Consider the following 72,089-nt stretch of genomic DNA (forward strand, 5'->3'; position numbering starts at 1 on the left):
CGCCATCTTCCTTATTAATTCATCTTGCTCCTTCACGCGATCTTCCAGAGCTTGAGGATCAATCCTCCGTCTTTGCCTGTCAGGACTTTGCGAGTGAGATTGACGGGGGCTGTGAGCCCTTCTTCCCCTAGTATCTCTCCTAGGGTTATGTCGTTGGGGCTCCAAATCTGCCATGGGAGGGATAGAAGGCAATCCTTCACGCCTTGTTCCCCCATCTGGGGTTTGCCTGTCGATGGCGGAATATGGCAATTCTTCAATGTACGCCATTGTTTCTAAAGAGGAGAAGCTTTAGTCAAGAGGTTTTGTTCTGTCTGTAATTCCCACAGACGGTGCCAATTGTACGGGAAAGAAATAAACCTTCTCATATAATCCTGTTGACCAAGTCTACTCTCCTCCGTACGTCGTCGCTTTATCACCTGAAAACACAAACGTGAGCTAGCCGGCGGGTGTGTGCCGGAAACCTCTCCGATTCCTAAGTCAGTAAGCTTGACAAATAGACAAAAGCTCTGTGTATTCAAAAAACAAAGTTGTGTGTTACCTCTCCAAAGGTGATGTTTGTGAGCTTTTATAGGTTTCGTGTGGCACAATCCTAATAGGACTTCTACTCCTCCATGCAGAGTCCTCCTAGGATTCATACTCCTGAGAGATAATGCTTATCCTTTAACACCCCCCTCACTGCTTAAACCAAGTGAGATGGTTTTTACCATGGCCGAATTCCAACATGACCGAAGTAATCATGGCTATGCTGAGCCTCAGAGTAGGCCGATCTATAATTAGTTCGGTTCTTACTTGTACTCCTCCTTATCTCGGTGTTCTCATGTACAAACCATGGTGTGTTTAGACCGAGCTACCAAGTAGTAAGGTTCTGACCGTTCTAACCACAATACGCCATGACCGGACTAACTCATCGACCGGCCTAACTCCAAGTCGCTTCCGGGCTGGAGTAACTTTACATTTCTCTCGGGCTGGAGTAATTTTGTACCTCTCTTGGCCTGGAGTAACTTTGCGGCCTTTTTTACTCAGTCCTTCGTATTGTGGGCCATAATGACCCTCTCCCAGCTCGGCCCAATTTTTACAAAAATTACCCTCTCAAGTGATAAAAATATTAGTTTTTTCGTGTTTTTCTTTTTTTCTTTCGCGATCAGTGTCAAATTATTTAATTATATTTGGACATCAACTGCAGAATTATTTCATTATATTCGGATATCAATTGCCAAATTTTTATTTTTTATTTTTTGAAATAAATTTATCAAACTAATCACTTTTATGCATAAGTAAATTTTCGAAATAAATACATAATTTCAAAAAATTACAACTGAAAGCTCATAATCGGCAATACTGATTCAAAAAACGAAAGGAAATTCTTAATTGTGCTTTATAGGCATTTCAATGCTTGTTGTAATTATAGTTCTTCAAAATTTTTAATTTGCAGATTTTAAGTATATACTTTGTGGTTCTTCCATTACGTGATGAAAGTGCGATATTACTAGGGTCAAGCAACCTTCCAGGGCTTTTTGTGGGTTCCTCATCCCTCAGACTGGTTGTTGCCCCTGTTTTCACTCTCATCTTTTCGTTGCCTAATCTTTCCAAAGGAAAAGTCAGGATTATCACAACTGCCGTAAATTAAGTCCACACATTTTCATTTTTTGTTTTAATTATTGGGTGTTTTTTTTTTTGGGGGCCTGTCTAGTATTGCTTTTTGGTTATTCAACGTGGTCTTTGTTTTGACTGTGTTCTTCAATTGGATCTTCACTTTGATCGTTATAACACTGTAACTCTACAAATTTTCAAATCGTACCAGTGTATGGAATGAGAGACAAGTGTGTGGAAGAAGGGTTAAGGGAGTGTGTATACAATAGTTAAGTGAAAGGTATAATTAATACATTTATTGTGTGGATTGAAAAAATTAATTAATAATTAAATTACAAAGTGTGTATATTAAGAAATGATGTGGATTGAGATAGTTAGGTGTGTAGAAACATAATTTCTCGGTGATTTGGGAAGTTGATTAAAAACTGACTTTTTGATTTTTTTGACTTTTTTATCTTTTTGTGTGTAAAAATTATGAGAGGTGATGTGACTTAAAATGGGTTAAAAGCTAACCACTAGCTTTTTACTAACTTCCCAAATTGCCCCTATACTTCCTAATTAATTTATCATTTATCATGTCGAGGGATGTAAGAAAAATTGATAAAATCGAGCCTACTGATAAAAATTGATCGAAATTTTAGTTTTTGAGCTATTTTTCATAAATACGGTCTGTTTTTGTTTTGAAATTTTTTATGTCAACACAAATCGAACCGATCGAATATTATATTTAAATATTTTTATATTATAATTTCTTAAACATTATATGATAAGTTACTTAATATACTTTGTTTTTTAAAAAATTGGGGAGAAAAATATTTATTATGCAATTTTCATATATTTTCTTCATTTATTTTCAATGTAAAATTTTATAATCTACTATAAAACCTTTTAAATTTCATATAAATTTTATTCTACATCAAACTGACAAAACCGAATTGTATCATGGTCTGTATCGATTTCTCAATCATAAAAATCGAAATAATCGATTCGGTGCTAAATATACTCTCAACACCGATCGAACCGAACCATTTACACCCCTAATCATATGTCTTCATGTTTCTCAGTTATCCAACATAATATTTTACCTACCCACCTTCTTTACAAATCACAATATAACTACTGAATAATCAACACGATGAAAAAGCAAATATATGCCTAAAAAAAATCCAACTCGGCATTTATCTAATGGGTTTGTGGGCTTTTTAATAGGGTAATTATATGTCACTGGTGGTTTCAAAAAAGTATTTACATGTTTATAAATAAATATATGATATAATGTTTTAATATTTATAAAATTTATTGTTAATATGTAATAACTTGTTAACACTTGTACTGAATGGATATTTTTAATTTTTAATATTGTAGTTACAAATTTGAGGAAATAATTTGTGATATAATTTGGAAGGGACGGACACGCGATCGGCTCAAGATTAGTGGTTGCCTTGAATTGTTATCTATTGCAAAATGAATATAAAGAGGACCAAGTTGTCCAATATTTAACCTCAAAAGTTAATGAATGCCAATGTATTTTGGCTTAAGCCATAAAGAATAATTTAGGATAATTTTAATATAAGAAAATGTTAACGCTAACATTAAAAAAACACCAACAGTAATTCAATCTTAACACACCTTTTATTCTCTTTATTGGTTTCACAACCAACCCTCTGGAACCAAGCCCCAACCTTTAACTCCCAATTTCAACTCGCAACTCTCTAAACCTTAGCTCGTTATCTCTGCCATTAATCTTATATCACTTTATATATATATATTTTATCTTTACCACCACTATCAACTTCTACCACCTATCACATCTATTATAAATAATTAAATATTATTTAAGATAATTAACAAAATCAAACTGTTGAACCCAAATGAAAATTCACTGTCAATCAATAGTTGAAACCAACTTCAACTAGTTGTGAATTACTTACCAATTGATGAAAAATAACAATGTTGAGAACTACAAAATTGAAAGGGAATAAATTGTGAGGCAACAACACTGAATGAAGGTAATAGTTTTGTGATGGTTGTTGAAATAGAGTCTGGATCCTCTCCAGTCAAACCCTCTAGCCATTTCTCCTATCAAGATCAGGATTTGGCCACGTCAGAAGGGCTAGAGAGGACGGCTCAAATGAAGTTTGATTAAAATTTTTTTTTTTTTGAATTGTTTTTCATTCAACACAGAGCTTCCCTCGCATTCAGCTTCCCTCAAATTCACTTTTTCCCTCTCTCTTCGGAGCTTCGGTGAACAACGATCAGCAGCAAATTGAAGTCAGTGGCGAACATCGACGGTCTATCCCTCTCTCCCTTTGTCTTAATTCGAAGATTTCAACCCTCTGTCTTAATTCGAAGATTTCAGTTGTGATTTCATCCGCCGATGTCTCCTTCTCTTCCTCTGTCTTAATCCGAAGATTTTAGCCGTGAACTAGAGCTCCGATGACCCCGTGAACCAGAGACTTAAGGTAATATGTTTTTTTCATTGTTTTTTTCCCAAATAATCTGCCATTTGCAAAGTTGCTCCCATTTAATCTGATTTTTCCCGCAAACTAGAGTTGCTCCCATTTCATATATATATATATATACACACATATATATAGTCTAATCTATAATGTGGTTCTACAAGATCACTTTATTATTTTCCTATTTTATTATTTTTCGTGTTCTACAAGAACTGGGTTTAGTTCATTATAATAGTTATGTAAGCCTAAAGGCAAAGATAGTTCATTGTTTTTTAAAGGCAAAGATAGTTCATTATTTTTTCAATTAAAAGTTCAAACTTCTATCTTTGAGAGTTATTTCTAATGCATCGAACCAGGACGAGAGGCCCATGACTTAAGGATACCTGGTCTTTGAACGGGCATCCAAGTGTTGATGTTTTTCGTCCTCAATGTTTTTCTTAACCTAAAATACATTGAGAAAATTTAAGTTGAATGAGAGCAAATTGTGGCATTTAAATATTAACCAATCACATAAAGAGAATTTCTTCTTAGCAGATTGGAATGTCAGACATAGTGAGACAAAACCTATATCCTCCTAGCATTAAGTCCATCTCTTTCTGCTAAAATGCATGATTATGACTTACCGATAAAACTGGTTACCTAAAAGATTTATTACTTCATTATTTTATGGGGTTTGATCTACTATGACAAAGATGCATATTTTATTGTAAGCATTAGATGACTAATATATATCATAATAGCACACTATCAAACACACCTCAGAGCACACACATAAAGAGCTTGATGATTGGTTAGAGGTCCATGAACATAATTAATGGTTTACCAGAAGGCATTGGCTCCACATTGTAAAATGAAATAAAAAAACTTTAATTTTATATAAAAAAAAATAAACATTAAAGTGACCTATTCAAGTGCCCAGACCAGAGAACATAGTGATTGAGCTAACAAAACCTCTAAAACCAAACTGATTTTACTTAGCAGAAGAAGGGAATATTATAAGAAGAACAAGTTTACAAAACAAATTATTTCTAGAAGTTTGGTTTGTAACAAGGAGGGATTTCGGAATGTTGACAAGTGAGACTCATTGACAAAAACCCTTAGAGGTGAAACTAGGACTGGTTATGAGGCCCGATTTTTTGTTAAATTGGATGTCAATAGTGGGAAATTTGTTGTGATTGATTTCAAAGAAAAACACAACCATGAACTTGTATCTCTTAATTGTGCCCATATGTTGCCATTGCAAAGAAAGATACCAGCTACCCAAGCAATTGAGTTAGACTTAGCCTCAAAGTGTGGTCTTCGTTTAGGGCAGTCTTTTGAACTCATGGATAGGGAAGCTGGTGGGAGATAGTCTTTTGGGTTTATGAAATTAGATCAAAAAAATTACTTGAGAACCAAAAGGCAAAGGCAAAAAAGTTTAGCGTATAGGGAAGTAGGTAATGTGTTGCAATACTTTCAACAATTTTTTTTGAAGAATCCATCTTTTTTTTATGCTTTCCAATTAGACAATGAGGAGCAAATAAAGAATATGTTTTGGGCCGATGCACAAATGACCATGGATTATGCCCAATTTGACAATGTAGTTACATTTGATACTACCTACTGTAGACACCCCATTTTTGACCGTCCTCAAGACTTGGACGTCACCGTTTGAGCACTCGGTGATTATCTATGTTTGTGTTCGTTTGGAGTTCCCGGAGGTCTCGGCTCGCGCGCCTTGCCTCAGGATCCCCGAACTCGACCGTTTAGTGTCTGGTTTTGCACCAAACACTTGCATCTTGCCTTGGAAGGGCAGGGTAGGGCTTGTAGACCATCCCCACCCATCACCGGCAGTGGCTAGATGCCACCGGCTGGTTTTTGCTGCCACCGGCAATATAGTTTGCCGGCCGGCACTCTTTGTTGCCGGTCAGCACTATTTGTTGCCGACCGGCACTCTTTTTGGCCAAGATGGCATTTTTTGCCGGCCGATTGCTGTTCATCTGCTTTTGCAGATATTTTTAGACAGCTGTATTGCTTTTGCTCCCCTCCATACACGTGTATGGAGGGATCTCCCTCTTGCAAAGCTTGTCTTGTAAGCTTTACAAGAGGCATATAGAGAAAAAAGCTCTCTCTAAGGGAAAGGAGAGGCTTTTAGACATTTTTTAGGAGAGAAGACAGAGGAGAGCTCTGGTTTTTTTTAGGGTTAGGGTTAGATACACTCACCTATCTCTCTTTTCCTTTCATTTTGCACACTAGGTGTTTTGTGTCTCACTATTGCACACAAACACCTAGTGTTTCACCTTCCTCTTGGAGCTGAGGTTCTAAGGGCTTGTTCTTGAGTTTCTTGACTGGTTTGGGGCCAAAGGAGGCCATTGGAGCATCTTTGTTGAAGAAGGCATCAAGGGTAAGATTCTAGTCCCTTTTTTCCCCATTCTTGCATCAATTTTCTACTAGTCTTAGAGCTGTTTTTGTGATTATTGTATAACATAAAAAAGTTCTATTTTTAGGCCCTCTTTATTGTTTATTAAGAGTGTTTTGTTGTTTGAGGGTTGTTGACCACCCTTAGGCCTCAAAAGGCCTCATTTTGAGCTATTTTGTGCTGGCTCCGGGATTTTGGTGTTGAGGTCTCTTCACCACTGAAATCTTGAGGGATTTCAGTGGTGAAGATGATGCTTTGAAGTCCTAAGAAGGAGAGGGCCACCCCCTCTCCTTGTTGTCCTTGAAAAGGGCATATTTTGGCCTCCTAAGGAAGCCTATGTTTGAGTGTGTGTTGAGCATGTTTGGTTTGTTTTTCATGCTTATATATCCATAATATAACATGATTTCAAGTTGGTTTTGGAACTTCATGCATGCTTAGCATAGTTGCCATGTAATGCCTTATTTGTGCCTTAACATGTTCTAGGTTGTTAGCCTTTGTTGAAGCATGCTTTAGGCTTAGTCTTGTGAAGATTTTGTGCATATCTTGCCATGTTTTAGCTCTGTCCATAGTCGTTTGGGTTGATCTTTACATGCTTGATATAGCTCCTTTGTATTTAGGCTTGTTGGCCTTGAGCATGTGCATGTGTAGCATGCCATCCTTGCATTGTTTTGGTGATTTGGGATCATTCTACATGCCATTTCAGTCCCATTTCCATGCTTATTTGATTGCCTTGCATGCCTCTTTAATGCTTTGAAAGCATGTATTGCAATGCTCCATGTTTTAGCCATGGTGTATGCCTTTGTATTTGGGCCATTTAGATGCCATCTAAGTAGTCCTTTAGCTTTGTTTTAACATGCTAGACCTCTGATCTTGGTCCCTCTTTGCATGCCTTGTTTGGTCTTGTTAAGTGTAGTTCATTGCCTCGTTGATTTGCTTTGAACACTTAGGCCATTTGTTGCATGCTTCACTTGATTTATAACTTGATTTGGCATCATTTTATAATATGATTTTAGGGCTCATGTCGCATGCTAATTGTCCATGTTTGTCCCTTTCAAGTGTGCTTGAATGTTGCTTGATTTATGCCCAAGTGTAGGCCTTCCATCATGTGTATGCGTGCATGTGTTTTGGCTTCTTGTTTCGGTCATCTTGGCCACTGTTTTAGGCCTTATTAGAGTTGCCTAATTCATGTATAAGACCATCTTGCCATCCATTTGCATTGCCACATGCATGTTTGCATGATTGCATGAGTTCATTACCATGCCATGTTGCATTCCTAGCTTGTATGCCTAGGTTGCATTGCATCTTGCATGCATTCCTTGTTCCTTGAATGGGTGATAGGGATTGGGAGTTTTGTTTGATTGGTTTGCATGCATTTGAAACCAAAATTGCATACTTGGTTCCTTGGGCCATCATGCATCGAAATGTGTGATTGGTGGTCCGAGGACCGAGGCACATGTCCCTTTGAGTCATCACAATGATAAGAGACATGATTGGTGCATACATGCCTTGAATTGTGTTGCCATGCTTTGTTTTGCCCTCTGTTGCTGTGAGTTGCAGGTTCTGCAGGAATACTCTGCCGACCGGCAGTGTAATGTGCCGACCAGCACATTTTTCTCTGCCGACAGACCCTATTTTGTGCCGGTGACTACACCACACTGCCGGTGGCAATTCTACTCAGCCGGTGGCACTCCTCAGTGTCCAAGGAAGCAGTCCTGAGGTTTTGGTAGTCTTCAGAGGAGCAGAGGAAAGAAAACAGAGGCAGCCTATGCATGGCGGCGCATTTCCCGAGGCGATTTACCTGTTTTCCTAGATTATTTAATTTGTTAATTAAATTAGTTAATTTGTAATATTAATTAGCTTGTGTAGTTAATTAATTTGTAATATTTATTCGGTCCCTCCGAGTGAGGGCAAATCTGTAATAAGTGTGCGTGAGTGTGTGTATGTCTTCCAACCTCACGTCTTTCTTCCCTTTTATTTACCTGCTTACGATGGTAGATTAGGGCACGTTTGATTCAGCATACCTTATGCTATGCATGTGTGCATCCATGCATTTGTATTGCATGCATTAGGCTCGGTACATCATGCTAACTGCATCAATACTCCAATTTTCAAACTGAATACGTGGTAATTGTGCATTTTCACATGACATGTTTAGGATAGCCGAGCCTATTCTAGCAACATTTTGTATGCGATGCATTAGGCACTTCACATGGACTTGGATCATGCATGTTTGCTAACAAGTTCTTTGTTTTGGCACGGAGTACTATGTAAGTATTTCCGCTTTAGCATATCACATGAGTGTGAATATTGCCATGACAGCATGCTTAACATGTGGCTAGATGCTTATGTGTTAAACTGTTTCGAATGCCTGTGGGTGAAGGTTGGATTGTTTGAGTTGGAAAGACTCGTTGAAATCCGCATTTTAGCCTACTTGCGAGTAGCAAATTCCAAAGTATTTTTAAACCGAACGGATATGCAATGTTTATTTCCAAATTAGGCAATCTAGTCTATACTTGTTTGCTGTGTGCATAACATAGTAATTCTAGGCTAATAATTGGAATAAGAACACGTAAAGTTTTCAAAAATAGATATCACGGTTAGTAGAGGCCGGTCTTCGGACCGGGCGAAAGGGGGTGCTCATAGCTGACCTTCCCCGATCGTACCCAAGCTCCCGAGCCGAGACAACTCCGGTGATGACGGACATGTGGCCTTCAGCACCGAGTCAGGGTTTCCTAAATTTCCCCATTTTAAAAATATTTAGGTGGCGACTCTGTATCTGGCAAAGCTGTCCATGTTTGGCACTACTTTTTCAAAAAAAATCTGTTTCTCAAAACGATTTGCCAGATTTGGACTCTTTGGTTCAGATTAAGAACCGTGACACAAATCGAGTCCGAACTGTAGCGTGAGGCCCACGCGGGCGCTGTTACACCTACAAGTTAAATAAATAGCATAAGCCATTTGCATCTTTTGTGGGATTTAATCATTATAGAGAAACAGTTGTTTTTTGTGCTGCTTTGTTGTATGATGAGACTGCCAAAACATTTGTATGGTTATTTCAAACTTTTTTAGAGGCTATGTCAAAGAATGCACCAAAAACTTTGTTTACCGATCAAGATGCTGCAATGGCTAAGGCCATATCCATTGCCATGCCTGACACAAGTCACCGTTTGTGCACTTGACATTTGATGCAAAATGCATTAAGGCATGGTAATTGTTTCTTTCAAGATAAGGGGGTGAAAGGTGTATTAAATAGATTCATGTTTGATATTGAGGATGAAAATGAATGGAAAATGAAGTGGGGGGAAATGCTTGATACATATGATGCTCATGATAATCATTGGTTGAAGTTGACTTTTAGGGTGAAGGAAAAATGGGGTTGGCCATATATTAGATCAACATGGGCTACGGGCATGAGTACAACACAGCTTAATGAATCTTTTAATTTGTTTTTGAAGGATTACATTCGTTCTGATTTTAATTTAAATAAATTTTTCATGCATTTTGAAAGGGTACTTTGTGAGAAGCGGTATAAGGAGTTAGAAACTGGATATGCTTTATGCCAAAGGTTGTCAAGGCTGAGAGCACCATTCATAATGTTAAGTCAAATGGGTAATGTGTACACTAAAAATATTTTTGAGGAGTTTCAAGATGAGTATTTTCTTTCTGTTGAATCAAACATACCAGCAATTGAATAAGTTGATGGTTATAGCTTATACACAATTGTTGTTGCTATTGGAAAAAATGCAAGGAAAGTGAAGATGGAGATGGATGGCTCTTTGGCTTGTAGTTGTTCAAAGTTTGAAAGGAAAAGGATTTTGTGCAGTCACTATTTGAAGGTTATGAGAGAAATATTGAAGCTAAAAGAGATTCTTTTACAATACATTATGAGGAGGTGGAGCAAACAAGTAAGAGCAGAAGCTGTGACGAACAAGTTGGGGAATGAGATTCAAGTAGATGTCAAATTCAAACAAGCCTCATGATATAAGACATTGATGATTGCATTTAAATCAATAGCATGTAGAGCTGCTGAAACTAAGAAAACTTATGATTTTTGTTGTTCACAAGTTGCTGCATTAGGTGCACATGTTGAAAGCAAGATAAATGCACATTTTTTTACCAAAAAAGAAGTAAGTATTGATGATCAACCTCAAACCTTGGAAGTGGATTCTGAAGACAACAATCATGTTGTGCAAATTCCAACAGGATTGAAGAAAAAACATCCAACTAGTAAGGGCAAAAGGAGGATAAAAGGTCCATGTGAGCTGGCATTGCAAGCAAGCTTTAAAAAGAAATCCCGTGCACGATTTGTGAGCTCTTCAAAACTTGTTGCTGCTCTAACAATGAGACCTTCTCCATTATCTGTTGGAGGAGATGTAAGTATTCATGAAAATGTTACTCCTCTTCATCCTCCTCTTGCTCACCCTCTTCCTCCTCATTTCTTTGCCATGGGTGGTACAATTACTCCTCTATTAATATATCCCATATATAATGTGAGACATATTTTGTCAATTACTTTTTGTTTTTGTGTTTTGTCAATTAATTTTTCATTTGCATTTTGTTATGAACCCTAATATAATATGAATGAATTGTAGGTAAACAATTTGGCATATTGTGCTCAACCAACATATATGACACTACTTCAAGGTAGGTATGACATTAGGTTTCAAGATTCTGAAGGCTCAAATACAGGTTCTCGACCAACAAATAATTAGCTGCTGTGTACTGAGGTACTTTTGATGCTGATTTGGTATTGTTTTTGCTGAATTATGTGCTGAAGTTAATGTTGCTTGTTGCTGCAATAATTTTGTGCTGCTGAAATATTGTTTTGGTGCTGAATTTGTGCGCTAAAATGCTGTTTTGGTGCTGAATTTGTGCTATTGAAATGCTGTTTTTGGTGCTAAATTTGTGCTATTGAGTTGCTGTATTTTGGTTATTTTTTGTTCTGAAATACTATTATGTTGTGCTGCTGAAATACAGTTTTGGTGCTGATTTTGTGCTGCTGAAATGTTGTTTTGGTGTTGAATTTGTGCTGCTAAAATACTATTTTGGTGCTGAATTTTTACTGTTTTTCAAATTTATTTATTTATTTATTTTTTTCAGGGTTTGGATGGCTACGAAGAGGTGAAAGGCGCTTCAAATTTCATGCATAGGAGATGCCTTTGATGTACAACAGCAACACACCATCTATTATGCATCTATTATGTTTTTGTAGTGAAGCTTCACAGCAGCAACATAACATCTATTATGCCTCTGATGTACAACAACAACACAGAATTGTCCTACTGGCTTATAATGCATCTATTATATTTTTGTAGTGAAGCTTCACAACAATAGAAAAGTTTATTGTTTGCTATAGTTAGAATTAATTGAGATGAGATTTGAAGAATGATGAAACTGATCTATCTTTTTTGTCTATGACTATTATGAATGAATTTTAACTAGCAGAATGTGAAGTTAATTGGGTTGAAACCTAGTTCTTTGGAGTTCAATTTAGTTGCATGCTATTTAACATTGATGTTGTATCACACTTTTTGAAGTATTTAACATGGCAGCATCACACGTTTTGAAGTATTTAACATTGTTGTTGCATGGTTTTGAAAAATACTCAAAAAATAATAAAGTTTTTACATATCTACACTATATGTGCAAATATCTATACGAGTGGAATTAAGAAAAATAAATGGATTGAATAACTTGATATGTACACACTTTTCTGAAATTTGTTTTTTACTGTCATCTTATTGGAATTATAAGGGTTTGTTTTTGTTTTGTTTGGAATTACAAGGTCACAAGCAGGTCGCTTTGCACAACCCTTAAACAAATAAATCATTCAGTGTGCAGTGCAATTCTTCTTATTTGAGGCAAGGTCACAAGCCATTACATTCAACTCTTAAACAAATAAATCATTACCACTTCATCAAACAAAAAGCCATTGCATTCATTACCACTTCAACAAAATGGTAGTGGTCCACCATACATTACATACACATTCAACCTATAATACAAGTCATACTCATTCTACCTTACATTACGTACACTATTTCAAATACACTAGAATAACAACTACCACCACCAACATAACAATGAAAACAAAGGCGTAATTCAATTTATCACCAACTTTTTCAATCACCATTGCCAAGTCTATATATTGTTTCCTATTCTTCATAGTCATGTCTTTGAGCTCCTTATTCAAGATAATTACTTCTCTAAGAGTGAACAAGACTTCCATGCATTCTTCAAGAATATCATTCTTGACCACCTTCAAATTATGCTGCATATGTGGAGGGTTCCACCACTCAAAGAACTTACAACCACTCGGTGAATAGAGGCATACAAAATATAAGCAATTTGGAATATCCGTTGACTGAAAAATCTTGACCATAGCTTTGTTGCCACATCGACAATTGCGGTTGTCGAATCTAACTTCATGAATGCTACCTATACTTGCATTTGTGCTTGACATTGACATTGACATTGACCTACAAAAAAAATATCAAATAGCAAAGCACATCAAGACATCTCTCAGAAAAATTTGTTTACAATTTGGCTTATCTTTAGTTTAGACACTAATCAGAAAGCATAATATTTGTCTCATGAAATAATCTGTTAAAACAAAGGCACAAGTAAAATAGGATACAAGGCAGACAAGGCAATGCACTCAAAATAATTCATAACATTCTGATATTATATACAATACAAACACCGTTAAAAGCTCTAATAATATTCAATGCACAATATACACATTTATTTAAACTTAATAATATATAATAAATAAAAAAAACCCAACTGCAAACTCCACAAAAACAGAGAAAACCCGATTAACCTAATGAATTCCCAATCTCTCACTTGGCCTAATTTTGAATCATAATACTGGATCATTGATGTTAGGACATAAATTCATATTTGTATGTGAACTAGGTTTCAAGTATAGTTTTTAGATCAGCAAGACAATGAGAGAATATTTAAATTAGATTCAAACAATCACAAATTAAGTAATCAATCAAAATGATATTAAAAAAAAAAAAATAACAAAGAAACCAAAGAAGACATGCCTTGAACTTGGCTTGCTTTAGAATTGGGGCATCACCAGTGGCTCTTAGATAAACAACCATTTTAATCCCAGTAATTGAAAAAAACCTTCAAACAAAATCAACTAGGTAGCAAACACACTCAAGCATGTGATGAATTAATTTCACTTTCATTACTACAAATCATTTTCCTTTTCAGAAAACTTGTTTAAAGAAGCAATGTGATCAATTAATTTTGTAGCAAACCATGAGAAAGTTGTCAATGCAATGCAAAGAAGCTCAGCAAAACTATACAACTTACAAGTTAACTACTATTATAGAATCCAAAATTGAAGACTAACTTGATAGATAGAATAGTTTGACATAGAAATCTTGGTATACTAGCAAACTAAGACTATTTTTTTGAACAACAATGCTAAAAAAAATACATAAATAATTCTGTTCTAAATGCCATGCGAAACATAGAAAGTTCCATACAGATTATCTCACATTTTTTTTTGTAACCCCCAAAGAACGTCAAAAAGTTTTTCTTGTCATTCATAGTCTGCAAAATAGCAAAATGAACATGTATAGCCTGTTTCATGAGTAATATAAACATGTATAGATTTTTTTGTCATTCATAGACTCCATAAGTGCAAAACACCCAAAAGATTTCCTTCATCTTAGATTTTTTCCATTTCACTAAACATTTCAACTTAAAATGATTGAGTTGGCCAATAGAACAAAGAACAAAGAGAACCAGTTAGTAAAATCTGGTGAACGACGGGAAATGGACAAGATGGAGTTGACCAACAGATTATTTGGGGAAACAACGAGAAAAAACATTTTACCTTTAACTATGGTTCGCGGCTTAAATCGCAGCTCAAATCTTCAAAGTAAGACAGAGGAAGATATGGAGAGACCACCGATGTTCGTCGTCGACTTGGATTTCTCGCCGTCTGTGTCACGAAATGGCGTCGCCGTTCACCGGAGCTGAAGAGGGAGGGAAAAAGTGAATCGGAATGAAGCTCTGTGGCTGTGTTGAATGAAAATAAATTCAATTTTTTTTTTTAATCACACTTGATCTGAGCCGTCCTTTCTAGACCTGTTGACATAGCCAAATCTTGGCCCTTGACAGGAGGAATGACTGAAGGGTTTGGCTGGAGAGAATCTGGACTCGTTGAAATAGTAGTTAATGAGGTTAGGAGATGGTGGTTGAGTGGTAGTAATTAAGGCGTAATTAAGGCAAAGATAAGAGAGTGAGGATGGTGATGTTGCGAGGGAATGAAGTGGTATAAGAGACACAAAGAAGAAAGATAAGATGGCATAGTTACATGAGTTTATCTATCTGAGAGGGTGATTTATGCTCCGGTGTTGGGCCGAGGTATACACCGAACAAGTTGAGGGCCCAGCAGAGCATTGGGCCGAAATGATCGACTGTTCACCCGGAGTTGGGCTACCATAACTTGGGCCGGGCAGAGTTTGGACTGTGTGCTGCCCCGGACCGTGCAGAAGCTGCTCGGCCAGGAAGTGACCGGTCAGACCAGGATGCTCGGTCCGAGGATTGTCGAGACCAGACAGACCGAGAGGCCGGCGCTCGGAAAGGCGCGGTCAGCCGAGGTAGTTGACTGACCGACGAGAAGGCCGACCAAAGGAGGAGCCCGGGCTAAGCTTTGCCGGGATGCCGCCTAGCCCGGTCCTTCATTCGGTTATCCGGTTAGGCGCTTAAGGTATGAAGCATGGTATGACCGAGGTAGGGCAGCTCGGCTGCCGAGCTCCAGCTATGCTGACAGGCAGTTGAGAGCAGGTGATGAACGGCATGGTTTATGCTGACAGATGGGATAGCAGAGCCACGTGTCAGGAGATGACAGGGAGTGGATATGGGGCTCAGAAGGTATATAAGCATGTCTGCGCCCCCCATACGCGACGGACGAACAACTCTGTAAGGATTTCTTACACTCAAACACTCTCTCCCTTCTCTCTATCCATCCTAAGGTGTGTGCTAATTTGATCGTCGGAGGGTGTTTCCGGCCACACACCGCCGGGTAGCTCACCGTTATTTGCTCGCAGGTGATCGGATATCGACGGAACTCGGAAGAAAGGAATACGGGCACGCCGGAATATTTGCTCCCCGTACACTATCATATATAAACTTTAATGGCCATACAAATTATTTATTCAACTAACAAATAAATCTTAGCAACCATATGTTTTTGAATAATAATAAAGTGAAAACACACCTGTAAATTAATAGAGTTCGAAGATCTATTTCACTATCGAAGATCTACTTCACTATTATCATGTTGCATGATGAAAGCTCTCGATGTTCATATGACATGAGAAGAAAAAAGACACACCATTCAACTTTGACTTCTACACAAAAAAAAAAAAAAAACAAAGTAGTTCCGTCAATTTTTAAACAATACGAGCCGATATTGGTGTTGCACTTTTGATTAGCAAAAACAATGACATTCACACTATGATTATTGAGCAATTCAAATAAAAAAACCGGTGACAACTCACGTCTCATTGAAGATAATTTTGATAGAAATAAATAAAAATACAATGACAACAAAACAAATGTAGTTTTCGATATAGATGAAAAAGAAAAGAGGAAAAAGAAAGAAATGAAAGAAAATGAAGAGACGGAGAGCCCATAGGGTAATAAAATTAATTTTATCACTTTTGTTACTTGGTTTTTGCCCTGGTTAATGGAGGGGCTGTAAATGTATTTTTGTCAAAATAGTGGGACCAGTTATATTTATTACAATTATCGGTACAGTATTGTAATTTATTTATTTATCCTAATAAAAAACAGTTAAAAAAAAGAGAAAGGCCAAAAGAGGGGTACGTGGGAAAGATGGAAAGAGCGATGTGGTCGATTCTGGTAAATTCTGTATTGATTAGCCTCGTTTGATGGCCATAAGGCCTCTGCAATTCATCATCTCCAATCCCAATCGGCTCTTCTCTTCTTTCTCCTCCCTCTTCCCCTCTTCTCTTCTCTCTCCCCCATCCTCACCACCACCTCCACCTCCCTCTATCCTCCTTCGTTCTCTCTCTTCTCGTTCCCCTCTCTCCCTTCCTCAACCACCCCACCGTCGAAAACAGAAACAAAAACAACCTCCGTCGCCGTCGCCGCCACCGCCGCCACCACCACCACCGTCGCACCGCCTTAGGCCGTATTTTTTGCTGTCGGAAACCCTGGCGCAGAAGATCGGGAAATCCATCCGCCGCCCCGGCGCCCCCTCCAAGGCTAGGGTTTACACCGACGTCAATGTGATCCGTCCCAAGGAGTACTGGGATTACGAAGCCCTCACCGTTCAATGGGGGTAACTATACATATACAAACACACGCGTGTACATATATATATATATATATTGTTGAAAATATTGTGTATTTGATTGAATTGAGTTGTGCATTGATTGGCAATGTAGGGAACAGGACGATTATGAGGTTGTAAGGAAGGTTGGGAGAGGGAAATACAGTGAGGTTTTCGAGGGCATTCACTGCACCAATAACGAGAAATGTATTATCAAGATCCTTAAACCTGTTAAGAAGAAGAAGGTGAGTCAGGCCATTGTCTTTTTGACCCTTATGTTTCAATTGCAGCCTCCTTAGGGTTTACTTCATTGTGCCAAAATGTAATTTTTATTTATTTTTATTTGTTGTTATGATTATCAATTTCCACAATTTACAGTAATTCTCAGTTAATTTTGCAGTTTTATTTTTTATTTTTTGGTTAAAAGGATTTGCCTAATTCTGGCTATACCACCGCTCTTGCATCCTCATCATACAATTGATTTCCTAGAAAAAATGACAATAGTGAAAAATTTGCAATCCATCAAATGTATATCTTTTAGGTTAGTTATAGTGTCCGCACACATATGCTTCTCGGTAGGTATAGCTAATTGTTGAGATTCCTATACAATAAGGACTATAGTGAAAAATTTGCAATCCATTAAATGTATCATCTTTTGGGTTAGCTAGAGTGTCTAGGATGATCCATAAGCAGTTGTTTCACCAACTTTGCATCAGTTTTCACTTCAAAATTGGAGATCCAAAATAGCTAATTGAAGGCCATTTCTCATGGCCCGCAACTGTGCAACTAAGCTGGTTGTTATTCCAATTTTTTGACAAAAGCCTGCAACCCATCTACCTAAGCTGTCTCTGATGATGCCCCCACCACTCGCAATACCAGATTTACCTTTTGCAGCACTGTCTGTGTTGAGTTTAAAGCACCTCTACTTGGGAGGTTTCCAACCAACATAAGTGCAATATCTGATCCTTTTATTCCCACTGAAGTTGGTTGTAAACTGCCATGCAACTGCTAAAGCACAAACCAACGAGGGTTAAAAGTCTTAGGATTATCAGGAGAGGATATAGCAGAGTTCCTAGCTATCCAAATAAACCAACAGACAACAGGGAAAAGGATGGCCCAAGCCAAAAAAGAGGAGTGATTAACAGATGATTGACGTTTAACTTGGATTCATTCGTCCAGTACAAGGTTAAAAGAATTGCCGACCATTGGTTTCATTACAGCTTATGCAAAGAGCATAAAATTTATTAGGTTTAGGGTCCATTTTTGGGGTTCTTATATCTGGGTAACAAATAGTAGATTGATTGATGCTTAGCTTGTTGAGCTTGCAAGTTGGTCCATTCAGCTTGAATCACAGCCTCCTCAGGGTTTACTTCATTGCTTCAGAATGTATCTTTTTTTATTTTCTTTGTTGTTATGATTATCAAGTTCCAGAATTTACAGAGATTTTTGGTTAATTTTGCAGTTTCAATTACAGCTTATGCAAAGAGCATAAAATTTTATTAGGTTCACAGGGCATTTTCGGTGTTCTTATACATGGCTAATAATTATTAGGATTGATTGATGCTCAATTTGTTGAGCTCGTGTTGGTCCATTCAGTTTGAACCTCGCCCATCCTTTCGGTTATCGTTCTTTTTATTCTTATGAAGTTTTAATTTGTTACTAAATAATATATACTGTGGTATCAGATTTTGTGCAGACTTACTTTTAGTTTTTTTCTGTCAAATGCAGATCAAGAGGGAAATTAAAATTCTGCAGAACATTTGTGGCGGGCCAAACATTATAAAATTGCTTGATATTGTTAGAGATCAGCAATCAAAGACCCCAAGTCTAATATTTGAATATGTCAATAATACAGATTTCAAAGTGCTATATCCCACACTTTCTGACTTTGATATTCGATATTACATCTATGAGCTTCTAAAGGTAAGATTCCCATGATCTTTGTTTCTTCTAGTGATGAGAATTTGATTATGGTTTATTATGCAACTGCACTTCTGTAATCACTACTTCTTCTCATATCTTCATATGTATTTTGTGAGTCATAACTGTTATATGTTCTTGTAGATCATTTTAAGAAGGTTTCCTTTTTTTTTCTTTTCGTTTTAATGCTGTTCCCTTCTTTCTTTCTTTTTTTTTTTTATTTTTAAAATTATTATTATTATTATTATTTTGAGGGGAATGGGGTGATATGTATGCATGTGTTTCAGCAGTGTAAATTCCTTCATTTTGCAATTTGCTGCAAATTGTTAAGCTAAAAATGGTGAATTTTCACAATATCTTACAAGATCTTACTGTTATTAAAAACCATTTAAAGAAGAGTTCCTCGTTATTGTTTTCCCTTTTTTTGAAATAAATTTTGGGTTCAAATTTTGGGTTCAAATGAAAAAAAAAACCCGTATTAGGCTGACCTGATAAAGGGAACACTAAATAAGTCAGCTTGCAGTGGGGCGATTATCCCCTTGGAGGGATGTGTTCAAGCTCTCCAAGTTTGTGTTGGACTGTACTCCTTTGTTTGCCAAGAAATCAGCACAGTAGTTAATTTTTTCTAAAGATGTGGTTGATTCTGCAAGATTTGGAAAAAATCTGCAATTTTCAATGAGGGCTCTGATTCTCTGAAAGGATTTCTGATTACAGACTTGGCTTGGATTAGAGAAACTGCGGTGGCCGAATCTGATTCAAAGAACTCCTTTGAGCTTCATCTTTTTATTGATGTCAGTCCTTTGAAGGTACTCTGAAGTTCAGATTTCAGACTAGGTGCCTTGACATTGCTTCCAGATAACCTAGGAGCCATCTACCTTGATCATTCCTAATCATCCCTTCAAACCTTGCAGCTTCAGAGTTGCCTTTTGCACTGCCATCAGCATTTATTTTAAAGCAACCTGCTGGAGGAAACAACCACCTTATCAGTATAGGAGGTTTCAACCCAACAAGAAGGCTGCCATCATTGAAAGCATCTTTAATCTCCTTAGCAAAGAAAAGAATTATGCTCATAGTCTTTACTGGAACTTATAACATTTTCAAACACTTGATAATTTCTCTTCTTCCATAAGTGCCAAAGAGTGGAAATAAAAACAGTGGACCAATGAATGCCATCTATATCAGGTTTCTTGCTTTTCCTGTTGATATATGTGATCCACTGATGACACTGTTTACTGTTTCAGCATTCTTGGGAGTTCAAGAGTAGGAGGGACAGTCTCTCAGAATGTGAATGGTGTCTTATATAACTTGATTGTGTCTCTTACGCTCAGGAGACTCACCCAAAGCCCTTTTATTTCTAAGATTATTAGTTACAACCTGTCTTGTACAGCCAGCCACAGGAAACATTTAAGTCTTTGGGGGACTTTAAGTTTCCAGGTCCAGCCAATCTTCTCATTGCTGTCTCTTCTCTGGTCATTACTAATCAGTTCATAAGGGGACTTAGAAGTGAAGTTTACCTCTGGTTTAAGGTCTCTAAATAGGGGTATTAGTAGAGTTTATGTGGGCACTTGGGTTTTATAAATCTGGTTTTCACATCAAAGACAGCATGTGGTCAGTTTTGGAAAGGTTCCAGTTACCATTTTGGCATTTTCATTAAAGAAACCTTCGACTTTGTTGTGATTAGCGGTTGGAGGATTATTAGTGGAAGACATAGAACCATTACCACACCACTAATCATTCCAAAAGGAAGATTTGCTCTCATTACCAATGACCTACTTGGGTGCCCTTATGGACAACATTTCTGTCTTTAATACTACTCCTTCAGGTAATTGGAGGCTCACCAGGTACTAGGCCAGTCCACAATGTGTCTTACTCTTGAAGGGCTTTCTAACCCAAGAATAGATAAGTTTTTGTCCTTTGCTTTCCTCAGGTCATGGCCAACCCTTTTCTTTAATGCAGTACACACTGTCCCAGTTAATAAGGTGGACTTCCTTTTTATCAAAGCAATTCGCTCAAATAAATTTTCTATTGATTTTGTCAATTTAATCATAGTTACAAGCAGGCAAGACTGATGTTTGTATAGTATAGTTAGGGGCAGTAGTAGTTCTCATTTGGAGAAGAGTAGCTCTACCATTTAGGGACAATAACTTGGTTTTTCAGCCAGCCTTTTTTTCTTTTCTGTTCGTTTTTTACTTCTCCCGATAATGACTGAAGTTGACTTTGATTACTCTGGAGTAAAACAAAGGAACACAAGATAATTACCAAGATTGTTAGTGAGGGGGAATTTACATTTAAAGCTTGGACCAGGGCTATACTAGGGACATTAGGGGCACAAACATTTTAAATTTGTGAAAATTAACTTTCTAACTAGACATATTACAAAAGTCTTGCAAGACTTCCATCACAGCATCACAACTACACTACTATCATTAGTAACAAAATATTTTGAAAAGATGATAAAAGTTAAATTAGCAGAGGTTAGGAAAATGAAAGAAAATTTACTATGATGTTTTGGCCATGTGTAACAATGGCTGATAATGCATAGTGAGGAAGAGTGACATATCAAGGGGTAATGCAATGCAAGAGGAAACTGAAACCAACATTGTTTGAAATAGCAAGGACTTGTAGCATAGTGTTTGCCTATCAGACCACATTATGGCATTAAGTTTTGCATCACCATATGACCATATACTTGCCGTTTAGTATCTATGTCATTTAGAAAGTTGGAATTTCGATTCACAATTAAATCTTAATTTAACAACTGTAATTTGAAGTTGTATAGTTGTGTTGGACCTAATTTTTATTTGTAAACATGCATATCTTAACTATTTGTTTAAATATGATTTTTGAGATGGTGGAATCGTCAAGATTACATACTTTTATTTGTAGGCATTAGACTACTGCCACTCTCAAGGCATTATGCATCGAGATGTGAAGCCCCATAATGTGATGATTGATCACGAGCAGCGTAAGCTTCGTCTTATAGATTGGGGCCTTGCAGAGTTCTACCATCCTGGGCAAGAGTACAATGTTCGTGTTGCTTCAAGGTTTGTTTTCTCTCTGTTGTCTTATTGGAAGTGTGCGATAAGGCAGCGCTTGCATGTTATATATTTATTGCCTTCCTGAAATTTCACATGTGATGTCTTTTATGGTTGTATTGATTGATTGACGAATATTTAGCTCTTGTGGTTTGCTTGATTGTAGCCTCTTATCATTGGATTCTTTTGACTTGGAGGGTGAAGTGAATATTTTACTTGCTTTTACTCCATGTTTTTAATGTTATAGTGGTCTGTCTTTAACTAATTTTAGAATCATGGATGCCTTTATGGTAAATTGAATAATATTATAGTCCATATATCCAAATTTGGGAGTGAGCTCTATCCTCGGTACTATTTGTGTGGCTCTGAATGTGTAAAGCATGTCACATTTGTTATATTTAGGTTTTGACACATTGGGCTTAATCATGTGAGTAGTTTATAAAATTTGGTGCACAGGTTGGAAAACTTGAGGAACATTGCATCGGTCTACCTTCTGAATATCCATCTTGTGCTAAGAACCACAGACACTCTATTCTGGCTAATGTAGTGGTGTCTGACATGCCATGGACATGTTCAGACACGTGTGGGACACTCCAAAAAAGAGTATCCCAATTTTTTGGGTGTTGAACATGTTATGGAACCATCCAAGACACATTGGGGGCATGCTTGATACATAAAGGGATATTTCGATGATCAATTTGTGATTTAAAAAAAGGGGACGCAGTCATAACATAAAATAACAAAAATGTTGGACTTAATTTTAATAGTACAAATATCTGAAGATAGATTCTATACTCGATTCTCTCATCACACATGATCGAGAGAAAGAGACTTTGATACAAAGAGTGAAATCGAGAGAGAACCCGAGACTCCGAGAGAGTAGAGAGTCTGCTGAACTTACTTTCCCTTTGGGGACTGTGAAGGTAAGTCTCTAACCGAAACTACGAATCCATTCTTCGCCTTCTTGTGCTTGTCTTCTTCCTTCAATAACTCTATTCTGAAGATGGCTGCGATTGTGATTGGCATTTTAGTGCGTTTTGCATTGGGCCTTTTATGTTAAAATTTAATCTTTATTCATTGTTAAAATTGAGGAAAGACCGTCTTTAGTTTGGATAGCTGGGCCCATTGCTTTCTTGTGTTCCAGTAGAGAGAAAAGAAATGATAAAACAAGCCTTAATGAATAGAGAGAAATAGATAAAGTTGGACAAAGCCTGGAATTTAACTTCTGGTGACTATTGTATTATCAGATTTTTTAACTGTGCTGGATGCTTTTATTCCGTTTTCTATCCACTTGTCCTTGTCAATCATACTAGTAATTAAGTTTTTCTTTCGATAAATGCTAGCAATTAATGGGAGTTTCAGGATATCTAGTTAAGGACAAAAATGAGAGATTTTGCTGAAATGGTTTTGTTGCAAGCAACCAGAAAGTAGCCTGAAAGGATTTGGTTGACATTTTTGCGGACTGATGGGAAAGGCTTGGATTGAAGTTTTGAGAAGCTTTATACAATTGGCAATTTGTCCTAGGTAAAGTGGACAACGGCAAAGTAGCAGTTGTGTAGCTTTTCCCAGATTATTGGGCAGTGGTTTTATATAGTTGAGCATTTTGGTGATGGTGAAGGTTCCTCTGGCTAGAAGTGGAGGTTTGTTTGGTGTAAGAGTTAAAGGTTGAATAAAATTTCATCTACGGTTATAAATAATGGCTGCATGTGATACTTTTCTTTGTAGATTTGTTTGCAGCACTACGTTTTTATAAATGAAACTTATAAAATTACTGACCTGCGACTTTTTTTGTGCATATTTCTATCTCCACATGAACTTATACAGCTCTCCTATCTCTTTACTTTATATTTGTTCCCTTGCAGATACTTTAAAGGTCCTGAGCTTCTTGTTGATTTGCAAGACTACGACTATTCTTTAGACTTGTGGAGCCTAGGTTGTATGTTTGCTGGAATGGTGAGCATCTTCTACTCTGCTATTTACTTTGGTTCGTAGGCAACATCTTTATTCTTGAAGAGGTTTTTATTTTTGGAGTTTGTGTTCATACTAGTATCTTTCCAAACATTCCACCTGTCCACTTTTAGTTGTGCTATGTATGCAAGTGGCCTGGAAATATCATTTGATGAGCCTCCTCCTCATCAGCCTCGACCCGAAAATACTATGATCAGAAATTCCACAACCATTAGATTTGAGTTGAATAAAATATTCAAATTCTTGGTGATGGCATAGACGAATGGAATTTGATCTGCTTGATTATCATCCATGGGTGGCAGATGGTGGGGAGGTTCAAAATTTGACACCATGCCATGCTATGTGAAGGTGTCTGTTCAATATGTTATGCTTATAGTAAAGGCTTGTGCTGTACAGATATTCCGCAAGGAACCATTTTTCTACGGGCATGATAATTATGATCAACTGGTCAAAATTGCTAAGGTATGTGGAAGCAGTTTGATGAAAGTTTTCTATACCACTATACAGTATTATACTATTTTGCACAAATTACACCTGTAGTCCCTGTAGTTTGTTTCGTGTCAATTTGATGTTAAAATTTTTACATTTTAACAATTTAGTCCAATTAATAATGCTCCTTTAGAATTTGGACTAAAATCATGGGGCAAAATAGTCCATTCACTTTATTGAGTTGACATCAAATTTGAAATGGTCAGTCATTTTTTGAATGGGCCATTTTGCGCTAATTTTTGTTTAATTTCTTAATGGATTTTATCAATTGGACTAAATTGGCACAACGTGAAAATTTAAGAGGCAAAATTAATACAATTGAAATTACAAGTACCAAATTGACACTAGAGATAAATTACAAGCACCACGGGTATAATGTGCCCCAGTATTTTTATTCGTAGTTATTTTAACCAATGGGTTTATTACAGATGGATGCACGTCTTTAAGTTGTAGTATTCATGCATAGCTGCATGTATCTAACAATGTTTATCTATGGATACTCCTATGATTCTCTTTTGTTTTTTCAGCCTTGGTGAGGTGCCAGAATCTTGTGTTATGTTTAGGATGATGTGGTCTAACGTTGCTCATCACAGCTCATTTGATATTTATTTATACAAACTCTCACTCTGCTAGACATATAGCTTTGTATGCAAATGTATTTACATATACAAATATATATTGTTTACATTTGTGTGAGTGTGCATGTGCCTGTCTGCATGGTGTCTTGATCGTTTTATTGGGAGTCTTCCAATTTGACTGAGGAAGTGGAACTGTAACTTCTTGCCTCTTCTCATTTTGCATTCATAGGTACTTGGGACAGATGAATTAAATGCTTATCTCAACAAGTACCGCTTAGAGTTAGATCCACATCTTGCTGCCCTTGTAGGGAGGTTGGTGTTGTGATCTCATACTTAGAAGTTCATCTAATATTTTGTTTAACTAGGTTTCAACTTAACAAGAATCTTTGTTTAATCCATTTGCATAGGCATAGCAGGAAACCATGGACTAAATTCATTAATGCTGAAAATCAACGTCTGGCTGTTCCAGAGGTGCAATCTTCTGTCATTTCTAATCAAAATCCAGGTTCTCTTGGTTGTTTATTCAAATAATAACATATATATACAAGCTCTTATGTAGGCAATTGACTTCCTCGACAAGCTGTTGCGATATGATCACCATGAAAGGCCAACTGCGAAAGAAGCAATGGTAAGAAATCCTTGATATATATTCCCAAACTATTAACATATCCAACTCTGAAAAAATCATTCTAGGATTCTGTACAAAAATAGAGTTCTAAAAATGTCTTTTTACTTTGGATGGCAAAAGTGACACTCCAATGCTGATGGTGCTCGTTGATTGGAGTCTGAATTAATATTTAAGTGTTAATAATGTTGTGTGATGGTTCATGATTCATGCAGGCTCATCCTTACTTTTACCCAGTAAGAAATGCTGAAAGCAGCAAAACTCGTGCCTAGTGGATTGAGCCCGCCGAAAAATGGTGAGTTTGGTCAGGTCTCGCCTTCTTCTGCAATTTGGCTTTACTTCTTCATTGAGTTAGTTAACCTTTGAATTGTTTAGAATGTGTTTTCCCTTTGTCATTGAAATTTAAGTTTGTATTTCTGGTGATATTTCTAGTGGACTTGTGTCAGTCTAAATATTCTGTCTGAATTTTGCGTGTTGCCATGAATAAGAATCATTTTATCAAGTTTGACGATTTAAAGAGAGATTGTATCTGTTTGATATTTTCTTCATTCCATGAGTTTAATTGAAGCATTTCTTGTTGCCACATTTTTCTTATTTGTTTGGGAATGATTTACCTCGAAAACAGAATGTAGAGAGGTTTCTGAGAAATGTTACCATACCATTCTGTAGATGAACCAAAGTTAAAATTTATGTTACGTGGGTGTGGCCAATGTTGTCCTACTGATGTCTTAGAAATGATACCTTGGGACGTGTGTAAAGCTAAGCAAATTGCTTTTGCTATAAAGACCCGGAGGATTGTGTGGGTTGTAAGAGATGTGAATCTGCCGGTCCAACAAATTTCTTGAGTGTTCGAATTAATTAATGACATGAAATAACTCACAGCATGGGTCTTAGCTTATTGGTGCGTTTTAGGAAACACCACTTGATTTTTTTAATAGCAAAAACCTGTGCTCGAGAACAGCATAATTCTTGACTCAAACTTATATTAAATTTAAATTTGAATAAAAATTACTCAAAACCTTTCGCACCTTGACCTAAACGTGTACCAAATTGAGTTTTAATCGAATTTCTACCCAAATTAAGAGATATACTCATATGTGTATTCAAAAATTTCAGAATTGTTTCGTACTTCTCAGATTTACGACTTTGTTGTTAATGAAGCTTTTTATTTAAATTTATGCTTAAACATGGGTTTGTTTATTAGAATATAAATAAAGTTTTTAGGGAGAATTTCAGATTAGGAGAACACTTGAAAAATAATTACAAATTAATAGTATTTTTTTTTGAGGACGATAGTAACATTTATCAATATTACACGGGTAATTTCCCCAAGTTCTTATGACTTAACAGGGATGTAATGTAGAATTATTCAATGCTTAGAACTCTGTTACTCTGTTTTTTCTTTTTTTGTCTCTTTTTTTGGGTGAATAGACATGGTTTTGGCTTTTTGAAAGACGAGAAAATAAAAAAGAACTGATGAGAAAGAAAATAATTATTAATTTTATTTTTAATAGTTTTATTAATATTTGCCAATGTATGGCAGAAATAATGGAATTGTGTGGGGGTGTGAAGGGGTAGCTATAATTAGATAGGGGCTAATGTTGTGTTGTGTCGGGGGTCCAATTCAACAAGGGACAAGACAGCTGCCCAATTTCCTGAACCCTACTTTCTTTACAAACAAACAAAGCCAAGAAAGTGAAAAACAGTCTGGGTCTTGGGCAGTGAACCCGCCCGACCCTATTGGCTAGGCCTATGTATATCCCTACTCTCCTAGCCCAATTCTATGCCCTTTTTTTTGCGATACTTATCTATACTTTATTGTATATATATTTATAGGAACATATTAATAAAAAGTGTATTAAAATATAAAAATATATGTTGTGTGGATTGGGGAGTGGATTGATTTTTTAATTTTTTGATTTTTTGAATTTTTTAGTTATTTTAACTTGGATTTAAAAAGTCTGATTTGGGAAGGATTTTTGACTTTTTTGATTTTTTTGTGAGAGAAAGAATGTAATGATTACGGGTTGAATGTGATATTTTATCTTATTAAGCTAAAAAGTCTATTTTATTTTTTGTGATTATTTTAGCCAAAAAAAATCCCTAAAAACCTCTTCCCAAATCGAGGCTATATGAAAAATCTATTTTGAAATTATAATTTTTTTGATGTTTTGTATTTTTCATTAGGGTAATGAAAAGAATGTATTATACATAAATTATGACATTTGTACACAAATGTCATAACTAATTCCTCTTCAAGCATAACTAAAAAAAATATATTAAGTCATAATTAAATATCATAATTAATATTACAATAGATCATAATAAAAGCTCCGTTTAGAAAGTGGATTGACTTTTTAAATTTTTGACTTTTTTGATTATTTTAGTCTGGAACTAAAAAGTGTGGTTTGGGAAGAGTTTTTGGTCTTTTTGACTTTTTTAATTTTTTTGTAAGAGAAAGAATATAATGATTATGGATTAGATATGATATTTTATTTTATTAGATTAAAAAATTTATTTTATTTTTTGTGACTATTGTAACCGAAAAAGTCTCTAAACTAACTTTCCCAACGAAGCCAAAATACTATAAAAAAAATCATTAATGGGACACATGGTATACATTCTAAAAAAAGGCATGGTCCATAGAATTTTTCTTTTTATTAACAACTCTTAATATTGTCCTTAGTCGGAGACCAAAAGATAAACAACTTATTATTCAACTTGTTTAATTGAGTTAATTATGAGCTGAGGTTACCTAGTTTGTTTCTTTAATGGACCTTGTTAACATGTGATTCAAGAGCACCTAATTAAGAATGTAATAAATAAATTTTAATTTTTTACACTTACACCGAAAATGTAAGGGTACAATAAAAATTAATTACAATATTTTTGAAGAGTTAATTTTTTATTCATATGAAAATAACTACCCTTTGTTTTGTAAGACATTTTTTTTTTCTAACTACTATGTAGTGTAACTAAAAAAAATTAAAAAAAAATTCTATATATATATATATTTATATTTTTAACTTTTTTATTGAATGGTTCTAATATGGTGAGAACCTGACCAACATTTATGAATGTACTGTTGAAAAAATTTTAGTTGCAAAATATTTTTATTTGATTGAATTTTTAGAATTTGTATTTAAAATTTATTTTTCAAAAATTATAATTTTGTTTTTGACAAAACTAAATATAAATATATATTTTAATTTTAAAATATTATTTTATGTTACAAAAAAAAAAAAAATTCATATGAAAATAAGTGTGATTTTTAAAAACTTTATTTTTCACCAAACTAAATTTTATTTATTTTTTAGAAAAAGCATATTAAAAAAATTCAGTCAAAAATAAAGGAGGAGAATGGTGCAATTATTTTGGTCTCATTAAAATATAAAAAATCTTTAATTAAGATAGCTTTTAATATTGTGTTATTTTCTATACTAAATGGAGAAATAATTTATTTAAGCTTGGTTTCAAAATTTGCGAATTTTAAAATATATTTTAGTTTGATTTATTTCTATAGTAAGCCACTCTTAAATGAATTTTTAATGAACCGAGTGATATGTTGTTTATGTTTTGTTTGAAAATTTAACAATTACACTAACCGTTTTTATAGTTTGAAACTCGTATTATTTTGGTTTTTGACTTTTCAATTGTGATACATTTGATCTTGAATTTTGAAACTTGTTCTAAATAAGGACAATTGATGATACCATTGCTCAATTTTAAGGGCAAAGTTGCTACTTTGATAAAATATAAACTAATTTGATAAAAATAAATGTCAAAATAATGTTTTTGAATTTTAAAAAATAATTTCTACCGACTAAAGATAAAATTATGTAAAATTGATAAATTTTTTAGATATTTATTTATTTTTTTATCAAATTAATTTTTATTATGTGTTTGGATTATAATCATGTAATAGGTGGTTGTTACGTTTTTAATATGTAATCAATATATTTAATACACGAAATTTTTTGGTTTTAGATTTTTTAATTTAATGAATTGGTTTAATAATAATATCAAAGTTTTCGCCATATTTGACTTTTGAAAAAATAAAAACTAATTTAATGAAAATAAAAACAACCACACATTATATGATCATTTTCCAAAAGCATAATAAAAATTAATTTGGTAAAAAAAATAAAAATAAACGTCTAAAAAATTTATCAATTTTACATAATTTTATCTTTAGTGGGTAGAAATAATTTTTAAAAATTTTAAAATATTTTTTGACATTTATTTTTGTTTAATTAGTTTATATTTTATCAAATTGATGACTTTGCTATTGAAATTGAGCAATGGTATTTTTAATTGTCCTTATTTAGAACAAAATTTAAAATTTAAAGTCAAATGTGTTATAATTGAAAAGCCAGAAACTAAAGTGACACAGAGACCAAACTGTAGGGACCGTTAATTTAATTTACCCTTAAAAATATGGTCAAATTTATTTAGATAATGAATCAATTTCTAATCAATCGAATATGAGTCAAGCTTGAATAATTCAATTCATTTTACCATTCTATTTGCTTTCAACGGTGAAGAAGAGAAATAAGTTGGTCAAACTCTTGAGATCCCTTATTTTTGTGTTACCAACATAACAAGTGTTTATGAGGCATAAGAAAAGAAAAAAATTTAAAAGTACGGAACACTGTTCATTAAATTTAATATATTTTTTTTTGAAAGCAATATGTTTTTAACAATTTTACCTTTTTTTTTTTTTTTTAAAAAAAAATCTCAATCCTTATATTAAACAATGCCTTAGAGTTTGTTTGGGTATAAGATTTGGATTGAGTCAGGATTATTTTAGCCACAAAAAGATAAAATAGGCCTTTTAGCCTAATAAGACAAAATGTCACATCCAAACCATAATCATTTTATTTTTTTTTTTGCAAAAGTTAAAAAAGTCAAAAAAATTTATTCAAATGAGGCTTTTTAACCTCAGACTAAAATAGTCAAAAAGTCAAAAAACTAACCCACATCTCAAATAAAGGCTTAGAAATACTTTTTGGCATTTGTCTATTCTGTTATGCTCTTTGTTTGGTTTGTTTTGGAAAAGAAAAATGTTTGAGGGCTCGAAAGCCGTTGACTCGAATTTGCTCGAAATCCAAAACGACGTCGTTTTGGGTTTCGTTTTTTTTTTTTTTTTCTTCTTCTTCCTTTTCTTGACCCAGGCCTCACTCCTCTCGCCTCTCTGTATCTGGACTCATCTCTCTCATGTCGACTATGCATCCTCTCTATCTCTTCAGTCTCGCCTCTCTCATCTGTCTGTTGAAGCAGTACGAAGGACGACTGAGGTAAACCCCAAATCGAGCCATGTTAGGGTTTATGTTTGGCATCAATTTTTTGTAGAGATTAGTCAATTTTTTTTTTTATAGAAATTAGCCATGTTAGGGATTAGTAGAAATTAGGGTTTATAATAATGTTTGGACGACTGAAGACGACTAATTTTTTGTAGAAATTAGTCGAGGATCTTAGGTGTTTTGCATTTCAATCTGTTATCCTCTATATACATTTGATTGGTTTTGCTTGAAAGCAACATCTGTGATGACCTATGTTCGAAATATATTGATTGGTTATCCTCTGTATAAATTTGAGATTATCATTGCTTGAAATAGCATTGAATCTGTGTCCATTTGATTGGTTATCCTCTGTGTCCATTTGATTGAATCTGTTAGCATTGCTTGAATCTGTTAGCATTGAAATAGCATTGAATCTGTGTCCATTTGATTGAATTTGAGATTAGCACTTAATATGTTAGAAAATCCAAGATGGTATGTTTTGAGATTAGCACTTAATATGTTATACCAAAGACACTTGGTATGTTTTGAAAGTTACTGATGAGGGAACAGATTGACATAGTTTATTCATATGTGTATTTCAGATGTGTATTTCAATCTGATGGCTTGACATAGTTTTCAATCTGCAATACACTTGGTATGTGTATTTCAAGGATCACCAAAAATGGCTTGGTATGTTTTGAAAGTTACTAATGAGGGAACATATTGTTATCAATTTTTTTTCTTCAAATGTGTATTTCAATCTTGATTTTAGGGAACACAACTTTTGAAAGACTTTAAAGTGTATTCATCTTAACAGTTTTATGCTAGGCTCAATGACATAGTTTATTCATCTTAATAGTTTTATGCTAGGCTCAAAGACTTTGAAAGTTACTGAGACCTTTGACCAGTTTTATGCTAGGCTCAATGACATAGTTTATTCATCTTTCAGCCTAGGTGACACTATACCTGAAGCAAAATTGTATGTGAAGTCCTTAGATCTCTTTCTCAATGTTATAGACCAAAAGTGTCACGACCCGCTCCCCGTACCCAAGGGTAAAGCATCGTGATGGCCAGTAACTAAGGTTACCTCTGGCCAAATCTTAAACAAATCAATAAACGCGAGCGAAAGTAATATTTAAATGAGGGTACCAAAATAATCATTGGAGCTTCTATTTTTATTACAAAATTATATTGACCAAAAAGGCTGATATTTACATAGAAAAATATCAATAAAAGTGCTGTGTGTCTATTCCGCAGCCCTGCGTCTAAAACTTTCCAAAAGCTATTTCTGAATTGTATTGTTTCCTGAAAATTGGTAAACAACTATAAGCACATGACAGAGTGAGAAATATTATACCAAGAGTATAAGGAACATGAAATAACCATGGATAGTTAGTTAGGCCAAAACATTTACATAATTCAGTTTGGTAAATAGATCATTGGTAAACAAATCATTTAAGTAGGAGAAACTGAAATACAGAAATTATGTAAGTAAATAACCATAACCATGGTACAGAACAGAACAGAACAGAGGTCACAGAAGTGACAGTCAGAACAGAGGTACGGATTCAAGATGTGGCTCGTACGGATTCTAGAGGTGGCTCCCACAACAGTGTAGCACTTAGCTCCGCACAGCACTTTGCTCTGCACAGAACAGAGGTCAATGGATCCATGACAAACAGAGGACTACAAAGTGGTCAAATAGAGGCCAATGGTTATTTAAGTCTCCCAAGGCGTGGGACTCCTGTGGTGGTACTTACAAAACATAATTGTATATAAGGTCATAGTCAAATATTCTTTAAAAGTAAAACAAACATATCCATGGGTTTCATTTTAACAAATAGGGTTCAGAAATTAAACCACGTAACTGAAATGTTTATATAATTTATAATAGTTTATAAAACATAACTTGTATAAAATAAATATGCTCCTCCGGCCAAATCTTTAAACAATTACTAAATGCGAGCGGAAAAATATTTAAGTGAGGGTACTAAAATAATTATTGGAGCTTCTATTTAATTACATTGTCAGAGCTGAACTATGTCTATAAAGTGCTTTGTGCCTACCCCATACGCTGGTCCTGACATGTCACCTGAAAGTGGTAAATAACTATAAGCACATGGTAGAGTGAGAAATATTATACTAAGAGCATAAGGGCATAAAATTCACCATGGATAATTACGGGCTAAAAAGAGAATATATATCATACATAAATCATTTGACATATACTACATAAATTACGTAAATAACTATAACCACGGTACAGAACAGAACAGGGGTCACTGGAGTGACAATAAAAACAGGGGTCAATAGATTCATGACAAATAGGGGACCACGAAGTGGTCAAGCAGGGGCTGATTGTTATTTAAGTCCCCCAAGGCGTGGGACTCCCGTGGTGGTACTTACAAAACATAATTGTTTATAAGGTTATAGTCAAATATTCTTTAAAATATAAACAAACATATCCATGGGTTTCATCTTAAACAAATATGGTTCAGAAATTAAACCACGTAACAGAAATATTTATATAATTTATAATAACTTATAAAACATAATTTGTATAAATTAGATATGGTAAATCAAAACATACGTAAAATACGTTTTCGTAACTCAAGGTATAATATAACTCACATTATCTTTAATACCTTACTTTTTCTTTCCACTACCAAAAACCTTCTCAACTTCCATTATTTTTTCTTCCTTTCTTTTCTTTCTTTCTTCTTTCTTTTCTTCACCCAGGCGAAACGCCTCCCTATTTATAGGGAGGTGAGGCCATCCGCGGGCCAACACATGGCAAGGCGTCTCTTTCGCTACGATTTAATTCATAATTATATATATTCATTCTTATTCTTAATAGATATTAAAGATAATTACCCTTTGACACAATATTTTAATATAATTATATAAATAAATTAATTCCTAATTAAATTACACCTTATCATATACCAATGGAAAATTAATTATTTATTTTAGTACCACACCCATTATTATTATTATTATTATTATTATTATTATTATTTATAGTATCTATATTATTATTATTTATATTTTGACCCCTAAACTTTTAATAATTATATTATTTTATAAAATTACGCATAATAATATATAATAAATTATATATTTTCCGAACTAAGATTAAATAATGTTAGTATAAATTCTACAAAATAATTAAAAATCTGGGTTGTTACAAAAAGTGACTGCAATAGAAGAGAGTAATAGAATAAGAGACATACAAATAGATGAATTGGTAGGCTTTTTGCAGACTTATGAGTTGGCCCTTTCTAAGCACCAAATTCATAAGTAAGTAAGATATTCATAAAACTTAACAAAACCCCAAACAGATTCATAAGTAACAGATTGAAAGAGACTTATTATCTGTTTTAGATGGATACCTTTGAAAGATCATTCTAAGTGTCAACATTGATTTTATGCATTCACTTTGTTATCAATATTGAATTTATGCATTCAACATTCATAAGCATTCAACATTCATAAGAATTTGATGTGGCTTTGTTATCAAGATTGAGGTAGTTGAATCTATTGGTATTTTTTATGCAGATAAAAAAATGGCTTCATCTTCTACTAATCATAGGAAAATAAGATTAAAGCCAAGATTCTGTTATTGTGGAAGAACAACATCCATGCACATTGTACGAACTAATGAGAATGGAAATGAAGGACATATGTTTTTTGTTTGCCCAGACAAATATGTAAGTATTTGTTTTATAAATTAATGTTTCACTTTTTACAAATTTCATTTGTCTGATTTGATTAACCGATTCTTGTACATTGTAGAGTGTGAACGAACACTGCAATTACTTCAGCTTTGCAGATGATGATGACAACGATGTTACCTCCACAGATATAAGAACTGAATAAATCAATGAGCTAAGGAGAAGGCTTGGTGAGCATGATAGAAGGCTCGAAAGGATGGAGAAGATTTTCAAGGCAATGACTTATGTCATTGTATTTTGTGTATTTTTTTACTTTATCATGTAAACGAATGTAATGGACATATTTTGGGAAGTGTTTGAATGGATGTAATGGACATATTTGAATGACGTATTCTATTATGTAATGGACATATTTTTTAATGGACGTATTTTGTAATGGACATATTTTGTAATGGACGTATTCTATTATGTAATTTGAATGTAGTGCTTGAATGGATCTGTTTTATTATGGATTGAACAACCATAACAGACTGAATGGATGAATTTAGTGTTTGAACAACCATAACCTGGACCATTTTATTAATAAATCTTTAACAGATTGAACAACCATAACCTGGAGCATTTTATGATGAATCTGTTTGAATGGATTTGGAGCATAACAGATTGAGCATTCAGGCAGATGCACAGATTGAGCATTCAGGCAGATTGAATGGATCTGTTAAAAATCTGGAGCATAACAGATTGAGCATTCAGGCAGATTCACAGAATGGATCTGTTTGAATGAAACATTCAAGTATACAAAATCTGGAGCATTCAAGCATTCAAATTCACAAACAGATTTAGCATTCAAGCATTCTGTTATGCTTGAATGCTCAGACAAACAAATTCACAGACAGATTCACCATTCTGCACCAACAATTAGATTCACCCATCTTCAGGTAATGCACCACCAATCAGATTCAGCATTCTGCATCTCTTTCATCACGGTGTAAAGACAACATCTCCTCTTCCTGAAAAAATTGATATCTTTATTTAAATACTTTAACATCTCCATTACATCCTAACCTTCACCAATCAAAATATCTCATATCTGGAATTGACCCCCTATATGAACTTGGCCAAGTCAATGCATATCGCTCCCAATTAAAAGCAGTGATAATATTACCATTAAAGCGATTGTCGAACTTTGAGTATAAGATGTGCCTCCAACATTGTCCACCGTTTGCATTTGACTAAACTGTGCCTATTCAATAAACAAGTACACTTTACAAATATTGTCCATTCAACATATATATCAATTAAAACAAGAACAAATATTTTAGTTTAAACATTGACATCCATGCAAGGAAAATAGTAAGGTGCAGTTTGCGTCGCCTTATGATCATAGTAACACAATTTCATTATACATAAAATACATTAAACTAAAAAATAACCAACAACATAAAAATTCAAATACATACCGAGTCATGATAAGTATTGTATTGCATATCATCGGTACCAGGAAAATTTAACTTCCGAGGCTGACATTGACGAACCGTGTGTCCCTATAGTAAGACACAGACACATAGGTGAATAATTTATCTTAAATACATTCAACAATTTCCATGCCACACACAATAAAAAAACTTACCTGTGCTTTTGGAGGCTTTTTACTCTTTCTCTTCAACCGATTCACTATTGCATCCACTTTGCTAACCTTTCGTTTGGTATATGGACGTCCTCTTCGGCGAGCAACCATTGGACTAAGCATGTTGCGAGACGTGCTTGCTTTTGTAGTACTACAAGCAGACAGACTTCTCAACGAAGTATAAGAATGTGGTACATTACTAGTAAAAGGTGGCACGTCACTAGTAGAAGGTGGTGTATGACTTACACTACCCGATTGATCTTTTCTTACTCTATCCTTGATTTCTATCAACCCAAGATCAAGCACTTCGTGTTTACCATCATCGTTGCCAGCAATTTCTATGATTTCATCCAATATCTTGTGGTATTTGTCATGCAACTTTGCATTAAGAACAGCCCCGGCTTTAGTGTATGTGGTTGGAATGCATGTGCACCCTCTTTCGATATCTTTTTTCCATCTTGATACAATGTATTTATCTGGCACCTGATATATACACCTCTCAAGTAGCACAGTAATTGCATGGGCACACATAATGCCCTGAAACTCAAACCACCGACACATACAATGCAATTCACATTCAGTTACATTAAAGTACACAACAAATTCCACAGTCTTCATTTTCTCACCCACAAGAACAGCCTCCTTCACATGATAAGTACAAATTGCTCCCTCCTCTTTGACAAGATTCGCACGACAATACAATAGTCGTTTCAATTCTACTTGCACTTCTTTAAACTTTGCATTCGTGTAGGCTGCACGAAATTGCTTCTCAAACTCATATACCGTTAAGCAATCATACAATTTGTTTCGAGATTTAAAGTCTGCTTTCATCTCTTTCTCAACTTTACTTCTCAAGGCATTATCATACTATTCAACAAATTGCTTTAAAGTTGTCTTTGAGTTCACATATCTATTAAAAAATGCATTCATGCTCTCACTTCGTTGTGTAGTCGACATGCTAGCCCAAAAAACATCCTTCACATACGCAGAAATCCACCTGTGTCGCTCACTGTATAATACCCCTAACCAGTCATTATCATTTAGGTTGAACTTTCCAATCATCGCTTTCCATTCTTCATCAAATTCATGTTTTGTAAAACAATCATAAACTGCATTTTGTAACGCAAGCTTGATGGATTCATATTGGGCATATCCTCTTAATTTCTCAGGAATTTTCTTCATGATATGCCATAAGCACCAACGATGTCGAGCTTCTAGAAAGACAACTTCAATGGCATTTTGTATTGCTCTGCACTGATCTGTTATTATAGCTTTTGGAGGAACATCAGATATGCAACTTAACCATTCTCTGAATAGCCACAGAAATGTTTCAGTGTTCTCATTAGATAATAACCCACAACCAAGCAAAATTGACTGCCCATGGTGATTAACTCCTACAAACGGAGCAAATGACATATCATATTTGTTTGTCAGATAAGTTGTGTCAAATGAAACCACATCTCCAAATGCTTTATAAGTTGCCCTACTCCTTGCATCCGCCCAAAACAAGTTTTGCATGCGACCATCTTTATCGAGGTCAATTGCATAATAGAAGTTTGAATTTTGTTGTTATATCCTATGAAAATAAAGTGCAACTGATTCAACATCTCCTATCCCAAGCCTCAATCTTCTCATACTCTGAATATGATTCCTTGCATCTTGTTCATCAAATGTTAATGCCTCATACCCTCCTGCTTCAACAATTATAGAATGAAAATTCCTAGCCACCCCTATCCCTGCTTCATCGTTTATTTCTAGTCTTCTCTTCACAGGGGTAAGAATTCTCTTATTCATTGCAAAATGTCGTGAGTCACTAGGAATCAAGTCATACGTATGTTCAAAGACAACTGTGGTCAACTTAAATCTTCCATCCTTTTGTAGAGTTGCTCTAACCTTTGCTTTACACTCAATGAATGATGACAAAGATGGTTCGAGAGGGTGTACTTCTGATCGTTTTGTTCTCTTGCGTGCCCGAGTACATTCAACTCCAAAGTATTTTACTTCTCCATCTTGTCCAATATTCTGTGTTCTATAAGCTATAGCAAATCCGAGGTGCTTTGCATATTTTGCATAAAACGAATATACTTCTTGCTTTGAGCTAAAACACATGCCCTTCTTAGGTTCTTCAACTTCACCAATCTCATTTAATGACGGATTGTTTTCCGCCTCTTCAACTTCCTCACTTCCATTCAATGAAGGATTGGTTGAATCAATATCCATTGAAGCGTGTAGTTCGTGTAGCTTCAAACCAAATAGAAACTAAAGTGTAAGTGCATGTATGTGCATTTCAATTTTTCAAACTGAGATGAATTTCAACACTGATATTAATTCAACAACACTGATATTAATTCAACACACTGAGATTAGAAGGTGGTGCATGGCTCGAGGAGGTTGATTGATTTTAACAAACAGAATCAGAAGCAAAAGGTCACCCATGATTGATTTTAACAAACAGAATCAGAAGCAAAAGTTCACCCCTGATTCCACGATCTTTCTTGCTCGTAAACATATGGTCAACAAACTAAAACTTTCACAAGGAAATTTATGTTGCGGTGGTACTGAATACTGATGCAAAATTCTGACTAGAGTGGGGAGTTCAGAAACAAATTAAAAATCTATGGTTGAGTTAAGTTGATTACACAGTGAGGGAAGTCCTGATTTTTCATGTGAACTCAACCAATACATAAAATATCAGGACATTCAGGATTTTAATTACACAAATTAGCATCAGGACTTTCATCAACCAACAAAAAAAAAAAATCAGGGCAATTTCTCTATGCAGACTTTCATCAAACAATTGGCATGCATCACTACCATGGAAATGTTTAACAGAGGGCTTGCTTCCAGAATAACCAAAATTTTTTTTTGTAACATACACAGATCAATAATGAGATGTCAATCAATAACATACACAGATTAATAACGAGATGGTAGATAGGTGCAGTGAACACAGAGACAGAGACAGAGTGGAGAAATTTTTTTAACATACACTGATCAATAACAAGATGTCTTACGAAATGTTGACCACAGATCAATGTTAGCAAAATAAAAATGCACAGATAAATTATTCACCACTCTGTCTCCCTATTAATATACAAACATTTTTTGTATTAGATACACATAAATGAAACAGATTCACAAAAACAAGATAGGTGCAGTGGAGACAGATCAATTTTTTGTATCAGATAGATAGGTGCAGTGGGGACAGAGTGGAGAAATTTTTTTAACATACATCTCAAATTACTTACCTACAGATACAAAATGGAGATTCCGAACACCGGTGGACGGTGGTCAGCGACGCCCGTCAGTGAACACCAGGTCGATCGTCGTCGTCATCATCTCTCTCGCCGTCGTCGTCGTGGTCGCAACCTTCTCTCGCCGTTGTGGTCGTCTCCCTCTCTCTCTCTTCTCTCCTCTCTTGTTTCTGTCTTTTGTTTCATTTTTCTTCATCACTTTGTGCAGAACACGTGAGCTCCACGTGCATCACAATTTCGCGCAGGAAACCATTCAAGCCATTCGAGCCGTTGCTCTTTCGGGCCCTGTAACGGGATTGACATATGTTTTTTTCTAAAAAATTGAAAAATAAAAAAACGCTTGCTTCTAGTAATTTTATCAAAACACACACTTGCTTTTTATATCGTTTTATTTTTGGAAGGATAGAAATATTTTTAAAAATTTAAAAATATTTTTTTATACATATTTTTGTTAAATTAAAATTAATTTTTAAAAATCAATTATGCGCCGCTTTCTTCTATTTGGTTTTCTTAATTTCTACGACTTTATATATAGAGAGATGTAACGGTCACTTTTAGTCCCATCCCTTGTTACCAAAACTACACTTCTTTTGCGTTCCATATATAACCTTCATTAATATTGGTAGGGTGGTGCCTGATCAGTAAATTTGGGCGGTCTTTCATTTGTAATATGTCAAAATCGAGATGGATTTAGAGAAATTAATTTGTATTCATCCGCTTAGTTAACAGTTTTAAATTAATATTATGTAGTTTAATGATTGTCCGGATCGATTTGACGGTTTAAATTTTATTATTTTGGACCTTGCTTTTTAATAATTCTTTAATATTTAGAACTCAATTTTTTTTATTCTTTTATTTTTTTATAATAAAAATAAAGGCTTAAATTTCATATTTCATAAATAGCAATTATAATTGCTAAATAAATATTACGACTCAAACCCGCCCCTATAGGTTTAGTATCGTAACCGGCCAGTAATCTTAAGATTACTGAAGGCCTCTAAACATATCAACAAAATACGGGGTTAGGAGAAGCAAATATCAAAATATATAGTCTATAGAGCAGTGCAGACATCTACGGGACAGAAAATTTAAACTTATAATCATATTTATAGTGACGTCACATGTACGGATCTAACAAAAAAGGCTTAGCCCAATATATAGAGTGCATAAAACTAGTTCAGACTTAAACAAAATAAACAAAAGAAACAAAATTCTTAAATTTAGATCACAAATTTCGACCACTGAAGCATTCTGAAACCTCCTCGGGAGGCGCACAGGTTGGCCAACACAAAACAGATCTAGGCAACAACTTAGGCCTAATCACGCGCTGGGTCATCTACATACATAAATAATACAGTGAACTGGAACTCAGTGAATACCAACATAGTAAAGGAGTTTATGAATGATGTCCAAAACAAATTCAAAATTTAGATTTCAGATCAGAACAGATTTAGATTCACATATGTATACAGATTTCTTAAACAGTTATACGTGGTACATCTATTAGCTCACAAATTACTTGGTCATAAAGACCCATTTTCACTTGGAATGGTCGAAAAGGCCCACTTTCACTTCAGATGGTCATAAAGACGCACGTGCAGATCATATAAGCGGTTATGCATAACCAGTTCTATGAATGGAACCCATTTGAAAACCTGGTACCAAGTAGCATATAACATATCACATGATGCTAAGGATACCACGATAGATTTCAGAAATAGGACAATCATTCATCTATACAGAAAATATCATTTCAAAAAACAGAGCTTATCATTTCATTTCATTAAGAAAATACTTATAGTCAAACATAACTTTATAGAATTGTTAATCACATATAGTCCCAATAGTAGAACAGATCACTTGGACAGAACAAACTGATCAGGCGAGCGATAACACGTGACCTACACAAACACGTGACAGATACACATTGAACACACATCTCATAGGTGCTTAACTTATCATTCTTCTTTCTTAATGTGTGTTTCTAACTCTTATCCTCCTTATTATAGCTTAATTATGGCCTAGGAATGCCTAGGATGCAAACATGTACATTGAAAACACTTGCAAAATTTTGAAAAACATGGCAGTTCGCTCGAGCGGTATGCACAATCTGCAAAAGTACTGAAAGTTCTCATTTTACACTCGAGCCAACTTTTGGTCACTTGAGTGGTCTTTCGGTCACTTGAGCCAACCATCAATTTCTGAAAAAATACTAGGAGCTCAAAATTTATGCTCGAGCGACGGTTTGGTCGTCGCTCGAACGATGCGACCAAATTCTGGAATATTCAAATTGCTTTGCAAGGTTCAAAACTTGATTCCAAAACATTACAACACATTCTTTTTTAGAAACCACTTGTAAATTTGCAAAAAATGATGAATTGAAGATCAATTAGCAAAATCAAAGCCCAAAATGAGTGAATTCTTTAACACCAAATTTGAAATGTAAATGTATTTAACATGCATGCAATGACTTGAGCAATGACTTGAAATCTTTGATTCAAAACATGAATAAATGAAGTGATAAGTAGTAAATCATGTTGAATTCTCAAAGCTTATAGAAAATAAACTCTTGCATATAAGGATTTTTGAAAATTAAACTCAAAACTTCATGAGTTATGCATGCTTGCATGAATCATATTCCATCCTAGTTTCTTTCCCCCAATTCTCATGCTAACACATCTAATTCTTTTGAATTCTTGCACAAGTACTTAAATGCATAATTTAAGAGTTGGTTTTTTTACTTTAATCCTTCAATTGAGCTCTAGCTTACCCGCTCTTGAGCTACCAAGCCAATTTTCCCTTAATTTCCTAGCAATTCTCCCTTACTCCAATCTTGAGCTTCTCTCTCTCTTTCTCTCTCTTCCCCCTCCCCCCTCCCCACGTTTTTTTTATCTCAAAATGAAGTCTAAAATTGTCATTGAGTCACCATTAGCCTTATATAGGCTTGATTAGTGGGGTTTAATTAAGCTTGACTTAAGACTAATCAATTGGTATTATTTTAATCTAATTATTTGATTCTGAATCGAATTCTAATTAAATATATGAGAAAATTTTAAAAATTCTAAATAACACATAAACTTAGTCAATTTCGTGATCGATGGCTGATAAGGTCTTCAATTCACAGATTCAAGCAGAATTACCGACATATATTCCTACAGCAGACATATATAAATACAAATAACACATGACACATACAATTAACTTAGGTTTTCATCTTAATCACTTGTTAAGCACCCTTAATCAAGGATTATAGGCTAATCATAGGTCGGAATTGTTACAATAAATATATTCTTTTTTTAACACATAAAGCATAAACCTTAACATAATTTTCTTAGGGGTTTTGGTAGATTGGATTGGGTTGGATAGCCTTCCATCCACCATCCGTCCAAATGTAGATGGATTGAAAAAAATGCATTACCACCCGTTTGCCCAGACCATTGAAACCGCCCATTGTGTGACGGATTGGTTCGGATGATTCAATTTTGACGGGTCAAATAGATGCTTGCCCAACCTTGATTGTTGCCAATATTTTTTTTAATATTATTTTACAGTTAATTATATCTTTTATCTTTAAAGTATGAAGTTTGTGCCATTTTAGTTTTTAATGTTTAAATTGTATCAATTTAATATATAAGTTACAATTTTTTTTTTTTTTTTCCAATTTGGTCTCCTAATCAAATTTCATTAATAAACATAGTTAAAGTTAGGGATAAATGTGTAACTTTGGAAATCAAAATAACACATCACATATTTTGGGGACCAAAAATATAATTTTTAAGTGAGTTTTCAATTTTTAAGAGGGTTTCTACAGTCATTCTTAATTTTAATAGCATCTACTGGCAAAAGTTGTTTTTTTTTTTAAAGATAGGAGACAAAATTTAGTTGAGAGACCAAATAGTTTCACCTTTTCTATATTAGAGACTAAATTGACATAATGTAAATATTAAAAGACTAAAATAATACAAATCTCATACTTTGATAACAAAAATATATTTAACTCTTCATTTTTTTTTAATGATGAAAAATCTCTTTAAAGTGACAAAAAATTTAAAAATTGGACTTACGAACCCTACAGAATAAATTATGAATATCTATAATGAACAGCAGATTAAGAAAAAACGAAATTACACTTCAGTGTATATATATATAAATCAATATTAAATTTTAAAATGTTAAAACGAAAAGTGATAAGCTTTTGAAGAAATTTGCAATTAATTTTTAAAAAAATCGTCGGCATATAATTTTTCCAATTAAAGACAACCGGAAATATTTGTTTGGGCAAATTACATATATCTCTCTCGAGGTTTAGTTAAATTATAGATACCTCTTGAGATTTTGAAACTTACAGATACCTCCCTGAGGTTTATATTTTTATAACAATTTACCTCCTAATTTGTTATGTAAATAGTACTTTCAGAGAGGTATTTGTAATTTTTCAAACCTCAGGAGATGTCTGTAATTTTGCTAAACCTCGAGGGGTATATGTAATTTGCCTTATTTGGTTTTTATGGCTCGTGATGATTACTTGAAAAGCATACTCAAATTGGTATTTATAGGATTGAATTATTAATCTCTCTTAACTTAACTGATATTTATAGGATTGAATTATCTTGTAATATTAATCTTTCTTAAATGATATTTATAGGATTTAATTATCTCAAATTGGTCATTTAACTTGAAAGAGTCTTTGGGCCCTAAATATTTGGGCCTATTTTAGAGCCGATTTCAGTAATCTTAATTATTCACTTTTTAATACTCGTTTAGTAAGATATTTATGTAAAAAATTAAGATGATCAAATATTGACAATTGTATGTTGGGTAAATTACACAGACACCCCCTGAGGTTTATATTTATTACAATTCCCCCCTCATTTTTTGAAAATTACATCTCCTCCCCTGAGGTTTAAAGTTTCATTACAAATTTCTCACTTAGCAATTTAATTTTTTTAAATACCAATTTTGCCCTCATTGTGTAAATTACATTAACACCCCTCACATTTTAGAAATTACAATCCCATCCCTAAGGTTTAAAGTAGCATTACCAATAGCCCCCTCGGTTACTATTAGTTGGAAAAAAAAATTAATTGAAAAAAAAAATTAATTGGAAAAAAAATTATTTGATAAAAATTAATTGAAAAAAAAATTTGTTAGTAAATTTTTTAAATTTTTGTTTAAAAACCAACATAAACTCATTTTTTGAATTTACGTTTTTTTCCTCAAATTTACAAACTGAGACAACCATTTATAAACCAAAAAAATTATCAAATAAGTTTTTATGACAGCTTTTTTAATTTTTGTAAATATAAATTGAAAACTAAAAATGAAATGGTTACCAAATAGGCCTCAGATGGTAAAAATGTCAGAAAATTAGCAAATAATTAAATAAGTTACCAACGTAAGAAATGATTTATCAAAAAATTCTTAGGCTATGTATGGTTTGATTTGTAGATTTTTTTTAAAAAAAAATTAAAAATTAATTTGGTTAAGAAATAAAAAATAAAAAATAATTATTATTTTAACTTTTGGGCAGGTTATATACATACGTATGACTGTTTCAATTTAATTTGTAAAAAATTATTTCTAATCACTCGAAAGATAAAAATTATATAAAAATGATAATTATTTTTTATTTTTTATTTCTTAACCAGATTAATTTTTAATTTTTTTAAAAATTTTCTAAAAATCAAATCATACATAGCCTAAGAATCTTTTGATAAGTCATTTCTTACGTTGGTAACTTATTTAATTATTTGTTAATTCTACGACATTTTTACCATCTGAAACCTGTTTGGTAACCATTTCGTTTTTAGTTTTCAATTTATATTTACAAAAATTTTAAAAACTGTCATAAAAACTTGTTTGATAATTTTTTTGGTTTATATGGTTGTCTCAGTTTGTAAATTTGAGAAAAAACGTAAATTCAAAAAATGAGTTTATGTTGGTTTTTAAAGAGAAATTTAAAAATTTTACTAACAAATTTTTTTTTTCAAATAATTTTTTTTCCAATTAATTTTTTTTTCAATAAATTTTTTTTCTAACTAATACTAACCGAGGGGATAATTGGTAATGCTATTTTAAACCTTAGGGAGTGGGTTGCAATTTCTAAATGTGAGAGGTGTAAATGTAATTTACCCAATGAGGGCAAAATTGGTATTTAAAAAAATTAAATTGCTGAGGGGGGAATCTGTATTGAAACTTTAAACTTCAGAGGAGAGATGTAATTTTCAAAAGGTGAGGGGAGAATTGTAATAAACATAAACCTCAAGGGTGTCAGTGTAATTTACCCTTGTATTATGTTTTATTCACATTTATTTTTTAAAAAGTAATGACAATTATAATTTTAATAGCAATTATCGATTTTTTTATAATATAATATAATTTAAATATATAATTATTAACATCAAATTATTTTAATTTTTATATAAATATTTTAATGAACTATTACTAAAAATTAAATAATTTAAATTATCAGATCCAAAATGAAGTCCATGACGCTATCAAATTGAGATGATCAACGTCAGAACTTCTTCTCCCTATTAGTCCTCAATTGGTGCCTCAAAATCCACAAAGATTAAAAGGAAATCTTGAGTAAGGATGGCAATTGGAACCCGGCCCGACGGGGACCCGATCCCCTAATCCTGAATTGAGCGGTTATTTCTCGAAAAATACCCCTGACGGGCTGGGGATGGTATTAAAAACTGAATCCCCGATGATATTCGGGCCGGGGATGGGGTTACATGTTTCAGCCCCGGACCCGACCCGACCCCGTCCCTGATCCCCGCCCCGGTTGCCCCGATATAAAATTACTATTTTGCCCCTTTTATATATAATATATGTGTGAGTGTGTATAGGGTTTGGGCTATTGGTAGACGAACACCCACACACAAACATCTTCTCCCTCTCTCTCTCACACACACGACCTTCGTTCCTCACCGCCTCTCCTTCACCGTTTTGGTCGGCAACGGCTCCTCCCTCACCGCCGCTCCTCCTCTCTCCTTCACTAGCGGCTTCTTCTTCTCTCCCTCTCACGCTATCGTCTCTCTCTCGTGGTATCACCTCTTCTTTCTCTCTCTCTCTTTCTCTCCCTCCCTGGTTTGGTCGGCGATGGCTCCTCCCTCATCGTCGTTTCTCACGGTATCTCCTTGTCTCTTTCTCTCTCACGGTATCTCCTTGTCTCCCTCTCTCTCACTCACGGTATCTCCTCTCTCTCTCTCTCTCTCACTCTCTGTTTTTTTGATTTTGTTCTCTGTTTTTTGATTTTGTTTTATATTTGAAAATGATGAAGATGAAGATGAAGATGAAGATGAACATGTTGATCTGTGTTGATGAAGGTTTTTGATTTTTTGATCTGTTTGTTGATGAACATGTTGATCAAGGTTTTTGATTTTTTGATTTTTTGATCTGTGTTAGATCTGTTTGTTGATCTGTTGTTGAAAATCTCTCTCTTTCTCTCTGTTTGTTGATGAACATGTTGATCAAGGTTTTTAATTTTTTGGTCGGGGAATTTCGGGGTCGGGGAAACCCGATCCCCGTTAGGGGATGGGGACGGGGGCGGTTATGGGTTCCCCGTCGGGGATCGGGGTCGGGGTTATTTCCACCATCGGGGATTGGGGACGGGGAGTGTGATCCCCGGCCCCTCCCCGCCCCGTTGCCATTCCTAATCTTGAGAGATCGTGTCCCCTCCCCCCCACAAAAAAAAAAGTGCTAAAAATTAATAAGGAGAAATCAAATTAACGATTTTTATAGTTTAAAATTTATATTATTTTAATTTTTGACCTTTTAATTGTGATATATATGATATTAAATTTTGAATCTCATTCTAAATGAAGACAATTAAAGACATTGTTATGTATTTTAAAGATAAAATCATCAATTTGATAAAATATGAATTAATTTAACAAAAATAAAAGTCAAAAAAATTATTTTTAAATTTTTTAAAATTATTTCTACGTACCAAAAATAAAATTATATAAAAATGATAAATATTTTCATAATTTTTTATTTTCTTACCAAATTAATTTTTAGTAGTATGTATTTGGATGATGATGGTGACTTTTGCTGTTAATATTTTTGGATAGTTATCGTGTAATAAATGGTTGTATTTGTTGTTAACAAATATTTTTGGATGATTATTAGATAATGGATGGTTATTAGGTTTTTAATGTATAATCGATATGTTTAAGATATTAAATTTTTTAATTTTAATTTTTTTGATTTAATAGATTGGTTGAATAACAATATCAAAATTATCGCCATGTTTGACTTTTGAAAAAATATAAATTAATTTAACAAAAATAAAAAAAATTATTTTTACCCTCCCAAAAGATAAAATTATATAAAAAATAATGCGTTTTAAATTTTTTTCACTAATTTAAATTTTAATTTCCTAGATTTGTTTTTTTAAAAAATAGATTATGCAAATTAAAGTAAATAAAACTTTATAACAATTTTTTTTCAACATTATTAATTAAAAAAAATCATTGCATTTTAAATAACATACACGTTAACCAATAAAAAATAAGTTATATGACAATTTTACCCTGAAAATATACCGTTCGCAAAGAAAATATTTTTAATTGTCCTTATTTAAAATAAAATTCAAAATTTATGATAAAATGTATTATAATTAAAAAATTAAAGATTAAAAATAGGGAAAATTAGTCTAGGGTCCCTCCCCCACTTTTCGTAATGGAAGAGATCCACCAAATTATTTTTTGATGTCTAAGGTCCCGAAACATATATCAGAGAAATTTGACTCTTTGCCCACGATTTCTCTCTCTCTCTCTCTCTCTCTCTCTCTCCCCTACAACCAAATGAACAAAAGCTTCAAGATCTTCGTCTACCCTACCCCCAAATCCCACCCCTTCGCCAACGTCCTCCTCCCAGTCTCCAGCGATCCAGGCAACAACTACGCCAGCGAATCCTTCTTCAAAAAGTCCCTCGGCAAGTCCCATTTTCTCACCACCAATCCCTCCGACGCCGAATATTGGTCATTCAATCAGAACTCATCGAGACCTGAATAGTGGACACGCAGCTAACTATAAAAAGTCGAGCCAGTTCTATAAACAATTATCACAGAGGTTAATGAATTCATCTATTGTTCTTGATTTGTTTGCTTGTTCTCTTGATCAAGTCGGAGCAGCTGAGCTAAGTGCCACTATCGAGAGCTCAGGTGGATTCATGATGTTAGGGGAATCATTTGAATCAGAGCAATTCAAAAAAAGCTTGCGTCGCTTATTTAATTGTGATGAAGAAGGGAACTTGAAGAGATGTTTTGATGTGACTATTGAGATAGTGACGACAAAAGATGTGAAAATCTGTGGAGCCCTTGGTTCCTGTGTTTCACTTCGGAAAAAGAACAGTTCGGTGAGTGAGAAAGAGATCGGTGAGGGTGGAACCAATATTTGGAAGTTAGGTACACTCACCAACAGAACATGCATTGCTTTCTTCTTCCAAGTAAGCGATGAACAGAAAGTACAAACCAGCTCTGCATTCTTCATACAGTTCATTACACGTTACCGACACGGAAATATAGGGATTCGGAAAAGGGTGATGACAGCTGCGAGGAGATGGGTCGGGAACAACTCACCGGAAATCACCACTGGGTTCGATCAAGAAGCAGCGGCTTCAGTCGCGACTAGACTTGCCATCCACAAAGCAGAGAGGAATCTTGTTCACGATGTCATCAGATGGCTTGATAAGATGCTGATAAGTTTTGCTTCTAAGTTTGGAGATTATGTGCCGGAAAATCCATCTACATTTCGTTTATCATCCAATTTCTCGCTATACCCACAATTTATGTGTTACTTACGGACATCACAGTTCATTGATGTCTTTAATAGCAGTCCTGACGAGACAACTTTTTTCCGGTTGATGTTAAACCGTAAAGGGGTGGTTGGTTCTCTCATCATGATTTTTTCTGGATTTGAATGAATTTCTCTGGGGTGGAGAGGGAATTTCTCTGGTTTTGAAGAATTTCTCTGCGTTGAAATGTCCAGAGAAATTTCAAAGACCAAAAATAGAATTAAAAAGGAACTTGATAAATATGCAGAGAGTTAGTTAATTGTAGATTTGACTGAGTTGGGTTTTTGGGATTGATAAATGCTTCTGATCAGGACTGACTATATAAGTCAGTTCCCATTAGGTAAAATGATTTCCTTCATTTTTGTATTACAGCAAGGAAATTTGTGGTTTCTGGAAATCATGTTTTTTGAATCTTTGGTATGTGTAAAGGTGTAATGATGTCAACTTGAGAATTGAATTCATTTTATAACCCACAGATTTTTTCTCTCAGTGCTCTTGTTGGAGTGGTGAGCGGTGTGGATATATCCCCAGAGAAATTCTCATTGGTGGTTTGTTAAGGAGGTCTTGTTGCTGCTAATGATGATTGCTTGAGTGGATTTGATTTGTTTTTCACTATGAAGAACTGGAACATGACAGATTTGCTTTTCTGCAGAGAGCAACTATCACTCTGTTTGTTGAATCAAAGGAGATGTAACACCTGCTAAATATGGTTATTGTGGTTGCTATGCTTGGTGGAGATGGAGCAGTGGGTCATATACTGGAAGGATCAAAGGCAGAGATGACATATGGGACTGAGGAATTAGGCAAGACATTCACTCTTTGGCATTTGGTTTGGAGAAGACATTTTTTTTTTGATGGATTTGGGTTGTTGCGTACTGTCACTTTCTTTGCTACATCGACATGCCTGGGCTGAATTTTTCTAGATCACCATTTCTCTGGAGAGAAATTCTGAAGTGCAGAGAAAATTGGTCAAAACACAAAGAATCCAGAGAAATTCAAATTTCTCTGGAGAGAAATTCCGAAGTCCAGAGAAATTTTGAATCTAGAGAGAAATTTCTCTGGTGGGTGGAACGTAGTGAACCTCGTAGCTTTGATTTTTCTCAAGGGATGGTGGGTCAGCAAAGCATAAATGATCCATTTTTACTTATCATTTGTCATCATATTTGGTCTGGGAATCACCTTCGAATGATGGACTTTTATAACGTTCTTGGCCTTCTTCACCTTCCTTCTAGTAGGTTGGTTTCTTCTTGGTACTTACTTCTTCAGGAATTTGATCTAGTTGTAACCTTATGGTGTGTACCAACTTTAGTTTAACAATTGCTTGTGGATTTCATGTATGATGTACCTAAAATCACTAGAAAATACTCTGATTTGCACAATTTTAGGAATTGGATGAGACATTTTCAAAACATAGAAAATCAAAAAAATTGAACAAAACCAAATTTCTCTGGTTTGAAATTTCTCTGGATGGAAATTTCTCTGGGTTGAAATTTCTCTGGACAGAATTTCTCTGGAGCAGAATTTCTCTAGATCAAATTGAGGGACCTTAGACATTATGAAAATATTAGATGTCTTTGATATTATAAAGTCTTAATACTAGAGACCCTAAAAAAAAAACCCCTTAAAAATAACACAAATTTTAAATTATCTAATAAGGGTAAATTACACTAACCTCCTGAGGTTTATGTTTATTACAGTTTCCTCCATCGCCTTTTGGAAATTACTTTTCCCCCCCTAAGGTTTAAAGTTTAATTACAGATTTTTTCCTTGAGCAATTTAATTTTTTTAAATACCAATTTTGCCCTCATTGGGTAAATTACATTGACACCTCTCACATTTTAGAAATTACAATCCCCTCCTTAAGGTTTAAAATAGCATTACCAATTACCTCCTCAATTAGTATTAGTTGGAAAAAAAATTAATTGGGAAAAAAATTATTTGAAAAAAAAATAAATTAAAAAAAAAATTTTGTTAGTCAAAATTTTAAATTTCTCTTTAAAAACTAACATAAACTCATTTTTTGAATTTACGTTTTTTCCTCAAATTTACAAACTGAGACAACCATTTATAAAACAACAAAAATTATCAAACAAGTTTTTATGACAGTTTTTAAAATTTTTGTAAATATAAATTGAAAACTGAAAACGAAATGGTTATCAAACAGGCTTCAGACGGTAAAAATATCGTAAAATTAATAAATAATTAAATAAGTTACCAACGTAAGAAAAGACTTATCAAAAAATTCTTAGGTTATGTATGATTAGATTTTTAAAATTTCTTTTTAAAAATTAAAAATTAATCTGGTTAAGAAATAAAAAAATAAAAAATAATTATCATTTTTATCTTTCGAGTGGTTAGAAATAATTTTTTACAAATTAAATTGAAACAACTATACGTATGTATATAACCTGCTCAAAAGTTAAAATGATAATTATTTTTTATCCTTAAATGATAATTATTTTTTATTTTTTATTTCTTAACCAAATTGTTAGACTTATTTATTTTAATGATTTGTTTAATTATGTTTTAATTTATTTTGAAGAGAAAAATAGAATTACAATTTATTTCGATAATTTATTTAATTATGTTTTAATTTATTTGGAAAAGAAAAACAGAAACAAAATTTATTTTGATGATTTATTTGAAAGAGAAAAATAGAATCGAAATTTATTTTGATAATTTATTTGAAAGAGAAAAATGGAATCCACATTTATTTTGATGATTTATTTAATTATGTTTTAATTTATTTGAAAGAGAAAAATAGAATTAAAATTTATTTTGTCCCATTATTTCTCACCTAAACCTTTATCCTAAATGTGGTTAGAATGTTTTTAATATTTGATTAAATCAGGAGTTCAAACAGTCCAAAAACAGAGGTTTAAACAGCCTAGCACAGCAGCACTTCAAAAGGTTGAAAAGGTTCAAGTGAGAGATATTCAAATTAGTAATGATAGAGTGGAAGATATTCAAATGACTACAACGACTATAAGTTTCATTATATATACCAAAACCTCTGATGTGAACAAGAGATAGCAACTACAAACAAGTTACAGAAGTCAGAAAATATTCTTTGATCTAAAATCACTCTCATCTATTCTCTGAAAAATTTTCTGAGAAGTGTTCTTCAATTTTTGTTTACATCCTCTCTAAAAAATTATACATTAAGTCGTATAGCTTTAAGCACATCTTTCATGTGTGAGGATTATAGAAAAATCGAAGTCTCATTTTTATATCTATCTTTGAGAGATAATTTTTGTAGCTTTCTGTGAAAGAAAAAACACATTCTTTTCAATCCTGTAATAGTGTAGTATTCTCAGTGTTTTTTGGACTTAGAAAGTCTGTGTAAAATCCGTAGAGGATTGCTCAATTTGTAAAAAAGTTGCTAGCACCCTGTGATGCTAGAGAATAGTGGAAAATCTCAAGTGAAACTTGAAGAGTGAACGTAGGCCGAGTTGAAGCCGAACCACTATAAATTTGTTTGTCTCTCTCTCCCTTATCTCTTTATTTTATTTAAATCGCCATAACTATATTTCATATTTTTATTGTACTAAAATCATTAATTGACATAGTTTTTAGAACACTTGTTTTAATTATTTTTATTTCATTAACTATATTTATCTATTGTGCTAGTCATACTTTTATTAGGGTATTATTATTTTTATTTGTAAAAACCTAATTCACCCCCCCTATTAGGTTGTCTTTTAGGTAACAATTGGTATCAGAGCCTAGACTCTTGTTTTAGATTTAACCATCTGAGAGTTTCGATCCATGGCAACCTTAGCTGAAGGACAAGCCACAAATAGGCCACCATTGTTTAACGGAAACAACTATAGTCATTGGAATGATAAGATAACCCTATACTTACAAGCCACTGATTATGCTATGTGGATTATTGTCACCAAAGGTCCAAAAATTCCCACAAAATTAGTAGACAATATTACTGTACCTAAAACTAAAGATGAATGTGATGAGAGGGATCATAAATTATTGCAAGCCAATGCTAAAGCCAAACTCACCCTTGTTTGTGGATTAAACTTTAAGGAGTATAATAGAATTTCAAGTTGTGATTCGGCAAAAGAAATTTGGGACAAACTTGAGGTAACGTATGAAGGTACAAATCAAGTGAAGGAATCTCGTATTGATATGTTTGTTCATAGTTATGAATTATTTAAAATAAACTCTGATGAATTTGTTTCAAGTATGTTTACTAGATTTTTTGAAATTGTAAACTTTTTGAAATCTCTTGGCAAAACTTATACTAACAGTGAGTTAGTGAAAAAAATTCTTAGGTGTTTACCAAAGAATTGGGAAGCAAAGGTCACGACCATTATAGAAGCCAAAAATCTCTCCACACTTGAATTGGATGAGCTTATGGGTTCCCTTATGGCTCATGAGATCACCATGAAAGGACATGAGAAGGTTGAAAACAAAAAGAAAAGTGGAATTGCATTTAAAGCCTCATCAAATAAAGAAGAACATGAAAACTCCAGTGAATATGAAAGCTATGCCATGTTTAGTAGAAATCTCAAAAAACACTTCAAGAAAAACAATTATGGAGGAAGAAGGCTTTTCAAGAAAGAGTACAACAAAGATAATAAGAAAGAGCATATTATTTGCTATGAGTGCAAAAATCCTGAACATATGAAGATGGATTGTCCAAAATTAAAGAATCATGGAAAAGACTACAAAAGAAACAAAAAAGCCATGGTAGCAGCTTGGGGAGAAAGTGAAGATGAAAGCTCAAGTGATGAAATTGAAAATAAAGTAGCCAACTTATGTCTCATGGCTCTTGAAGATGAAGACTCTACTCAAGATGAAGTAACTACTCTTCATGAAGTACTTGAAAGTGCATTTCATGAACTACAAGATGAATTTAGAAAAGTTTGTGCCAAAAATAATGTGTTGAAGAAATATGTTGCATCTTTATCTGTTAATATAGAAGAATTAAAGAAAGAAAAAATTGTTTTGAAAAATGGTTTTGATACTATCTCTAATGAGAAAACTTCTTTAAAAAATAATGTTGATGATTCAACAAAAACGCTTGAAAATTTTGTAAAAAGTAGAGATAATCTCAACATGCTTCTTGGAAATCAAAGGTGTGTTTTTGATAAAGCGAGTATTGGATATGACCCTATTAAGAAACAAAAGAATCTCAAAGGCACCTCTCATGACACACCATCATATTACGTGTCATTATTATAGAAAGAAAAGCCATTATATATCTTATTGTCCATTCAAAAAGAATATGAATATGGGAATTAAAAGGATTTGGATTATTAAGGGATCTAACAAAACTAACCAAGAAGGACCCAAGAAACTATGGGTACCAAAAACCAATACTTGATTGTCATCTTGTTAGTTTACTTTAAGTCCAAAGCTAAAGAAGGGAAGTGGTACCTTGACAGTAGATATTCCAGACACATGGCTAGAGATAAATCATTCTTTACTAAACTATCATCGGAAGATGGAGAATTTGTTACTTTTTGAGACAACTGGAAAGAAAAAATCATCGGTATTGGTAGCATCGGTATTTATCCTAACACTTCTATTGAAAATGTTTTACTTGTTGATGGACTTAAGCATAACCTACTTAGTATTAGTCAACTATGTGATAAAGGTAATCGAGTTATTTTTGATAAATCACATTGCACAATTGAAAGCACAAATGATCATAAAACTTTATTCGTTGGTAATCACCATGATAATGTTTATGTTTTTTATCTTAATGATTTCTATGCTAGTAATGTTAAATGTTTATATGTTAATAATGAAAATAGTTGATTATGGCATAGAAGACTTGGTCATGCTCATATGGATTTAATTGCTAACCTTTTGAGAAAGGATTTGGTCCTTGGACTTCCAAAAATTAAATTTGAAAAAGATCATTTTTGTAGTGCTTGTCAACAAGGAAAACAAACTAAAACATCATTTAAATCAAAATCTCATATTTCCACAACTAGACTTTTACAACTATTGCATATGGATTTATTTGGTCCCTCGAGGACATCTAGTCTAGGTGGTAAACATTATTGTCTTGTTATTGTTGATGATTATTTAAGATTTACATGGGTTATGTTTTTAGCACACAAAGATGAAACATTTTCTTCTTTCACAAAATTATGTCGTAGAATTCAAAATGAAAAAGACTTTCTTATTACTAATATTCGAACCGACCATGGTAGAGAACTTAAAAATGAAAAATTTGAATTGTTTTGTGATGAGCATGGTATTGGACATAATTTTTTAGCACCTAAAACCCCTCAACAAAATGGTGTAGTAGAAAAGAAGAATAGAACTTTAGAAGAGATGAGTAGAACAATGCTTTGCGAAAATAATCTTCTTAAATATTTTTGGGCCGAAGTCATTCACACCGCATGCTATAATTTAAATCGTGCATTAATTAGATCTATTTTAAAAAAGACTTCTTATGAACTTTGGCATGATAGAAAGCCCAACATTAGTCACTTGCATGTTTTTGGTTGTAAATGTTTTGTGCATAATAATGGTAAGGATAACTAAGGTAAATTTGATTCAAAATCTGATGAAGCAATTTTTCTTGACTATTCCTTAACTAGCAAAGCTTATCGTGTTTTTAATAAAAAAAACTCTTATTATGGAAGAATCTATATATGTGGCATTTGATAAAACTAATATTTCTGCTCAAAAGTAAATTGTTAGTGATAATATAGATTTGGAACCAAATATGAAAGATTCAAGTATCTACAAAGAAGAGAGCCAACCATGTAAGTTGAACAAATGGATTGAACAACCTATTCTCGCATCTCAAGAAGAAGGAGGAAACAATGATGGTTTGCCAAGAGAATGGAAGTTTGTTCATAATCACCCTAAGGATTTAATCCTAGGTGATTCGACAAAAGGTATTAAAACTCGCTCTTTACTTAGAAATATTTGTAGTAACTTGGTTTTTCTCTCACAGATTGAGCCTAAAAACTTTCAAGAAGCCGAATTCGATGAACATTGGATGATAGCTATGCATGAACAGCTTAACCAATTTGAGAAAAACAAAGTGTGGGAACTTGTGTCAAAACCTAAAGATTATACCATTATCGGTACCAAGTGGATCTTTCGAAACAAACTTGATGAATCCGATACAATTATAAGAAATAAGGCTAGACTTGTTGCACAAGGATACAATCAAGAAGAAGGTATTGATTTCGATGAAACCTTTGCTCCAGTTGCTAGATTAGAAGTCATTCGCATGTTACTTGCATTTGCATGTTTTAGAGATTTCAAACTTTATGAAATGGATGTAAAAAGTGTCTTTCTTAATGGTTTTATAAACGAGGAAGTTTATGTTAAACAATCCCTAAGTTTTGAAGATCATGCTTTTCCAAATCATGTTTTTAAACTATCAAAAGCTTTATATGGTTTGAAACAAGCAGCTCATGCATGGTATGAACGATTAACTAAATTTTTGATTGAAAATAATTTTTCTAGAGGAACGATTGACACAATACTTTTTGTTAAAACTAAAAATGATGATTTACTTATTGTGCAAATATATGTGGATGATATTATATTTGGTGCTACTAATTGTAGACACCCCATTTTTGACCGTCCTCAAGACTTGGACGTCACCATTGGAACACTTGGTGATTACCCCTATTTGTGTTTGTTTGGAGTTCCCGGAGGTCTCGGCTACGCGCGCCTTCCCTCAGGATCTCCGAACTTGACTGTTTTGTGTCTGGTTCTGCACCAAACACTTGTGTTTTGCCTTGGAGGGGCAGGGAATGCCTTGTGAGGCATCCCCACACACCACCGGCAGTGGCTAGAGGTCACCGGCTGGTTTTTTGCTGCCATCGGCAATGTATATTGCCGGTCGGCACCATTTGTTGCCGGTCGGCACTAAATTTTGTCAAAATGAAATTTTTGGCCAGCCGACTACTGTGCATCTGCTTTTGCAGATATTTTATCACAGCTGTCTTGCTTTTTGCTCCCCTCCATACACGTGTATGGAGGGATCTCTCTCTTGGAAGCTTGTCTTGTAAGCTTTACAAGACAAAAAGCCCTATAAGAGAGAGCCTTGTCTCTTGGCTTTAGGGTTAGACACTTGAGAGACTTAAGATATTTTTAGACAGCCATTTTTAGGGTTTTGAGTTCTAGGGTTAGAAACCATACACTTTCTATCTCTATATCTCCCTCTTGTGTGTGTTTAAGTGCATTTGTGTCTTACTATTGCACACAAACATATAGTGTTTCACCTTCACTTAGCTACAGAGGTTCTAAGAGGTTGATTTTGAAGTTTTGGAGCTGTTTTCAACCTAGAAGCAGCTGTTGGAGCATCATTGTTGAAGGGGTCTTCAAGGGTAATAATTTTGCCTCTTTATTCCCCAATCTTGTATTGTATTTCTACCTGTCTTAAAATTGTTTTTGAGCTTGGTGTATAATACAAAAAAGTTCTGTTTTTTAGCCCTCTTGATTGTTTGTTTAGAGTGTTTTGTGATTTGGAGGTGTTTGACCCCTCTTAAGCCTTGAAAGGCCCCATTTTGTGCTATTTTGTGCAAGTTTCGAGACTTTGGTGTTTGGGCCTCTTCACCACTGAAATCTTGAGGGATTTCAGTGGTGGAGATGGTGCCTTGAAGTCTCCAAAAGGGGAGGGCCACCCCCTCTCCTTGTTGTCCTTGAAAGGGACCCTTTTTGGCCTCTTGAGAGAGCATCATGTTAGAGTGTGTATTGATCATGTCTTGGTTGTTTTCCATGCTTATTATGCCATGATATAACCTTTTTGTGTATTGGTTTTGGTACACCATGCATGCTTAGCATACCTACCATGTAATGCCATGTTATTGCCTTAATATGCCTTAGGTTGCTAGCCTTTGTTCGAGCATGTTTTAGGCTTAGCCTTGTGAAGCTTGTGTGCTTATTTTGCCATGTTTAAGGTCTGTCCTAGGTTGTTTGGGTCGGATTTGGCATGCTTAGTATAGCTCCTTTGCATTCTGGCTTGTTGGCCTTAAGTGTATGAATGTATAGCATGACATTCTTGTATCGATTTAGTGGTTTGGGACTATCCATCATGTCATTTCAGTCCCTTTTGCATGCCTATATGTTTGCCTTGGGTGTCTCCTTAATGCTTTGAAAGCTTGGGTAGCATGCTCTTTGTTTTGGCATTTATGCATGCCTTTGAATTTAGGTCATTTGGATGCCATCTAAGTGATCTCTAGGCCTTGTCTTAATGTGCTAAAACTCTGTTTTTGGTCAATAAGTTCATGCCATGTTTGGTCTTGTTAAGTGTAGTTCAATACTCCATTGGTTTACTTTGAATGCTTGGGCCATTTGTCGCATGTTTAGTTTGACTTGTTGCTTGGTTTGGCACCATGTTTTAACATGATTTTCAGAGTTCATGTTGCATGTCATATGTTCATGATCATTCATTTCTAAGTGTGCTTAGAAATAGTCTTTTGATGCTTAAGCATTTAGGCCTTCAACATGTACATGTGTGTATGTGTTTGGTCCCTTATTTTGGTCACTTTGGCCATTGTTTTAGGCCTATTTAGAGTTGCCTAAATCATGTGTAAGTCCACTTTTCCATCAATTTACGTTACCTCATGTTTGCTTGTATGCTTGCATAAGTGTCCTGCCATGCCATGTTGCATCCTTAGCTTGTATGCCTAGGTTGCATTGCATCCTGCATGCATGCCTTATTCCTTGACTTGGTGATAGGAATTGGGCCTTGGTTTGTTTGTTTGGTTTACATTTCATTTGACATGAAAGTTGCACACTTGGTCCTTTGGGCCATCATGCATGGAAATGCGTGATTGGTGGTCCGAGAATCGAGACACATGCCCCTTTGAGTTACAAACATGATAGGGAGCATGATTAGTGCATACACTGCTTGAATTGTATTGCCATGCAAGTTCTGTCCTCTGCTGTTGTGAGTTGCAGGTTCTGCAGGCATTCTTTGCCGACCGGCAGTGTACATTGCCGACCAGCAATTATTATCCAGCCGATAGCTTCATTTTGTGCCGGTGACCACATACCACTGCCGGTGGTAATTTGATTCAGCCGGTGGTGAACCCCAGTATACAGAGAGGCATCTTTGAGACTTTGGCAGTCTTCAGAGGGGCAGAGCAGGGAAAACAGAGGCAGACTAGGCATGACGGTGCACTTTCGAGCAAGACCCGAGCACGCGCTGCATCTGGCTCTCTTCCCGAGGCGATTTACTGCTTTGCTTAACTTAATTAGTTTGTTAGCTGATTAAGAAATTTGTAATATTTAATTAGCTTGCGTAGTTAATTAATTTGTATTATTTATTTGGTCCCTCCGAGTGAGGGCAAATCTGTAATAAGTGTGGGTGAGTAGTGTGTATGTCTTCCAATCCCCACTTCTTTCTTCCCTTTTATTTACCTGCTTTGATGGTTAGTATTAGGGCACGTTTAAATTAGCATACCTCATGTAATGCATGCGTGCATTCATACATTTGCTTTGCATGCACCGGGCTCGGCGCATCATTCTAACTACATCTGTATTTCAAATTCTGAATTGAATACATGTTAGTTGTGCATTTTCACATGTCATTCATAGACTAGCCGAGCCTACTCTAATGGCATTTTGTATGCGATGCATTAGGCACTTAACATGGAATTGGATCATGCATTGATTGCTAACATGTTCCTGTTTTGGCACGGAGTACGATGTAAGTATTTATGCTTTAGCATCTCGCATGCGTGTGAATGTTGCCATGACAGTATGTTTGCCATGTGGCTAAGTGCTTATATGAGATAAACTGTTTGAATGCCCGTGGGTGAAGGTTGGATTGTTTGAGTTGGAAAAACTCGTTGAAATCCGTATTTTAGCCTACTTGTGAGTAGCAATTTCCAAAGCGCTTTTCAAAAAACAAACGGATATGCAATGCTTGTTTCCAAATTAGGCAATCTAGCCTATACTTGTTTGCTGTGCGCATAACATAGTAACGCTAGGCTAATAAATGGAATAAGAACATATAACGTTTTCAAAATCGGATATCATGGTTAGTAGAGGCCGGTCTTCGGACCGGGCGAAAGGGGGTGCTCATAGCTGACCTTCCCTGATCGTACCCTAGCTCCCGAGCCGAGACAACTCTGGTGATGACGGATACGTGGCCTTTGGCAACGAGTCAGGGTTTCCTAAATTCCCCCATTTTAAAATATTTAGGTGGCGACTCTGTATCTGGCAAAGCAGTCCATGTTTGGCACTCCTTTTCAAAAATCTGTTTTCTCAAAACGATTTGCCAGATTTGGACTCTTTGGTTCAAGATTAAGAACCGCGACACAAATCGAGTCCGAACTGTAGTAGCGGGGTCCCTCGCGGGCGCGTGCTACACTAATGAAACCTTGTGTAAGGAATTTGCTAAGTGTATGTAAGGTGAGTTTGAGATGAGCATGATGGGGGAGCTAAATTATTTCCTTGGGCTTCAAATCAAACAATGTAAGGAAGGAATTTTTATCAACCAAGTTAAGTACACAAAAAAACTACTCAAAAAGTTTGGTATGTATGACTCAAAAATAGTTGGAACACCTATGAGCACATCCATTAAGCTAGACAAAGATGAAAAATGTAAGTCCATTGATCAAACAAAATATCGAGGTATGATCGGCTCACTTCTTTATTTAACTGCAAGAAGACTCGATATTATGTTTAGTGTTTGTATGTGTGCTAAATATCAATCAAATCTTAAGAAATCACATTTCAGTGTTGTTAAAAGAATTTTTAGATATCTTGTTGGCACTCAAAATTTGGGATTGTTTTATCCTAGAGGTGTTGCATTTGATTTAATTAGTTATTCAGATGCCGACTTTGCAAGATGCAAACTTGATAGAAAAAGCACCAGTGGCACTTGTCACTTTCTTGGTAACTCATTAATATCTTGGTTTAGCAAAAAATAAAATTTTGTTGCTTTATCAACGGCTGAAACTGAATATATAGCTTCTGGAAGTTGTTGTGCCCAAATATTTTGGATGAAACAATAATTGGAGAACTTTGATTTGCATTATGACCACATCCCTATTAAATGTGATAATACTATAGTGTCATCAATTTAAGCAAAATCCGATTCAACACTCACGAAGAAAACATATCAAAATTCGACATCATCTTTTAAGAGATTATGTTAAAAAATGGGATATTGTATTTGAATTTGTAAACACCGACAAGTAATTGGCGGATATTTTCACAAAACCCCTAAGTGAGGATCGCTTCAATTTTATTCGCGGCGAGCTTGGAATGTCGATTTCTACTTAAAAAGTTTTGTTATGACTGTGAAACTTGAATTTTTGTTAAAATGATATATGTGTATTGCTACATTGATATGGAAACATTTATATAAGTTGAATGCTCTCAAGTCCTTCATACATTTATTCTCCTTAACAGTTTGCTATTCTCAACTGTGTAATTTTTTTTTTTTGGGTTCTGCATCTTGAGGTAAAATTAACTTTGCATACATTGATTTTTTTTAAACCCTCATGGTATTTTTTTTGCATTACCAATCCAGCAACACCAACATCTCATTAAGTTTAATTTCTACTGGTATTATTTTATTTTGCTATTAGGCTTAATTTCTTTTATTTTTTTTCTTTCTCATTATTATTTTTTGTTTGGACTTAATTTTCTTATTTTTTTATTTTCTGCTTTTTAAATTTTATTTTTCAATACTTAAACATAAAAACAAAAACAAATCAAAATACAAGTATTTACAAAAAAAAAAACACCCTTCATTTTTTTTTTCAGCCATACGCCGATCAAAATAAAAATATTTACATAAAAAAAAAACCTTCATTTTTTTGTTTACGACCATATGCCGATCTCACTTACTCGCCTCTTCTATCGTTTTCTTTCTCTTTTTATCACCTTGGGAGGCCCTTGAAGCCCCTACCCCGTGCTTTTGTTGAGAGTGAGAACTCTCTGCTGACTATCAAAAGCCAAGAATGACGTTGCTCCAAATCAGTCCATGGAGGTGGTTTTCCGTTTAAGCTCTTTATTTTCGGCCTTCAGTGCGTAAATCTCTGCTCGCGCATCCTTGTACATGCACTGGAGCAGAGAGGGTTGGGCATTGACTTGGTGGAGCTCACTCGTTCTGTTCTGCAGTCGATGCGCCAATTTTGTGATTGCAGTCACCGTCTCCATACAGGACGTCAATGTGAAATGATTTGCTTCAATATTTGATTGCGCTATCATTATTTGCTTAATTGACATCATAGGAAGGTTACAAAGAGTAGGCGCTGGGGCACTCGGCCCAGTAGCGCTTGAGGGGTCATTCAGGTCGGAAAAGAGAGTGAAGGGACGGGGTGAGGCCATGTGGTCGACAAGAGAGATGTAATCGAAGGGAGGGTCATTTTTGGTAGATTTTCTACTTTGCTCAGTCTCTCTGCTCTCTCTCTCTCGACGATATAGAAAGGGATGCAAGCGAATGAGGAAGAAGAAGGAGAAGCAAGTGATTAAGAAGAAGAAGACGGAAGAGAAGAAGACAAGCGGGAGAGAGAACCGAGGCAGTTGATTGACCCGTCTCGCTTTTGTCGGTCGACTGATGCAAAAGCGAGGCCGCGTGTCTGACGCAATTTTCGACGGAAAAGAGAGAGGCGGGCGAATCATATATATATATATATATGGACATATCTCTATTTTAATTATCTGTTTTTGATGTTATTTATCCCTATCATTTTCCTCCTCCTCCTCCTCCTCCCGATTCTGAGCCATGATTTCCTTTTTGATAATGTTACAAGGGGAGAAACTTATGATGTTATATATTATGATGTTATGTATTAGTTTGATATCTTAGTCTCATATCATGTCTCTAATTAAAGCTTATTTATTACGCAGGTGCTAACTTATGTATTTAGAAATGAATTCAGGGAGCATGACTTGAGGGGGAGCTTTTCTTACTTCCAAAACAAATCAAAATATCATTGTGTGCCATCATAAAAAAGGGAGAGATTGTTAGATTTATTTATTTTGATGATTTGTTTAATTATGTTTTAATTTATTTGGAAGAGAAAAATAGAATCACAATTTATTTTGATGATTTATTTAATTATATTTTAATTTATTTGGAAGAGAAAAATAGAATCAAAATTTATTTTGATAATTTATTTGAAAAAAAAATAGAATCACCCTTTATTTTGATGATTTATTTAATTATGTTTCAATTTATTTGAAAGAGAAAAATAGAATCAAAATTTATTTTGTTTCATTATTTCTCACCTAAACCTTTATCCTAAAAGTTGTTAGAATGTATTTAATATTTAATCAAATCAGGAGTTCAAACAGCCCAAACATAGAGGTTCAAACAGCCCAGCATAGCCGCAGTTCAAAAGGTTAAAGGTTGAAGTGAAAGATATTCAAATTAGTAATGATGGAGTGGAAGATATTCAAATTAGTAATAATGGAGTAGAAGATATTCAAATGACTACAACGGCTATAAGTTTCATTATATATTGTCGACACCCCATTTTTGACCGTCCTCAAGACTTTGACGTCATCATTTGAACACCTGATGATTGTGCATGCTCGTGTTCGTTTTGAGTCTCTGAAGGTCTCGGCTGAGCGCCTTGCCTTGGAGCCTTTCAACTTGTCTGTTTTGTACTTGGTTGTGGACCAAGAGCTTGTTGTTTTGAATCTGGAGGAGAGGATTGCTTGTCGGCCATCCCCAGTGTCCATCGGCCATGGCTTGTGTCTGCCGGCCATAAGTGGTGGCCGATCGGCCACATTGATGGCCGGTCGGCTACATGTGTGGCCAGTCGGCCACTACTGATGGCCGACGGCCATTTTTCTCTTTTTTTAAATATTTATTTGCCAGCTGGTGCCAGCTATTGATCACTGAATGTATCCTCCATACTCGTGTATGGAAGGATGAAGCCAAGCTTTTGGCTTGTTTTTCTATATAATGGGGGGTCTCTTCCCCATTTTGAGGGTTACAAAATTTGTGAGCAAATTTTCCTCTCTCTCTCTATAGAATCCTCTTTCTCTTCCTATTTTGTGCTTGAAAGTGGGAAATCTCTACATATTTGCATACAATCCCTTAACCAAATTAGACCATCTTGTAGCTGAGGTTCTTAGAGGTCTTATTTGAGCTCTCAAAGCTGGTTTTGGCTCAGAAAGTGGTTGTTTATTGCTGTGCATCAAAGGTTTAAAGCTTATTTGTGTACACTAGTTGGGCCACCTTTGCATGTTGTTTTTGGCCTAGTTTTGAATTACAAAAACCTCTGTTTTTAAGGCTTAAAAATGGTGGTTTAAGGCATTTTTGGAGTTAGGGGTGGTCCACTCTCCTTTGTAGCTTGTTTGCTAAGTGTTGTACCATTTTTTAAAGCTTTTAAAACAATCTTTTTTTGGCCTTTTAATCACTAAATTCCAGGGGAATATCAGTGGCAAAAAGTTTGTTTTGAGGTCCAAAATAGGAGGGGGTGGCCTCCCCTCCTTATATCTTGTTTGCATGTGTAGATGGCCTAGGATGTAAGCATGCTTTTCTACCTTTTTGTAGCTTAGTTCAAGTATGTCTTTGGCTTTATTTTGACCTGCTTTAACTCTGTTTTTGGGTGGTTGGGTCACTTGTTGCTTGCTTTCTGTACTTGTAGTGCAATCATACTTACTAGCTTAGCATATTTGATGATTTAGCCTATTGTTCTAGCTTGTGTTAGCTTAACTCCAGCACATTTTTGCTACTGATTTAGCATGCTTTAACTCTATTTTGAGTGGTCTTGGTCCTTTGAGGCTTGCCTTGCATGGCTATAGTGTAATTAGCTTCACTAGCTTTGTGTTTTAAGGTCTCTACCATGCTTTGCTTGAGTTGATTGCATGATATAGCGCCATTTAATATGTGATTTCAGTGTATATATCTCTGTTATACTCTCACATATTTCACTTCTTCATTGCTTTTGAGGGTTGTGTATTATGCCTTGTTTGTGGGCTAATATGTGTGCATGTTTTCCTAGTCTTTTGAGCTTCCATCTCAGCATGTTTAGAACATTGTTTTGGCATGTTCAAGCTCTGTCCAGAGCTGGTTTGGTCATTTAAGCTTAGTATTGCATACCTCTAGTGTAATGCTTTTCGCTAACTTTGATGTTTTTGACTTTTAACATTTCAGCACTAAAAAGTCTGCAGCCTCCCTCATTTCTTCATTTTTCTATTTGCTTTGAGGGTTGGTTGGCCTTAAGGTTGTGTTTAAGCTTGAGATAGAGCTTGTGCTCAATGGCTTTAACTCTCTTTTGAGGGTTCCTCCTAGCCAAAGGCATGATCTCTCTCATGTCTTAGACTATCCTTTGGTTGGCCCCTTTTTCATTAGAGGACTATCACATTGGACTTAATCGGTTAAAGGATTAATCGGTAATGTAAAATGTGTAAACAAGAATTGAGCAAAGTAAAACTTGTGCAAGATAAGCATTTGTGTTGCATTACATGTGTTTGGATCGGACGTTAATCCAAACACAAGAAATGTGGGACGTTTCATACTTAAAGTGATGAAACGTGACACGTTTCTTGGTTGCCGTCACCCTTGATTATGCATGGTAGGATGATGACCATTTGAGTCTTATGTGCGCATTCACTAAGCTTGTACAAGCTTGGTTCTTTGGCCATCATGCATGAAAATGCTTGGTTGGTGGCTTGAGAGCCAAGTGCCATACACCTTTAAGCTTGAGACATGATAAGGAGGTGGCAGTACACACATTCTTTGAAGAATACACTGCTTTGCCTCTGTTTGCTCTCCATTGCAGCAAAAAAGAGAATTTCAGAGAAAAAGTGGCCGACCGGCCAGTGGCAGTGGCCGACAGCCACCTATGGTAGCCGACCGGCCACCAGTTGAAGAGTTGTTCAAAGTATTCCTGTGTTGGAGCAAAGGCAATCTGTTAATTGGTGTAAGGTTCAGAGATCAAAGCAAAGTGCAAACAGAGACATCCAAAGGCAAGGCGGTAGATTTTCGGGAAGAAGCCAACCAAGCATGCATGTCTTCCTCGCCCGCAAAGCCATTTTATTAATTTAATCAGTTAGCGTAGCTAATTATTAAATTCAATTTGGTTTGTAATAATTAATTAGCTTAGAATAATTAATTAGTTGTTTTGTAATAATTAACTTAGCTTAGTTTAGCCTAGCTTATTTATTCGGACCCTCCTTCATGAGGGCGTAATGTTGTAATAAGTGTACGTGTGTGTGTGCATGTCTTCCGACCCACTTCTTTCTTTCTTTTATTTATCCACTTTTGGTGGTTAGATTAGGGCACGTTTTGATTAGCATACTTATGCTTGTATGTTTACATCATTCATTTGTATTGCATGCACCAGGCTCGGCGAATCATTCAAACTGCATTGTATTCCAATACCTATTTGAATACGTGTTTCAAAGCATGTTATCAAAGTGTTACATTCATATGCCATCTTAGATAGCTGAGCCTATTTAATTACATTTTGCATGTGTTACATTAGGCATTTTAGCATAGTTAGGATCATGCATATTTCTAACTATCTTTTGTTTTGGCTCGGAGTACATTGTAAGTTTTACGCTTAGCATATTTGCATGAGTGTGAGTGTTGCCATGTTTCGCATGCTGCCATGAGGCTATGTGCTTACTTGCTTAACTGCATGAATGCCTGTGGATGAAGACCTTGTTGTTTGAATTGGAACAATTCGATAAATGTGAGTTTCAAGCCCACTCTGTGAAGTGGCAAATCATGTTTTAAGCCCACTTGAGGGTGGCACTTTCAAACCATTTTCGGAAACAAACAAGAGTTGATTTGTTCCAAGTCTTGCGACTTAGTCTATACTCGTGTATGCATCACATAGTAAAGTTAGCTAAATAATCAGAATAAGAACAAATGTGTTTATAAAACAACATATCATACTTAGTAGATGCCGATTTTTGATCGAGCGAGCGGGGGTGTGTAGACGCGCCCGTGGGCCTCACGCTACAGTTCGGACTCGATTTGTGTCACGGTTCTAAATCTGAACCAAAGAGTCCAAATCTGGCAAATCGTTTTGAGAAACAGATTTTTGAAAAAGTAGTGCCAAACATGGACTGCTTTGCTAGATACAGAGTCGCCACCTAAATATTTTTTAATGGGGAAATTTAGGAAACCCTGACTCGGTGCCGAAGGCCACATGTCCGTCATCACCGGAGTTGTCTCGACTCGGGAGCTTGGGTACGATTGGGGAAGGTCAGTTATGAGCACCCCCTTTCGCCCGGTCCGAAGACCGGCCTCTACTAACCGTGATATCCGTTTTTGAAACGTTATGTGTTCTTATTCCAATTATTAGCCTAGAATTACTATGTTATGCGCGCAGCAAACAAGTATAGACTAGATTGCCTAATTTGGAAATAAGCATTGCATATCCGTTTGTTTTGGAAAATGTTTTGGATTTGCTACTCGCAAGTAGGCTAAAACACGGATTTCAATGAGTTCTTCCAACTCAAACAATCCAACCTTCACCCACAGGCATCCAAGCAGTTTATAACATATAAGCATCTAGCCACATGTTAAGCATGCTGACATGGCAACATTCACACTCATGCGATATGCTAAAGCAGAAATACTTACATCGTACTCCGTGCCAAAACAAAGAACTCGTTAGCAAACATGCATGATCCAAGTCCATGTTAAGTGCCTAATACATCGCATACAAAGTGTTGCTAGAATAGGCTCGGCTATCCTAAACATGGCATGTGAAAATGCACAACTATCACATATTCAGTTTAGAATTTGAAATACAAATGCAATTAGCGTGATGTACCGAGCCTAATATATGCAATACAAATGCATGAATGCACACATGCATAGCATAAGGTATGCTAAATTAAACGTGCCCTAATCTACCATCATAAGCAGGTAAATAAAAGGGAAGAAAGACGTGAGGTTGGAAGACATACACACACTCACGCACACTTATTACATCTTTACCCTCACTCGGAGGGATCGAATAAATATTACAGATTAATTAACTACGCAAGCTAATTAATATTACAAATTAATTTAATTAACGAATTAAATAAATTAATTAAAACAGAAAAATTGTCTCGGGAAACGCGCCGCCATGCATAGGCTGCCTCTGTTTTCCTTCCTTCACTCCTCTGGAGGCTATCAAAACCTCAGGATTGCATCCCTGGACATTGGGGAGTACCACCGGCTGAGTGGAATTACCACCGGCAGTGGTGTGTGGCCATCGGCACAAAATGGAGTTGTCGGCAGAGAAATTGTTGCCGGCCGGCACCTTACACTGCCGGTCGGCAGAATGTTCCTGCAGAATCTGCAAATGACAGCAATAGAGGGCAAGGCAAAGCATGACAGCACAATTCAAGGCATATATGCACCAACCATGTCCCTTATCATTGTAATGACTCAAAGGGGCATGTGCCTCGATTCTCGGACCATCAATCACGCATTTCTATGCATGATGGCCCAAAGAACCAAGTATGCAACTTTGATTTCAAATGCATGCAAACCAAATCAAACCAAAGTCCTAATCCCTATCACCAAATCAAGGGACAAGGAATGCATGCAAAATGCAATGCAACCTAAGCATACAAGCTAAGGATGCAACATGGCATGGGGGCAAGCTTATGCAAGCATACAAGCATACATATGGCAATGCAAATAGATAGAAAGATGGACTTAAACATGAATTAGGCAACTCTAAATAGGCCTAAAACAGTAGCCAAAGTGCTACAATGAGGGACCAAATACACATGCACACATACATATGTTGAAAGGCCAACACTTAAGCACAAATTGAACAACCCTCAAGCACACTTGAAAGGGGTAATCATGGACTAATTAGCATGCAACATAAGCATTGAAATCATGCTAAAACATGGTGCCAAACCAAGCAATAAATCAAGCCAAACATGCAACAAATAGTCTAAGTATTCAAAGCAAATCCAAGGAGCATTGAACTACACTTAACAAGACCAAACATGGCATAAAAGGAAAAACCAAAATCAGAGGTTTAGCATGTTAAAACAAAGCTAAAGGACTACTTAGATGGCATCTAAGTGACTCAAAAACAAAGGCATGCATAAACACCAAAACATGGAGCATTGCTACACATGCTTCCAAAGCATTAAAGAGACATGCAAGGCAATCAAACAAGCATGAAAATGGGACTGAAATAGCGTGTAGGGTGGTCCCAAATCACCAAAACAATGCAAAGGTGTCATGCTATACATTCAAATGCTCAAGGCCAACAAGCCTAAATACAAAGGAGCTATATGATGCATGCCAAATTCGACCCAAGCAACCTAGGACAGACCTAGAACATGGCAAAATAAGCACATAATCTTCACAAGACTAAGCCTAAAACATGCTCCCACAAAGGCTAACAACCTAAAGCACATTAAGGCATAAACAAGGCATTACATGGCAACTATGCTAAGCATGCATGGAGTACCAAAACCAACTTAAAATCATGTTATATTATGGATATATAAGCATGAAAAATAGCCTAAACATGCTCAACACACACTCAAGCATAGGCTCTCTCAAGAGGCCAAAACATGCCCTTTTCAAGGACAACAAGGAGAGGGGGTGGCCCTCTCCTTCTTGGGATTTCAAGGCATCATCTTCACCACTGAAATCCCTCAAGATTTTAGTGGTGAAGAGACCCCAACACCAAAATCCTGGAGCTAGCACAAAATGGCCCAAAATGAGGCCTTTCAAGGCCTAAGGGGGGTCAACCACTCTCAAACAACAAAACACTCTTAATAAACAATAAAGAGGGCTTAAAAACATAACTTTTTTGTATTATACAATAAGCACAAAAACAGCTCTAAGATAGGTAGAAAATCAATGCAAAAATGGAGAAAAAGGAGACTAGGTTCTCACCCTTGAAGACCCCTTCACAAATGGTGCTCCAATGGCCTCCTTTAGCTTGAATCCAATGCCAAAACTTCAAAATCAGTCCCATAGAACCTCAGTTGCTAGACAAAGGTGAAACACTAGGTGTTTGTGTGCAATAGTATGAACTAAACACTATTTTACACACACAAGAGGGAAAAAGAGAGAGATAGGATGTGTATCTAATCCTAACCCTAAAACCAGAGCTTGGTCTGTATTTTTCTCTCCCTCCAATGTCTAAAATCTCTAACCTAAGTCCTCTCTTCTTGCCTCAAGAGAGAGCCTCTCTCTATATCTCTTGTAAAGCTTACAAGACAAGCTTTACAAGAGGGAGATCCCTCCATACACGTGTATGGAGGGATGCAAAAGTAAGACAGCTGTCTAAAAATATCTGCAAAAGCAGATGAACAGCAATCGGCCGGCCAAAAATGCCATCTTGGCCAAAAATAGTGCAGCAAAAAGTAGCCGGTGGCCTCTAGCCACTGCCGGTGGTGGGTGGGGATGGTCTACAAGCCCTACCCTGCCTCTCAAAGGCAAGATGCAAGTGTTTGGTGCAAAACCAGACACTAAACGGTCGAGTTCGGAGATCCTGAGGCAAGGCACGCGAGTCGAGGCCTCCGGGAACTCCAAACGAACACAAACATGGATGATCACCGAGTGTTCAAACGGTGACGTCCAAGTCTTGAGGACGGTCAAAAATGGGGTGTCTACAGTTGCCCCTCTTTGACAGAACTCGAAAGTCATAACAATGACGGGAGTGAATGTCAAAGCCCAGAGACGACCCATTTTTGACAAGGCCGAAGACTTAGACAAACATGCAAGACAATCAAGATATGCGCCCGAAGGCAGGGGCAAAATGCAAGACAATGCAGAGAGCCGGACATAACTTATGATCATGCAAAGAAAGCTGTAATGAAGCATACATGCGACAGTTTTAAGCTAGCATACACCGAACTACACTATAATGCAGAAAGGATGTAAGAGAATTATGCAATCCTCAATACGTCTCACTCGGGAGATACAATACCTGTGCGGCTCGTCTGGTTGCACCAGCTTCAAATGAACCGTACATACAATATCGTGTCTGAAAAGAAAACAAACTTAACAGGTACAATATTGTTAGCAACATGCATGACAATGCAAATGTGGATGCAAAACGATATGCAATATATACAAAACAATGTATAAACAATGCAAATGAAGATGCAAAGTAATTGAAACAATGTAAGCTACATGCAAAGCATTTGAATCATGATCCAATCATGAGCGGTTCGAAACCACACCTATGTCAAATAGATTGATGGAGATAACAAGTCTGTCTACCACAGAACGGTCAACTGAACTGTGAGCATTGTAGACAGACGCAAGAACAAGTATTGGGTGGAATCGACATAAGTGGGGAACCCGCTGGAGAAAGGACTACGATCCTAATGCCGGATGCAAAAATTACACTACAATGTAATACATGAATGAATATGCTAGGAATATGGCAATGGATATGGCACGCAGGCCAAACCAAATCTTGCCTAGGAAAGGTATGTACGCATACAGGCCATGTGTAACACAGAAAAGGTGCCGCAACCCTCAACCAACATATCAGCGTGGAATCGGCGCGATACACATGCAGAACTGTGTTTTAACATGAAAAGTAAGGGCACATACTGGACCAAGCGCAACCTGGAAAGGCGCAAGCCATAGGCGGAAGGTGATGCAATGAATGCATGCAATCTACAATGCAATATCTACAAATATGCAATGGAGTGGATATGGATACAATGGCTATGGCACGCAAGCCAAACCAAATTTTGCCTAGGAAAGGCATGTACACGTACGAGCCATGTGTAACACAGAAAAGGTGCCGCAACCCTCAACCAACATATCAGCGTGGAATCGGCGCGATACACATGCAGAACTGTGTTTTAACATGAAAAGTAAGGACACATACCAAACCAAGCTCAACCGGGAAAGGCACAAGCCATAGGCAGAAGGTGATGCAATGCATGCATGCAATCTACAATGCAAAATCTACAAATATGCAATGGAGTGGATGTTTATACAAAAATGCATGACAATGCAGTGCGATGCGACTACTGGGAAAAATGCACTGGATGCATGCAAGCTACAATGGAAATGCATGACAATGCACTATGATTGTTTTTTTTTTTTTTTTTTTTTTTTGCTTTTTGAGATGCACATTATGCAAGAAATGCATGTTGCATGGAATGCGCGACAACACGCGGCTTAAGACATGTA

General features: G+C 35.2%; 2 protein-coding genes, 1 long non-coding RNA gene and 1 pseudogene across 3 annotated transcripts; 3 read left to right on the forward strand and 1 right to left on the reverse strand.

Moving 5' to 3' along the window:
• Positions 1-16,112: 16,112 nt before the first annotated feature.
• On the forward strand, positions 16,113-25,906 carry LOC114266985 (casein kinase II subunit alpha). The gene is made up of 10 exons (XM_028207980.2): positions 16,113-16,783; positions 16,890-17,019; positions 18,503-18,697; positions 21,581-21,738; positions 23,592-23,682; positions 24,094-24,159; positions 24,994-25,076; positions 25,172-25,235; positions 25,324-25,392; positions 25,605-25,906. The coding sequence occupies exons 1-10, from the start codon at positions 16,371-16,373 to the stop codon at positions 25,659-25,661; spliced, it is 1,326 nt and encodes a 441-aa protein (XP_028063781.2). The 5' UTR covers positions 16,113-16,370; the 3' UTR covers positions 25,662-25,906.
• A 4,111-nt stretch (positions 25,907-30,017) lies between these two features.
• On the forward strand, positions 30,018-34,838 carry LOC145823204 (uncharacterized). Its single transcript, XR_014365463.1, has 3 exons — positions 30,018-30,686; positions 34,230-34,381; positions 34,467-34,838. It is a non-coding gene; the product is annotated as an uncharacterized LOC145823204 (long non-coding RNA).
• A 466-nt stretch (positions 34,839-35,304) lies between these two features.
• On the reverse strand, positions 35,305-38,192 carry LOC114292865 (protein FAR1-RELATED SEQUENCE 5-like). Its single transcript, XM_028236876.2, has 6 exons — positions 37,610-38,192; positions 36,945-37,366; positions 35,976-36,839; positions 35,806-35,889; positions 35,511-35,588; positions 35,305-35,355 (listed from the first exon to the last, which is right to left on the reverse strand). Exons 1-6 carry the CDS (start codon positions 38,190-38,192, stop codon positions 35,305-35,307), a joined length of 2,082 nt encoding a protein of 693 aa, XP_028092677.2.
• Positions 38,193-46,330: 8,138 nt separating this feature from the next.
• LOC145824364 (protein transport protein SEC23 G pseudogene) lies at positions 46,331-49,159 on the forward strand (annotated as a pseudogene).
• Positions 49,160-72,089: the final 22,930 nt, after the last annotated feature.

This window comes from Camellia sinensis, chromosome 4 (genome assembly GCF_055761805.1).
Source record: "Camellia sinensis isolate YWXY chromosome 4, ASM5576180v1, whole genome shotgun sequence".
NCBI lineage: Eukaryota > Viridiplantae > Streptophyta > Magnoliopsida > Ericales > Theaceae > Camellia > Camellia sinensis.

What these genes read in the sequence shown, in the direction of transcription:
- LOC114292865 (XM_028236876.2), bottom strand. Translation starts at nt 38,192, where the DNA reads ATGGATATTGATTCAACCAATCCTTCATTGAATGGAAGTGAGGAAGTT. An exon ending in TTTCTGCGTATGTGAAGGAT is followed by an intron (nt 36,840 to 36,944) that starts GTTTTTTGGGCT and finishes TTTGTTGAATAG; the next exon opens with TATGATAATGCCTTGAGAAG. An exon ending in AAAAGCCTCCAAAAGCACAG is followed by an intron (nt 35,890 to 35,975) that starts GTAAGTTTTTTT and finishes GTCTTACTATAG; the next exon opens with GGACACACGGTTCGTCAATG.
- LOC114266985 (XM_028207980.2), top strand. Translation starts at nt 16,371, where the DNA reads ATGGCCATAAGGCCTCTGCAATTCATCATCTCCAATCCCAATCGGCTC. An exon ending in AACTGGTCAAAATTGCTAAG is followed by an intron (nt 24,160 to 24,993) that starts GTATGTGGAAGC and finishes TTGCATTCATAG; the next exon opens with GTACTTGGGACAGATGAATT. An exon ending in CTTGCTGCCCTTGTAGGGAG is followed by an intron (nt 25,077 to 25,171) that starts GTTGGTGTTGTG and finishes CCATTTGCATAG; the next exon opens with GCATAGCAGGAAACCATGGA.